The sequence below is a fragment of the Ambystoma mexicanum genome, chromosome 2p (genome assembly GCF_040938575.1).
Source record: "Ambystoma mexicanum isolate Mex_15411 chromosome 2p, UKY_AmexF1_1, whole genome shotgun sequence".
Classification (NCBI taxonomy): Eukaryota; Metazoa; Chordata; class Amphibia; order Caudata; family Ambystomatidae; genus Ambystoma; species Ambystoma mexicanum.
The window spans coordinates 136,198,537-136,270,625 of record NC_090923.1 but is presented as its reverse complement, the minus strand read 5'-3'; positions in this window follow the sequence as shown (position 1 = coordinate 136,270,625).

Below are 72,089 nucleotides of genomic sequence, written 5' to 3'. Positions count from 1 at the left end.
CAAAAGCTTCTTTTTCAGTAAATCTGTGATTGACAGCTGAGCAGAAGTGGTCGCCCGAAAGCATGTCAGTCAGATTTTGTCAGGATATGACACCCTACGGTAACCTCGGGAGAGGGAGCTTGCCTCGTGCTGACAGAAAGAGCATGGTGGAGCCATCTCTGTAAACTGATTTCCAATGAAAGTTAACTGTTGTATGTATTAGCGTCATGGACGTCTCTTTTTGTGTCTGTTTAATGGAAGCCAGTGTGCCCGTGTTTCAGGTCCTGTCAGGCTAAATCTCATTGATTGTACATGTCTGTTATGCGGTCATGGAGGTGACGACAGGAAAAAGCTGCCAAAAGGGAGGAAGCACCCCGATAATCTGGGCAGGGGACTCACTCCTCTTCCCTCCCCCCTGGGTAAAGGGGAGGAATAAGCCCAGAGCACGCCAAAGTGCTCGGAAAGCCTGAGAAGGCCAACAAAAGAAAGGGGTGGGGCAAGGCCCATATAAGCAGCGGGCGTCCGGCTGGAAAGAACTTGCAGCTTTCAGCAGAAGGATGCCCGCCGCCGAAGAAGAGGATTTCGTTTCCCACCCAAGCACCCAGCAAGAGGAACAGCTACAGCAAGGCCTGACCATTGACATTGCAGTTTCTGTCAGCACGAGGCAAACACAGATAAAGACACCATCAATAAACGTTGTGCTAAGGCTTTAAATAGTACAAATAATAGTACAAAGACTCTTACAATTATAAAATTATAAAATAATTAAGACCACCCGTCCACCTTCAAGCACCCGACAGAAGACAATAACCTGTCGACCCCACATCCTTACGATGCCCACACCTATTTAGCTATTTTTACAGAGCTTGGAAGCCAGAGGAAGCGCTTCATAATAACCTGGAATTATTGTTATTGATACACATATACTACAGATACTACATATGTTATTTCCAGTGATGCCACTGAATATGCTTATTAATCCTTGAAGTGAAAATTGGCTTTCCATGTGCTGGGCTGGGCCTCTGATTGCACCCAACTCGCGCCCCCACCCCCCTTTAACTGGAAGCAAAGGAAAGAGAGATTTCTTTTGAATGTTCCTGTGGGGTGCAGAGCGATCACCAGTTTACAAGATCTATGCTTAGATAGTCATTTATGTGACAGCCAATCACAGCGTCCATTCTCTAACACCTAAGCTCAGCACGCAGTTTGGCATCAGGCTGCTAATAATGGCCCTTCCCCATTCATCCCCTATCCCGGCTACACCAACATGGCAATACATGATGTACTTGTGAAAGGTTGTTCTAGAGTGATTTTATTTGGGTACAACTGGAGTGATCTTGGTTGATCACCCTCAATTAGACTGCGCGCATGCTGGAACACACAGGCATACAGTACATGGATAGAATACAATCACCTGGGAATTCAAAACATGTCCCAGATATTACTTAAGAGTGTGGGGGGTGGGGTTGCACCCTAATTTTTCAGAAGCTGCCAGTCATTAGTGGAAAGGTGACAGATTAAGTGCTGTATTTACCTGAGAATCATGTGAGCAAACACAAGAGAATAAGGAGTGTAGGCCGGGCGAGTTATGCTGTAGTCAGAACATGAAATCAGGGCTTTAGAACTGAAAAGAAGCTCATGTCCCTGTGCAGACACTAAGACAAGTACATGCTTATGGAATTTATGCCTGCTCAGGACAGCGGACATGGTCTGTAACTGCCTGGCAGCCTGAGCTAAAGGAGGCGTGAGTGAAGCGATAGCCTGAGCTTGGGCTGTGTGCCGTTACTGGCCATGTCCAGCCCTCCTGAGTAGGCATGACAGCCATTTGCACACCGGGATTCATCCGGGGTGCGAATGGCTTTTTTTATTATTATTATTATTATTATTATTATTATTATTATTATTATTGTTATTATTATTATTATTATTATTATGGTATTTATCGAGTGCGGACCTAGTATCGAAAAGCAAAGGACCGCTTTTCAGAGGTATACACCAACACAGATACATAACACAACACTCTACAGAGGTGTACAACATTACAGATGCATAAGAGAGGGCTTTTCAGTGGTAACAACAAAACAGATATACAATGGGGGTAGGATACAGAGGGGCACAGAGGAGCAGTACAGCTTTACTGGCTGGTGGGACGAGAGGGGTGAGCAGTGTCTAGCGAGTCAGGTGGTGCAAGGTAAACGTGATGGCCTAGGTGTTTTGGAGGAGAGATTCCTTAAAGAGATTAATCTTGATTTCTTTTCTGAATTGTAGGAGTGTGTGGGCGAGTTTATATTGCAGATGGCGAGGCAGTGCCGGATTACCCACTAGGCCAAGTAGGCACCGGCCTATGAGCCCCACACAATTAAGGTGCTGTAAAAAAAGGAGATCATTTGCGAGGGGGGGGGGTGACATTTCGACTACCTAGGGTCCCCCAAAGTGTTTAATCTGGCACTGCGGGGAGGAGGGTTCATCGTCTTGGGGTGTAGGCAGAGAGGCATGTTTCTGGTCCTTTGCTTTTTGCAGCAATGGATTTCAAGTCTGCACATGTCCTGGCTTCCGGTGGTGCACTGTCCGCCGGAGATGCTGAGTTTCTCCGCAAGGTAATTGGGTTACTTGAGGGCGACTGCCATACAGATGATGCAGCAAGACTTGAAGGTGATTTGTGCATGCAGTGGGACCCGTGCTAAGCACGGACCCATGGACCGAACCTGTGTTGCTCCGAGTCATCTTGCTTAATATCCAGAGGTTTCTAAGCGTGGACCCGGGGATCTAACTCGTGTTGCTTCATGTCGTCTTGCTCTGAAGGCAAGCACGTTGCCCCTGAACTATCCTCCAGAGACAATGAGGCGTGCAGTCGCGTGTTGGACACTTCTCAGGGGCACCACAGAGGATGACGCAAGGCCTTCTAGGAGTTCATTGCTCCCATCCAGGTGGGCTAGGACCAGTGCTTGAACAGTGGATCTAAAGCTGGTCAGAGAGATGAAGGGCTTGACTTTGTGCAGGAGGGAGAGCTGATACAATAATAATAATTGTAATTATAATTATATTAAGCTGTCTGGGATTTATTAGCAAAGACCCCAGGTGCTGGAAGGTGGACTTGACTCTGTCTCCCCTCTCAGTTAGCCCTACATCCTTCACCTCTCATGCCTTTTGCCACATACATTGCCTTTGAACTCAGCCTTCAGTAGTTTCTCTTCTCTTGGGAATAAAAGGTAGTGTGAGCACATGCTTATCAATGTTCTAGTCTGCATGCCCACTTCTATTTCCATCCTTGACTCATGTGACAAAAGACCTTACTACAGCTTGTTTTGCAGCATTTAATTGTCTTGAATTAATAAACGTGGCACTCATAGTGTTCTCTCTTTGCAACTTTAACAAGGAATGATTTCACTTATCATGTTTTACTGCCTTTGCGAATAGATAGCCAGCTCTTGGCTGCCGCATTTCTTGACACTGGGCCATACAGCCCTTCCTGGTCCTTCCATTATTCTGAGCCGTTTTTTTTGCTGCAACACAACTTCAGCTCTTGATCCTGCTTTCTTTGTGAACTTGAGCTTATTAAATATGTGATACCGAATCTCCAGCTTCTGTATAATGGCGGCACTGCCTGCAGTCTATTCACTATGTATAGCTGGCTTTTAAGGTTACTTAGTCTACTTGCGTTGCTGCATCTGTACAGTTGTAAAATGGCTTGTATGTTCTGCAGTGTTCTTCACACATGCAATCTTCATTCCGCATATGAAAGTTTACTTGATTCTTTATTCCCTCAAGAACTTCTATATGGTCTTGTTATGTTCAATACATATGACATCAGCACACCGAAGTCCTGTAATTAGTTAATTAGGTTTATTACATGGAGAGTTCCCTTCACCATCTTCACTCGGCACCCGTCTTTGCTTTGTATGATTCCCACATTCCAGAATCATACGAAGCAAATACTCTGCAAGGAATTGGAACAAAGAATGTTCCAACACATTTTACATCACAACATCTCCTTTCCTAATATTTGCAAATGTAGTGAGTAAACACATTTTACATCACAACAGGTCTGTACATCTTCTTCTTCAGCCACCCTTCTTAGTGTGTCACACTCATCTCTTTTGATGTCAAAAACTCCTCTTTCTCTCATCTTCATATTCCTTCAGGGATCGCCTCCAAGAGATTATCATCTCTGCAGGGATACATCAGAAAGGGTTTTCTCAATGGATAGCTTGTCTCAAAGACTATCTGCGGAATAGTCACAATCACTGGTGTTGTGCATATCACAACTTCTGGTTTCCAGCATACAGGTAGTAGGGGGGCGTGACTACCTACAGAGGCCTTCAGCTGCTCCTCTACACTCCCCCTTCTGGTTGATCCATCAACCACATCTTCACTGGTATCCACATCTTGGAATTTCCTCTTGAAGAAGTGTTTTTTCGGAGTCCAGATTTTCATCACTGCTTTTAGGGATCCTGCTGAATTTACATGAACATCAACACTCCAGGTCAACACAGCACTGGCTATTCAGACTACAATAGACCCATCATCCCACATTCTTCTTGTGGTTTCTTGGATGCAGGAACTTCATTCCCTCAGGTGCTAAAATGCTGGCCTCTATATATTTCCTGATCTCTTCATCTGTCAATTCCCTGTGTCCCATCCCTGATTCGACATTGATCATGATCTTGATTCCAACTGCCTTCTTTGCTGTCTTCTTGCACTGTGTGATTATTAACCTGATCACACAGAATCCAAACATTCTCATCACCAGTACTGCTCCAATTAGCTTGAAGATATTCACTATCCATTGTGGAACCCATGAGAAGATAGATGCAAACCAACTGTCATTTGCAGTATCTTTTGTCTCATCTTCCAATTTTTTGTGCAGGCTTGTCAGCAGCGTTATGGCCTCTGTCAAGGTCCTATTCTCATCATTGTGAGAAGATATGAATGTGCAACATGATGGCCTGATTTTGGGGCAAACTCCTCATTCCATTGCTGCGACTGTACAAAGGACATATCTGTTCTGGAGGGTCATCAGTCGTATGGTCCTTAATTCTTCTCTGATAACATCCCCTTATGGTGGTGTTGATGTATGCAGGAGCTCCAAGTGAGTGATATGATATGATAGGTTACTTATAACACGCTTAATACCCAGAGGTTTCTAAGCGCGATTTGCAACGACTTTGCATTGGCCATCGTCTGGATCCCAGGCATAAAGATAGTTATGAAGATTGAAGCAGTTTTGCTAAACAGTCTATGCTCATATGGAACAGCATGAAAGGCGTATATTGATTTAGCTGAGAAATAGTTCTCCCTCCTTGTTCGATTGAGGAAATTCAAGTAATCTTTGGCTTTTGGAAATTCACCATTGTTCAAGTCACTCTGAGGAATCACTATCGCTGGAACATGGATCAATACCAAGGAACAACTCCCTCCCCAATCTTTGGGCAGCTTCATATAGGCTCTGGATCCACATGCCCAATATCGATCCATCAGGATGACTGTTCCTGCCTTCATGCCTGGTACATCAAAATTGCGGCCACACTGGTGATTTTTTTTCAAACTTCTGCATACCATTATTTCTGAAACACAAGGATGCATTCTTTAAACATAATATTTGTAATGGTCCGCCTTTGCCGTCGACCCATGTCAACAATTTTCGTAATATTTGACCAGTGATTCTTGCATTCATTTTCCACAGTGTCTATAACTGGCTTGAAATATCCAGTTAATGCTGCTGCTTTATACACAATCAGGCCAGCTGTCCATCCTTATGGAGTGAGCACAGTTCCTTTAATTTGCAATAGACCTCTTTCCCAGCATCTCCGTATCTCTTTTTTATTCTTGCCTTGACAATTTAGCATCTTGTTTTCTTCCATCCTGATTCCTGCTCCATTTGTTCCAGGTTGTTCGTATCTGATTATTCGATGACTTGTTTCTGGCTTCTCTATTGACATCTTGCACAGTTATCTTCTCTTTAGATGTCTCTTGAGTTATCCATACACGGGATGCTGTCCTGTCTTGGAACTGTCCTCTTGTCTGATAGAGTGCGAGATGTGTCAGGCAATGAGCTCTTTGCACTGGTACTTCTGTAGCCATGAATATCTTGGGGGTTCTCATAGCTTAAGGTATGAGAGCACAAACATAGCAACTCTCCTTAGACTTTCTCTCTCCCACCTTTTTCATGTGCTGGTACCTCATGTACTCAAATGTGCTGCACTACCTATCATTATCCTCTTCTGGATTTCTCCTCTATATCCCCCTCAAAATGTTAGCAGCCTATGGAAACAATTCTAAAGCAGCCTTATGCTGGGGAGACAACACAAAGGATTTTGGCTTTTTAGTAATGGGCAAATCTACAAGAGTTCCTGGAGTGGGGAGGATCAAAAGGACTTCTGTCATACTTGGACCTATGAAATAAAGAGTGTGTATTAGGAGAAACAGAAAGACAAACATAGACATTGAGCATGCGTATATTATACACCAAAATATGAACTCAAACTATTTGTGGCATTCTGGAACTTCTTGAGCTTGCTCATTCTCTGAAATCGTGTTAACTTCAACATTCCTCAATGTTACTGTGATTTAAGGAAGGACATTCACTTTGCTCTGATAACTGTCATAGTCCAAATGCAATCTGCATTTATCAACCAGTTGATTTATTGTCTTTCTTCTTTGTCATTGATCAAGTCTGCACACTCATGGTTGATCACAACCAAATAGACCGTGCTCATGCTGGAACACACAGGCATACAGTACATGGATAGAATACAATCGCCTGGGAATTCATAAAATGTCCCAGATATTACTTAAGAGTGTGGGGGAAGGGATGCACCCTAATCTTTTAGAAGCTGCCAGTCATTAGTGGGAAGGTGACAGATTAAGTGCTGTATTTACCTGAGAATCATGTGAGCAAACACAAGAGAATAAGGAGTGTATGCCGGGCGAGCTATGCTGTAGTCAGCACATGAAATCAGGGATTTAGAACTGAAAAGAAGCTCATGTCACTGTGCAGACACTAAGGGCCTGATTCACAGAAACGTTTATAATGGTGCAATCCCATAGGAAAACATTCAGTGACTCAGGCCCTTAGACGCGTACATGCTTACCGCATTTATGCCCCGCTCAGGAGAGCGGACATGGTCGGTAACGGACCACCAGCCTGTGCAAAGGGAGGCACGAAATTAAGCAATAGCCTACGCTTGGGCTGTGAGCTGTTGCTGGCCATGTCCAGCCCTCCTGAGCAGGTATGAATGCCATTTGCACACCGGGATTCATCCGCGGTGCTAATGGATTTCATTATTGTTCTTATTATTCTTATTATTCTTATTATTATTATTATTATTATTATTATTATTATTATTATTATTATTATTATTATTACTATTATTGTATTTATTGAATGCAGACCTACCATCGAGAAGCAATGGAGCGCTTTACAGAGGTATACACCAACGTATAAGGGAGCACTCTATAGAGGTGAAAAACATTACAGATGCTTAACAGAGGGCTTTTGAGTGGTAACAACAGATATACAAAGGAGGTAGGATATAGAGGGCAGAGAGGAGCAGTATAGCTGTACTGGGTCTCGGGAAGAGAGGGTAGGGCAGCATATAGCGAGTCAGGTGGTGCAATGGTGACGTGATGGCCTAGGTGTTGAGGAGGAGAGACTCCTTAAAGAGGTTGGTCTTGATTTATTTTCTGAATTGTAGGACTGTGGGGCGAGTCTGATGCAGACGGGGAGGCAGTGCCAGATTACCCAGTAGGCACCAACCTATGGACCCCACTCCTTCTGAGGTGGGTGACATTTTGACTGCCTAGGGGCCTCCAAAGTGTTTAATCTGGCACTGTGGGGAAGAGGTTTTATCGCCTTGGGTGTAGGCAGAGAAGGCTTGTTTCTGGTCCTTTCCTTTTGAAGCAGTGTATTTAAGTCTGGACATGTCCTGGCTTCCAGTGGTGCACTGTCCGCCAGAGATGCTGAGTTTCTCGGGGGTGACTTGAGGGCGACTGCCTCACAGATGATGCAGCAAGACTTGAGATTGATTTGTGCATGCAGTGGGAGCCAGTGAAGATTGCTGAGGTCTGGGGTGATGTGGTTGTATCTACGTAGACCCCTGATGAGGCATGCAGTTGCATGTAGGACACTTCTCAGAGGCCAAGGGAAGATGAAAGGAGGCTTTCTAGGAGTGCATTGCTCCCATCCAGGTGGGATAGGACTAGTGCTTGAACAGTGGATCTAAAGCTGGCCAGAGAGAAAAAGCGCTTGACTTTTCGCAAGAGGGAGAGCTGATGCAATAATTATAATTATAATTAGACCAAGCTGTCTGAGATTTCTTAGCTATTTGTATCTAGAAGGAGAGTTTCTTCTCAATGTGAAACCTGAGGGACTTGGTGCAGGAGGGGAGCTTGAAGGTGAAGCCCTCAGAGTAGATAGCCAGGGCTGTATTTCTGGGTGTTCAGTGTTGTTGGTGAGGAGTAGGAATTCTGTCTTGGAGCGGTTAAGCTTTGGTTATGCACTGGACGTACAAAACTGGATCAGCGATAGGCCGGTTTTTGATCTTTTGGATGTCCTTGATGGAGTCGAACTTGAGGCATAGCTGTGTGTCATTGGTGTATTGGTGGATGTGGATGTTTTGTGTGGCTAGGAGGTCACCCAGCGGCTCCATGTATAGATTGAAGATCACTGGGTAGTGGATGGAGCCCTGCGGTACTCTACAGGTGAGGGGAGGCATTGGTGATCTCGAGGAGTTCATCTGAACAAACTGTTTGCGCTTGGCAAGGTAGAACATGAATCAGCTTAGGACAAGATTGCTGATCCCCATGTATTGATGTAGGGTGTCTATAAGGTCCTGCTAGTCTACTGTTTCAAAAGCAGCCGAGAGGTCGAGTAGAACTAGAATGCAGGTGTGGCCGTCGTCAAGGATGTTGAGGGCATCGTCGAGCACCTGTTTGGTTGCTATCTTCATGCTGCATCTGTGTCTGAATCTTGATTGGTATGTTTGGAGGAGATTGTTGGTGTTGATGTGTTGCTACAGTTGTGCGGCTACCACTTTCTCGAAGAACTTACCTAGGAAGGGAAGATGGATGATGAGGCAATATTTACCTAGGTTGTTGGAATCCAGAGTGGGTTTCGTTAGGATTAGTCCTGTTTTTAGGGTTGATGGGAAGGCGCCTTGAGTTAGGGAGCTGTTGATGATCTCCAGGTAGGGAAGGAGAGCTTCTGCGATGAGAGTTTTGAGGCTGGAAGCTGGGAGGCTGTAATTTAAATATAATATGGCTTTGAGGGCAGCCAGGGTGTCTACCAGGTCCTCTGTCAAGAGTGTCTTGAATATTTGTCAGGTTGTAGCGATTTCACGAGGAGGGACGTGAGGTGGGTCTGTGGATCCAGAGCTGGTGTCTATGTGCTGGCGAATCTTGCTGATTTTGTTGAAACAGAAAGTGTTGAGGTTCATTATTTTTCCTCAGGAGACGATTGGCAGAGCACCATACCTGGATGGCAGTCAGGCAGTCTGTATTGAGAGAGGATGGAGAGGAGGTAGAGGAAGGAAGCATAAAGGAGAGCTGTGTAATGTTAGCATAGGCTAGAGGGGCAAGGTAGATTTTGAAATTATCTGGGCCATGGGTAAATACATCCGTAAACACTATGAAAGCATTCCTGGAGAAACACGCTTGGGAGGAGTTGTTTATCACTGCTTCTACAAATGACTCCAAAATGGTTTGGGAGTTTGTCGCAGGAGGACTGCCCTATAAAAGACAGCACACATAGAGGAAAACATATGTGGAGACGAAGGCCTGGGTGGACCATTTTCCATCTCTGTATGGGGTCTATTAGAGTGGTCTACTGTTGGGTTACAGGGTACATTGATTCAGTTCTCTTTAAGGTAAGTAGAGAACGTGATTAATCAACAAGCACGCAATATAGCTCCCGGCACAGATGCACTCCTTGCAGATCTTTATAATACGGTGGTGGATTTATAGGCCCCACTTTTGAATATATGTTTTAATGCATTTTTATGCACAGGGGAATTTACGCTGTTGTGGAAAAATGCAATAATATATCCAATATTTAAAAAAGGAGATTGTGAGAGCTCATTAGTTTACAGACCAATATCGCTCCTGGAGAAATGTTTGGTCTTATATTGTTGGGTTGTATTGCGACCTAGATTGCAGAAGATTCAGTGCTATTAGATGTAGAGCATGATTTTAGACCCGGTGTGGGGACATGTGACCAGGCCCTAAACTTATATTTGGTGGGGGCACATTCTGTTTTTGTGAATGGCAAACCTACCTACTTGGCCTTCATGTATTTAAGTACTGAGTTTGCCAGGGTTAACAGCACCAAATTCTGGGCTGTGCTTGGGTCCATGGGGTGTTCCAGTGTGTTATTTAGGGTTCTGAGGTTGGTTGAGTGATGGCACCAGGGCAGGTGTTCGCTATGGAGAGCCTAGACAATGCACTAGTTATTTTGATGTGGTCACAAGCATCCATCAGGGATGTGTTTTGGACCCAGTTTTACTTCCACTTTATATACATGGTCTTAATGAAGCACTTGTAAACTCCAACACAGATTTTCCATGGGTGGGTAACTAAATGTTACCCCTTTTATCTTAGGCTGACAAAACAGTTATCATTGCTCAAACTCCAAAAGACCTCCAGAAACTAATCAATGTGTACATTTAGATTTGAAAATTAACGCATCAAAATCCGCTGTTATGGTATGCAAGGCAGGCAGAGGAAGGGAAAAAAATCAGGATGCATGAAATGTATAGCAACTGCTCTCTGATTCCAAGGGTGCAAGGGCTTGACTATCTAGCGATACGATTTGAGGAAAACTGGCAGGGGGTGTCACACATATCGAGACAGAGAACTAAAATGACTCAGGCAATGGGAGGGGTATACCTTTATATGCAAATGTGTTAGGGGAAACCACTTTTGAAGGTATATAATGCTCAGATGAAGGCAGCCACTAATTTCCGGGTATGAAAATGTTGCCATATTGCAGACCACAAAAAACAAGTTCTTTAAAAAGTTATTGGGCCTACCAAGTTTGGGACCAATTTATGCAGTTCATATTAAGCACAGAACTAAATATTTGGAGGATGATTGGCACTGGACCCCTATAGAACATTGGTTGAGAATATGGTCAAACCCTAGAGCACAGAATGTAGTTAAAGACCTGTTATGCAGCTCTGTTTGGTATAGAAATACTGTGTTTGAAGCACATTTCACACTACATATCTAAGTTAAATGCCCTCAGCCTTCTTAGACCAACAAACTTGCTGATTCGACAGGTGAGCAACGCTTACAAAAGGAATTTTCACACTTTAATCGATGAAAGGCGAGAACTAGTAGGGTTGCTCTTGGTCTCAAATAGGAAACATGCTATTGTCACAAAAGTGGCCTCTGCACAATCGTATTTAACTCATGGTGATATCCCAGCTGACCGCTGGCTTAAGACTAAAGAACGCTTTGATTTATTATTATTGCATGCAAACACAGCTAGAAGGCAGGGCCACACTCGAGTGTCCATGTTATGGATTGTTCCGAGAGGACCCATTGCATTTCGTGTTGTTGTGTCTCCATTATAGCCGTGTAAAACTGGCATCATTTGTTTTCCTGCGCCCGTGAATGGGCAATTACCGGGTCATTGCACGCCCCGCCGGAACCAGTAATTTCCCATTTGTGGGTGCCGGCATTAAATGCTCCCCATTCCCATTAAGTCAAATGGGGCTCAATGGGAATGGGGAGGTCGGATGCACCGACACCAATACCATTTGTGAATGATCCCGGTGCATCCGCCATGCTCTGCTCGCGGGTGCCGGTACACCCGCCAAGTCAGGCCTGGCGGGCGGAAAGGCACCTGCGAGTAGAACTCGTAGTTTGCCGGTCCAGTAACAACGGTACCGGCATGCTTACTGGTACCGTTGTTACCACACGGTCAAACTTATAATGAGGCCAATTGTTATTAATATTGAAACTGCAGAAATTCACCCAGTTTTGAGCAGCTTTAATATTTTTGCTTCAGGCAGAGCCATTTGCTGTAGACTGGGGGTTTCTTAAAAATCTTTCTTGAGACTCCTTTTTGAATGGACTTTTTCTCTAGACAATTTTAGTGAAAATATGTTTTTAGCTATTAATATTTATGTATGTTTATGATGTTTCGAGTATGTATTGATTTTTTTGTAATTGTATTGGTATTAATCTTTTTGTTTTATTGTGTTTGATGGATTATATTTTAATAAACGTATAACTTTTTTTTAAAAGCATATAGCAAAACCTCAGAATATGAAGAATGTCACATTGAGCGAGTGCTTGTGGAGTGTTGTTCTGCTGGAACGCATCTTCCTGTGTGACCCAGGGACGGCGTTCATGACTACAATTAACAATATCTTCACGGAAATGGAACTCTGTTTGCATATCCACCGTATTGTTTTCTCTGTTTTACAGTGAACATTATTATTTCACTCCCCTGTGAACGTGAATTGGACTTTTTTCTAACAGAACATTACGCTTTAACGGCTAGCTCGACGCAAGGTGCCTTGCCTCTTTAAAACTAGTCTGCACGTGGTGAGCAGTTGAGCACACAATTCTTAGTGTGACCCTCAATTGCATTTGAATGTGCATATAAAAAAGGTATTCATTATATATTGACCTGGATTTCTACATTTTGTATTTTGTATTCTGTATGTGAATTCTTTCTTTGTTTTTTTTACCCTTTGATTAATCATGTATACCCTCAAATTCGCGAATGCCTCTGGATGCAGGCCAAACTGCCCATCTCATTCTCAGACCGGCCCCTCTGATGGTGCGTACTCCTGCTTGCCGCACTTGGAAATTCAATGGCAAAAAACAACACTCAAAATCATTGTCTTCAGACATTAGGTCTTACTGTTAATTGAATTCCTGAAATGATCCTACCATACTTATACAGCAGGCCCCCTCTCATGCAGTCCATGCGGAAGTACCTATGTAAATCAGTTGAGACATGGACTTCCTGTCTGTCACCTGCATGTAGATATATACCAGATGACGTCTTACCAGATGACGTCTTACTGGTGGAAATAACTCAAACAAGTCTGGCCTCTGCCCGGGTCTTTCCTAAAACAGTGCCTTTGTCTAATCTCACTATCAAGGTTCTACAAAATAATCATCAAATGAAAACCAATGTGCAAATTTACTCAACAGATGTACACAAATATCCATACTTTATTCCTAAATTGTAAAACAGACGCACATGCCGCTATCATTTCAACATGCTTCTGTTCCAACCTTATTGTGTCAAACACTGGCAATGTCAGAGAATATATCTTCCATTGTGCCACCCTCTCTTCCTTTTTTGGATACTTCTATGTTAGTTCAGGTAACCCAGTTAAACAAGATTTGTGCTTCTCCTTCTTTTAATTTGTCTCACTCCACAATTCTCTATTAGGGCTCCAAGAACTCCTCCTTTGATTCTTCATTGAGCTCACCGTCATCTTTTGTAAAACCTACCCTGTGACCTTCATTTGGTATGAAGATTCCGGTTAATCCCCTACTTGAGGTCACTTTGGCAGCAATGAATAATGGTTTGTTAGGACGAAACAAGCTCTTTGGGAATCTTGAAAGGAAAGGTCATGCCCAAACACTTCTTATTAATTCAATCCTGCAGAAAGTAGATACGATCCTACCACAAGAAGATTCCCTACTTCAGCCTTTGTTCGAGCAGTAGGCTTTTGGTATTCTTAATCTAAGTAGAAGTGATCCACCGCCTGATTTTCTCCAAACCCATCTCTGCTGAAGGAGTTGAGACTATTCAATCTGATGCAATTCAAACAATAATCGATTCACAACACTTAGATTTACAAGACCCTATTGTTATTTTGCCTTGACATTCTAACAAATCCATAAATGTCCCAGATGCCCTGCTATTTGAGCTATTCAAAAATAAGAAATGTCGAAAAGACAGTGAAAAGTATTCTAACGCAGGAAAAAGAAAACTAAGAACCGATCTGCCCCTCTCAAATCGGCCATAAATAGCTCTAAAAAAATGCATGTGTTCCTTAACAATTCCACATAACATACCGAGTATGCTGAAACAAAAAATTCAACAGACTGCTTCCCTCCCACCCAAGAAAAAAAACGGATATTGGAGTAAAGCCAATTGCCTCAACCTGAATCCCCTCAGGCTGACATATCTTCTCCAACTCCCTTGGATTCTATTAAGTTAAACAGATCCTTGGATTTGAGGATGAAGACTTGATGGGTTTATCCACCTAATCCATGACATCCCTACCACCATGTTCACCACCAAGCGTCTATTTATCTGCTCATGAGAATCTAACAATGCTAAATAAGGCTGCATCAATCAATGAGAACTCTAGGGCTCTTATACCTGATGATGATTTTATCACCATGGATCAAAGGAGGCTGCATGTTTTGGCACCATCCAAAAACCCTCAAGTCCTGTCCAGATCCTTAAATCGGGCCAAATCTTCTTCAACATCCTGGCCCTGGCCAAAGGGAGTTGCTACCCCTCTAAATACTGATTCTCAAGAATTCATCCAACATGAATATAACAATATAACAACCCAGGTCTCATCTCTAGAATCAGAAACTCAAAAACACTCAGATTGTTTTAATTTGTTAATGAAGGATGGGCAGAGATATGATACATATCCTTATCAAACTACAATACTTATTCTTCTCAAGACAATTCCAAGCTTAAAAGACATACAAACTGAATATATTAAATACATTCAATTTGTAAACCACCGCAAATTGATAACAATTACTGTGGGATGTAAAGTAACAACTTTGTCACTGTAGCTTTATTTTGAGCATAGCCAGCGAGTCGTACCATAGTAATTTGCCTATAAGAGCCCCTTTGAAATACCCATCCATAAAAAGCACTGCAACTTCCATAGTTGAACCGTTATCTATTACATGTCATGGGACCAAAGGTGTCCTTACACGAGATGTTGTGTTTAGACAACCCCTGCAAACATCTAGAGACTCCTCTTGGACATGGCTTGCAAAGGAATTCAAGGATAACTCTACTCTCTCTACTTACTAGTGCCATGCTCCCAAAGAGAGTCCCAAGTTAAAATGTGTAGTCTGGAACATGCAAGGGTTTAAACATTTTCTATCTCAAAGTGAAACTAATCTCCTTGTTACCTTTGATGCAATTCTCTTACAAGAAAATTGGATCACTACAACCCCTACTTGGCCGGGCCGAGATGTCTGCTGGTTTCCCGCAATAAACATCCAAATCATCATCCATCAGTAGGACTTCTCACAGCCATCAAACTAGATATTGGCTATCCCCTTCTTCCTTTGGCCTCTCGCTATCCATTTATTTAAGTAACTAAATTTTGTCCAATAGCTATGTACGACCCTCAGACCAAAAATACAACTATTCTTAACTTGCACTGGAAATCCTCGGCTATCTCCGACGATAGCTTCTTAACATCTGTTGTACATATGCTAGATCTAGCAATGTCTGATGACACAATCAACGTTATCTTGATAGCTGTTGACCTAAATATTAAATGTCTTGTTATTAGGTCTACACAGCTATATCTTAGAGCTAAACTGTGGATGTCACTAATGAATTATAGGGGTTTCACAATGATTTATGAAAATCTACCTGGTGATATTCCCTCTCGATCTAGTTGGCATCGAGACTCCCTTACGGCCACAATAGATTACACCTTTTTCACAAAACTTCCATTTCTTTTATGGAATCATTTGAGATTCTGTCTACACTTAAGAGTGATCACAATCTATTAGCACTAATCATGTTTCAACCAAAGCAATCCTCTTGTAAGTACTACAAACACACCATAGAGGTTCAAGGAGGCCGAAATAGAATTAAGTGGATGGAAAATAAGCTTCAACATTTCCTTGGGTGTTTATCTGTCCAAGGAAAGATTGCTCACTCTCCTTCTCTTCCATTCTACACTGAAGTTCTTCATCTTTTTGCTGAAAGATTGCAGATAAAACACTGTCCTCTCTTTAACCCCCAAGAACCCGAACGACCATGAGATTCAAGACATGAAGATTGTAGTTAGGGACATCTGAAGACAATTTATTCAAGCTAATCCCCTGGATAAAACACTCAACCTACAAAACATTAAAATAAAATTTTTAGGGACAAATGATGCATCATTTCCATTGCTATCAATGTAGTAAACTAACAGACTTTGTACCTTAATTTTACCACACTCTTTGCAAAACATCTTGTTACAGATCTTGTATCTCAACTCCCTCCTGTTGAGTACCATCATTTTATTTTTACACATGAAGATATCTTCCTGGAAATCAAGACATTTAGTACTTCCAGAGCTCCTGGCCCTGATGGCCTCTCTAATAGGACCTTAATAGCCTGTTCATTTTTGTGGAAATTCATCCTTTTCTTAACCTTTTGACAAGTGTTCAGTTCTAATCTATAATTATTCCAATATTCAAGAAAGCTAACCATGTTTACCATCTAACTACCGACTGATAGCCCTATTGGAAATACCAAGGAACATCTTTGCTCGACTTGTAATAAGAGATCTTCTAAAATTACTCTTAGCTGCTTTGTTAGTGGTCATCAACCAATCTGGATTTGTACAGAATCTAGGGATAGCAGTGAATCTACTAATTTTGTCAACTATAAAAAACGTGTTGTTCTGTCCGGCCAACCAATGTATCTTACTTTTATAGAATTTAAACTAGAGTTTGATTCTATTTGCAGGGAATTTCTTTGGGCTAAATTGCTGTATTAATCCAATTTCACTCTGGGACCACCATTTCTGTTAAACTGAATCATGAAGGCCTTTTATCCCAACCGATTCCGACCTTTCGGTGTCTTTGTAATTGTAATTGTAATTGTTTATTTGTAAAGGGCTTATACACAAGAGAAGTGCTTCAAAGCGATTCAAGGTGGGAAGGGAACAAGGGAATACAGAGTCATTCTTAGGCCTTGAAGTTTCCAAATGATCTAGCAAAATAAAATGTCTAGCAAACTAGGCCTGACATCAATTACTACTAGTTCAAGAGCAAGATAAGAAGGGAGGCTTAAACAAGGCTGTATTTTAGCATCTGTTCTTCATAACCTCTTCATTAAGTATATTGGTATGTACATAAATGATGTTTCCTCCTTTCCTCCTAAAGCGGGCAATATTCCAATCTCCTGGTTACTATATGCAGATGATCTTGTGCTTTTATACAAAACCCCAATAGGATTACAGAGAAACCTTTAAGCCCTAGAACACTATGCTCTTGACAACTCTTTCCATTAACACAGAGAAATCGGATATTCTCGTCATGATCACACATACATTCAGACAATCAAATCTGTATAACTGAACCATAGATACCAGGAAACGTAATGTTGTTCAAGAATATAGAGATTTAGGGCAGAATATCAACTCTAGTAAAGTAGGTACTCTGTACAAAATTAAATTGAGACATAAGATGGAATCTTTAGCGGCTCAAGCCACCAACATTTGTCCTAAATATGGAAAGTGTTCTTACATCCCTGATCTAACCTTCTACAAACAAAATGTTGTTCCAATTATTGCCTATGCAGCACATGCTAAACTTCCTGAACACTGTCCAAACTGGGATCTCCTGGAAGATCTCATCTGGAAGAAAGTTCTCTCCTTACCTCAGTCTCTGCTTATAGAAATGATTCAATATGAGCTAGGCTTAATGTCTGTGAAAATAATTGTTTCCTGGCATTCCATAGTGTTATATTGGAAATGCATCATGTACCGTTAATCAGGGCACTACGACAACTTGGAAGAATCATGCCTTGATTTAATGCTCAGAGCTGACATTGATGAAAAACTTCTTTTCGATAGACCCTTGAGGGCTAAAAAGAAAAATATGTGAATATAATTGCTGTGTTACTTGGGAGGAGGGCAACCAGTACAATTTATTCAAAACAGAAAATTAGAAATCTTCAAAATGAAAAAAACTCATTCAAATTCCAATTTATTTACAGACATTTTCTGATCCTACCTACTGTAGCAATTTCATGCGATTCAGTTTTAATCTCTGGCCGACAAACACAATTTTATCTACCTGTGCCAACGCTCACGGCGCTCAGTCCTGTTGTAGATTTTGTAAGATGATTGAAACATTAAACCACATAATAATGTACTGTCCAATGCTTCTATCCCAGAGGAAAGAAAGCTTTCATAGATTATTTTCTGCATTTAGGTTCTTCACACCTAATTGTATGTGGAGCATGATTGTTAATGGCTAATTTGTTTCACTAAATTTGACCATGATAGACCATCTGTTGAAATTGAACTTGACTACTTACTTGGTACATACATTGATCGATTATCCAGTTTAGGTTTCTTTAGTAGAAACTGCATGTTACGTTTTTAAACTATGTGCACATTTAATTACTCTGACTTGAGGACTTGTGTGATCTCTGTTTTAAATGCCACTTTATATTTTTAATCGGACTAAGTTAATTTCATGTTTTAAATATCCAAAGAAGTGTGTCTTATTCTATGTGTAACTTGTATTAGCTGCTTTTCTATTGTATGTAAAAAATGTGTATATCTTTTTAATGTTGTAAGGTTGAAATGTCAGAAATGTCTCCCCTCCTTTTATAGCTATTATTAATTGCTATTTTTACTTTATGTAAACAATGTGTATATCTCTTCAGAGTTGTAAGGGTGAAATATCTAACAAATCAATAATTACAAATATATTAATAGCAATACACTGGGCCTCATTACGAGTTGGCCGGTAAAATTTGCAAATTACTGGCATGCTGGTGCAACTGTGTCCATGTTGCACTGCTGCGGGAATCAACGGTTAATTCTGAGTCAGCGTGCACGCGCATACCGGCATGCCCATAATGGCTGCACCAGCATGCGTGAAGGCCCTCCAAATCCCGATAGCAGCATCATCTACGCCGTTAACACGGGCACCGGCATCCTAGATGCTGGACAGAATGGTACCATTGATACTGGTACTGTTCATACCAACACCGGAAGTGCCGGTACCAGAAGCAATGTCATCGCTCCGAAACGGGAAATGCTCCGGCGGCCATCTTGAAAAACACAATCCATTGCAATCCTCTGCCTACAGGACCTGGAATTGCAAACTGTGTACCCTGCCAGCAAGTACATGTCTCAGGCTACCCGGAAAGTCACACCTCATCTGTGTAAGCCATGTTTTAGCGACGACGAGCTAAACATGCTTGCAGACGCCCTGGTCCAGCATGCAGATGTCGTGTTCTGCCCGGACCTGTGTTGTGCCGCCCAAATAAGAAAGAAAAACATCTGGAAGGAGGTGGCTCAGAAGGTCTCCTCGGTGGGGACAACCCCACGCAGTGTAAAAGACTGCCAAAAAAGGTGGGACAATCTGTGAATGAGTGTCTGCAACATCCTGTCAGTCAAACGTAGCCAGGCCCAGGCAACAGGTGGCAGAGCCTCCTCACCCATAACATTTGCAATGTTGGAGGAAAACTGCAGCTCTGTGATTGACATGGAGGCCATTGAAGGAGTCGGGCATGCTGAGATGGGAGTCCCATCATCGGCTGTTGACGGTGAGTGACCTTTAGCATAATACAAAAGTGAAGACACACCCACAACCCCGAATACAATGGTGGAGGTCAAATGGCAAATAGATGACAGCAAATAGGTTGCCCATCACCTCTCTCCTAAAGTCAGCCCTAACACAAATGCTACATCCCTGTCAGGAAAACACACAACAAACCCCACTGACACAAACCACATGAGTCCCCAATTGCAAACACAAGACCAATCTGCATCCAGACACACATATATGTATCACCGTAGATATGCAGGCCTCACTACTGTGCCATCTCACTGCATGGTGTACACATCTCCACTACCGAGTGCACACCTGAGCCCCAACCAAACAGCACATGGCACGCATAGCTACAGCACACAATCCACAACAGACCTGTAGGCCACCCAGACCTCATGGACATCCTGGCTGTGCCAGAAGGATGCCTAAACACTGCACCCCACCTTAACTCCTGTAAGCACCATGGCCACCCCTCCAACATGCACATGACAATGCACAGGACTCAAAATGTACTAACATCAATGTATGTAGGATGTACCTTCACCCATGACTGATGCCCTGCCTCTCCATCCACCACAGGCATGGGATCAGACACTGATGCCGAACACACCGCAACAACCAAGTCAACACCAGCATGCAGGAACAGAGGGAATGATGACGGCACCAGGCCGTCGACGTCAAGAGCTGGCTCGAGGCGAGCCATCGCTCCCAAGACACAGCACCCCAGCCAACAGGGCACACAGGCCGAGAACCTGAGGAGCAGCTAGCTCCGATACCTAGTAATGTTCCCCAGCTAGGAAACATTGGTGCCATCAAGGCACGCATGTCAAAAGGCACACCGACCCCAAAGGTCATAGCCAAAAAAACCCCTGCACCACAGCAAACAGCTCATGTGGACGAGGAGGGATGAGCAGCGGGCAGCAATGTTTAGGGGTGGCAGTCAACGGCCACAAGTGACCTCAGTGAGGCGGCTCAATCTGCCCAACATAGCACAGAAGAGGACGAGCAAAAGGATGAGGTGGACACAGCAGGCCATTGCATGTCACAGGACATTGAAGCAACACCAACCATGCTTCACACACCACGGTAGTCCTTGGGACATGGACCTGGTGGTCACAGGTCTGGGGAGGAGATGCCCGAAGATGTATTCAGCCCTCAAAGAAGTCCCACTCCACCTCCCATACAACCACCAGCTCGTCCTACCGTACGGGACCTTGAGGGGTGGATGAGCCGCATGGAGGAGCGCCAGGAGTCCATGCATGACATGGTGAAGCAATACCTCACGGAAGGCGAAGCCATCATGACAACACCCAGACAGTCACCTGTGCTGTATACTGTGTGACCAGGTGGGTGCGTGAAGGCATGTCATCCCTGAATCAGGCACTCACACAGTTGGCTGCCACCATGGCCTAACATTGTGCTGCACCCGCTGAGCCACAACCCCCACCATCGGCAAGCACAACCCTGGTGAGCTTTACCCAGATGAGCCCGGTGCATAGGTCGCTGCGCAGTATGCGCCGGCCAGAGGAACAACACCCTCCATCTAAAAGGGGCCATCAGTAGCCAGACACACAAGCAGGAGGGAGTCTGGTTGGACTTGGATTGTGTGCAGGGGCGTGGGTGTGTGCGGGTGTTGATGGATGGGGGTTTAGGGTGTGGGGGGCATGGGTGTATGGGGTTGTTGACGGATGGGGTGGGGAGTGTGTGTTTGGGGGTGTTGAGGTATGGGGTGGGGGTACTTTGTAGAACATCATAAGGTTGAGGTCCACATTTATACCTGTTCATTGTACATAGTTCACTTTTGATTAATATACCTGGTGTGCATATGAAGAACACATGACTGATTATTGATTGTGTGTAAATGTATTTCTTAACAGTGGCCAGTATTCACCATTCCCAGTGCCTTGTGTAACCCAGTCCATCAGAAATATTGTGCAATCAAAGATTGGCGTACAGCATATCCTTCGGGCACATTCTGCTGTGGTCGATATTCAGCATCTTCCCCATCATCCTCCTCATCCGGTGGAATTTGGTCCATGCCAGGGGTACATTACGCTGGATGCACATGTTGTGCAGCATGGCACATACCAAAACAATTTTACCCACCTTCTCAGGCTCGTAAATGAGTGCGCAAATTAGTGCTCCACCCGACCAGCTGAGGCAACAAAACCGTGCCTTCAACATCCCAAAAGTCTGCTCAATAATCACACAAGTGCGTGCATGCACATGATTGTAGTCCTCTTCATGCCTGTTGAGTGAATGCCTGACAGAGGTGAGGAGCCATGGCTTCAGGGGATACCCAGCATCCCCTGTATGGGAGCAATTGAAAATTTGATTGTGAGGCCTTTTGGCATTCCTTGTGTACACTGACTGTACATTGTTCATGGTCAAATGCAAGAAATCCTCACTGTCAGCTATTGCCATTCAATTAGAGCAACACTCAGGTTGGTGTGCTTGTGGGATGTTGTAACCCACTTCTGCTCTGCTATGCTGCAGCACTGTGTTATGATGGTGCCAGAAATATCAAAATGGCCGGAAAACCCTTATGCGCACCAAAACCTCTGAAAATCACACTTTGCAATGCACAAAAAGATGGTTGCACAAGCTGCCACGCATGTTGTCAGTGGTGGAACAGATATCTCACTCCTGAAATGTGTCACTGGGCTCCACAACAAGTGAAAATGGAGTACAGAAGGAAAAAGCAGTGATGCTAAATGATAACCCAAATCTTGCTTTAAATCACTTTTTGTGGCTGAAACTGCAAAATGCCGGTACAAAACCCCCTCAAACATTCAAAATGATTGCTGGGTGCTACAATTCACTTAGTTAAGAAATCATTGTGAACTTACAAGGTCCTGAAAAGCTGAAAGCATAAAGAGATTCCACAGCAAAAGTGGCCTGTCAAAAAAAAAACATCTTTGGGTGCAGTACCCTGTGCCGCCTGAATGACAGCTGTCAGGAGCCTGCCTGATTAAAGTTTAACATGTATAACCTGAAACCAAATGTTTGCAAACTAAGAGGCCTGTTACTGAGAGTAACCTGTCTGCAATTGTTTTGATCCCATGGTTTAAAATCTTGAATCAGAATTGTAGATGCTGTTTTGAAATCACAAGTTTATTTTGAGCTATGGGAAAATGCCACAGAATTAACAATTAAATCAAGACTGGATAAAATCTACCAAACTGGAATATCAGGTTTCTCCACAGAAGGATGGCCTTTCCCCCTTCCAGGTAATCACACCCAAGCGGTAATTATAGGGTTTGGAAAGAACTTGGTCTACAGAGGCAAAAGGGAACAATGAACAGCTGCTATTAAGGATATGCGGGGTGTGAGGACAGACGTAAATGGCCTCTGCCAAGAGCAAACAGAGAGGAGACTGCTTCTGGACTGCAGGGAGACAGAAAGAGGCGGACCCAAACAACCATCGGTGGCTGAACCTTCACAAAGAACACTTTTTTAAAAGATGTATAATTTGCCAGTTAAAATTGGGGAAAAAATGAAAATAACAGATTTGTGAATCTAAATTTTGGCTGCACGTTTCAAGAGGTGGCAAAATCGTGTGACATGTTCTGGAAAGAAATGGCAGGAAATGTGATTTTACACAAAATGTATTTCTGGTAGAAGTATGAAACTTTATATACTTATGCCCATGTTAAATGCACACACTTGTAGAAATTTTCGTATATATTGGACATTGTGTTCCTGATGAAAAGGGCAAAATTAGCTGCTATATAAAATATGTAATCTGTATATGTGATTCTTATAGAGGTTGCACATGTGTACATATGGATTGTGCCAAAAGTAGATTTTGTGTTCAAGGGGTTATGGGTGGATTCTCTGCCTCATAAAATCACACCATAAAGGTGACACTCTGTTTCTCTCTTCCTATCAATGAATAGGGGAGACTCTGAACCAATCACCGGTCTCTTTAAAGGGGCGAGTTTAGGATAAACCAGCCCACACACCCCCTTTATCATAGTATACATAGGAACAGCTCACCACTGAAAAAGACAGACACATTCACTCACTATCCTGATACTGGCAGAGCACCCTGCTGCTGAACTCAACATCTTCCTTGCTCCAGACTCCAGAAACTTGGCAAAGCAGTAACCCATTGCATAGCTGAACCATTTTCAGCTAGGCCTTAAATTCCAGAATCAGAACCCCAATAGGGGAAGCATCAAAATACAGCCGGGCTGCACTGTTCTGCTTGCCTGCTAAAAGAATTATCACCAGCATCAAGAAGGGCAGATCCAATCCATTCCTGTGCCATGCTGTGACCAGAGTGCTTTTCAGATCCAGTCCAGTCCTGTGCTGTGACCAGAGCACCTCGCTGATTGCAGATCCAATCTGGTGTGGACAGCTGTCTGTCCTAGAACCAGATCCAGTTCCCTGACCAGAATCTTGACGGACCAGAATCCTGACGGTTCTGTTTAAAAACATATCTAGTGAGTATCTATAGATAGAGCTGTGTCACTAGCATATGTACTGTCCATAGTCAATCCCTATGTTAAAGCCATCCTATCTTGTATTCAGAACCTGTATTGTTAGGAGTATTTTTGAATTGTCTGAACTCTGTATTCAAGCCTCCTATCGTCCTCTGTACTAGTATTGCTACAACTATCTTTCCACTGATCTTTTCCCATCTGAAGTAGGCGAGTCCTTAGCAGGCATTCATTCTGATCAAGTGGCTGTGTTCCTGTGGGGCATTTGTTTTGTTCATAGTATTCCTCTAGTGTAAGAAATCCTTTTGTCATTTTAAAAGTGAATTCCTGTTTCCCATTCTTGCGCCTATCTCGAAAAAACGACCTCAACTAAAACGTCCATAACTCCCAACGGTTTTTGTGCTAGAAACAAATTTTAACTTCTGCTCATAGCTAACATCCACAGCTTTAAATCACACCTGAATCAGCATTCCAAATCCATATGGTTCTCCCGTTATCCCAATTATTGCGCAGTGAAAGGTTTGCCGAAAATTCTGACACGTGTAAAACAGCTTTTGGTTGCTTGCGACTTCAATTTTAAGATTTCAAATTGTTTCTTGGTATTAAATCATTTCTTGGGTTTGTGTGCAACTACCCAAAGTGGCTCCCATAAGAATGTATAGTAATTCCAGCAATTTTGACCATATTTAGTGTTTTTGCCAGTCCATTCTAAGATAACTTTAAGAGCCATTTTGACAGCTTGTCAGTCAATTCCGTGTTCACTTGTGTTTGCTGGGGTAAGTGGGATTGATATTCTGTTTGATTCTGCCAATCCTGAATACCTGCTCTCTCCTCCTATCTCCTTACATTGCCTATTGAGAGGTTGAGGGGTGTGCAGGGGGAACCTTTAACCACAGTGCTATCTGATCTGAACACACACACAAACGCATGATTTCTGTGCTGAATTCTTTTGCTCACTATTACTCCTTCTTTATTAAAGAGATTATTCAGTGTTACATCACCCCATTGGTGATTATTGTGTACCCATTAAAACATAGGGTGATTAAATTGTAAATCACTAAATTAATATTTTAACTTTGCAAACCAGCCTGATTCCTGGTTCAGTGTGACCGGGGGGGGGGGGGGTTTCCGGGAAAGGGGCATACTATGAGTGGTATATCGTTCAGAATAAAGAACTTTTAGACACAAATAAATAAGGATTTCAGTTGTGCATTACATGCTAGGCGTTGACTTGGATGTGTGCCGGATTGAAATCACTTACATGCTTGATGTTGATCCATGGCAGGGGAGCATGGGTAACGTTCAGGTTTTAGGGACCTTAATACCCGATACAACACTCACACAGATGATGTCAGTAGGTCCATGATGTACTCACATGTGATGGCTGTGTTGTAGAGGAAGATTCAGTATGCATGTAGGGCATTGTATGATAGATTTCCCTGATGTGCAACATGATACACGTTGTTTGGCAAATCATGCTTTCAAATACTTGAGGACGCCATGTACATGTCCGTCAATGCCGTCACCCATGTGACCATGGCACAATGGAATTGGTGGTATGTTTTCGCCAGTGTCAGGAGACGTTTCTGTGATGGCACTTGGTTTCAACTGGCATGGTGGAATTGAGGTTCTGTGTATTGGTTCTGCAGCACTCGCACATGTGTCAGTGGTGTTGACTACTTTCTGAATTCTATTTTCTACATCCATGTCTCATTAGTCTTTTGAGTGCCCCTTCAGGTGCATGGAATGGCATGGTGGTGTGCAGTGTACCTGTCAGGCAGGTGCAGTGACAGGGGATTCCCTCAGAAGCAGTTGGATTTGGCTCAGTCATGGCTGCATGATCTGCACTGAACTTTTCTGCACTCATGTGAATTATGCATTGTGACTGCATGTTGGTGCATTGTGGTACCTGTGGCTCATGTCTGAGGATGTACCATGTGCATGTGCAGGGGTGGGAGCTGTGTTTTTAGTTACCATTTACACATAGTTGTGCGGCCATGACACGTCTGCATCCATTGTCACTCTCACGCATCCTGTCATAATCATTGGGATCACAATGTTTGGCACCCAGGACGGTGTCCCCCCCAACAGCAACCCCATGGACCAGCCAGAAGACAGGTTGCATGTCCTTGTGGTCCTCCCCAACAATAAGCCCCATGGCCCAGCCAGCAGACAGGTTTTATATGCTTGTGGTCCCCACCCTAAACAACAACCCCCATGGCCCAGCCAGCAGACAGGTTGCATATGCTTGTGCCCCCCTCAACAACAACCCCCCTGGCCCTGTGGTTGGACATACCCAGCAGCCAGGCACGTTGTGCAGCGTGTCATTCCATGTAACAGGGAAGTGTGGTGTTGCGCAGAACCATTGCATCATGTGTGGATTCCGGGAATCTAGCACTGCAATGCATTATTATCTTGATTGTATCACACACCATCTGAACATTTAGGGAGTGGTAGAGCTTCCGGTTGAGGTACACTACCGCCACGGCATGCCGGACTACCAGCTCCACATGGGTGCAGTTGAGGACACCAATCACATTTGGCATGCCTGCCAGTGCATAGAGTGCAATTTTGGTGGCATTCAGCTCCTCCGCAGTCCGTGGTAATGATATGTGGTGCTTTGTGTGTTTCAGGAGTGCATCCAGCACCTGGTTGAGCACACGGGAGAAACTTGGTTGTGACATGCCATGCAGCTGCCCCACTGTGTGCTGGTAGGTGCCTGTGGCAAGGCAGTGGAGCACAGACACAACCTTCAGCAGAGGGGGGATGATGGTACGGATGTTGATCAGGCTGACCAGGTCATCGTGAATGAGATCCACAATTGTGCTTATAGTGTCCCTGTCCAGGCGCTACAGGGTGTGGATCTGTGCAGGGGTTACTGTGGGCTACCACTGCCTGCACTGGTGGTATGTGCTGGCCCAGTCTCACCCTCCTTCTCCTCCTGCGCCTCCTCTGCATTCCCTAGTTTAGTGCCTGCTGGAGTAGTAGCAGTACAGGCATGTCCTCCAGCACCTGTAGAGCAACTACTAGTGGTGTCATTTTGGACTTGGAAGGGGTGTGGTGTGCGAGTGTGCTCCTTTTGTGCTGTGCCTGACTCCATTGCCTCCTCCTGTACTGATTGTGTGCACCTGTGGCAGTTTGGAACACAGCAGATTGCTAATAGCGCCTGTCCCGTGATGCAGGTATTTCCGGCATCATTGTAACCGTCCTTACAGGCATCTGATGCCGTTAAGTGCATATCCATGCAACTCGTAATGATCACTTCCTTACGGCAAGCCGGTGTTACTGGCACGGCTGCTGGTCCATACCGGGTAGGCACTATCCGGTCATTACGGGGCCCTGCGGTTGCCGGTAGCAATGGCATAGCGGGTCATAATGCACCAGTCTGGTATACGATGCCGGTATTTCGTTACCGGTAACGTTATTACCGGACCACCAACCTCGTAATGACGGCCATTTTCTGTTAAAACCCTGTACTGTGAGTCTTATAACATCTGCCAGTTGACAGATGTGCATCAACATCTTCTGCTAACCCTACTTTGGTCTCAACCTAAGGGTTGGGAACCCACTTACCCATCTGAGAACTCAGATTTTACTCATGGCAAGGATGATTCATTTCGAATTACAGACCTTTATTGCCCTGCCTGATAGCTATAATGATTTATTTTGTCTACATCAGTCTTCCTCTGTCATTGCCTATTCAGACTGTCCCCGTCCTCAGGCAGTCCCTCATATCCACAGAATATCCTGTTCCGTTTTCTTGAAAATAACTCCTTCCATAATCGATTAATTTGCCTTATGAAATTATATGAAATTAAATGATGGTTTATTTATATCACGCTCATACACAAGTGTTATAGAGCGTGACCAGGAAAAGGGAAGGGAACAGGGGAGAACAAACACAACTATCTTACTAGACCCAAAGACATTAAGAGCGCGCAAGTGCATGTGAAAGGGAAAATGGGGAAAGTGCATGGAAGGGGGAGATGTGGAAAGTGCGGAACAGAGGCAAGAACAGAATACATATTAATAAGTAAAATTCATAAATAAATAAACAAATAAACAAATAAATAAACACATAAATAAATAAATGATAAATAAATAAATAAATAAATAAATAAATAAATAAATACGATAAACAATGGTAGTGCAGCCAGCAAGTGGGAAGTGCTAGGGTAGTCAGATAGTGTAGAGGGTGGGGTACTCTACAGGTACAGATACAGACCCCAGTGCAAGTGGTGGCCCTGGGGCAGTGCAGGAAGTTGGCAGGGTGAGCAAGTACCTGCGCCCAAAGGCCAGACGGTGGCCAGGTTCACAGTGCCAAGAGAGAGCCGGTCAGCAGGGGAGAAGAGGGAAAAACAGAGCGAAAGAGGAAGGTCTTGAGGTGCTTCCGGAACCGGAGATGGTTCTCCTCAAGTTTCAAGGTGGCAGGGAGGCTGTTCCAGAGGGAGGCCCCAGCCGAAGACAGAGATCTACCCCATTAAACCTGAAATACTCTAAACGCCTGGAACAGTAAGCCGGTAAAGTCTTGGAGTTCTCACTCTGCTTTTCAGAGATGGTCCCCTTGTGCTCCATCCTTCAGATTTGTCATGCCCATGCCAGTAGCAGCGAGGAAAGGCTGCCTTGTCTGCTCATCATCCTACATCAGTGACGGTAGTTGAGATACTCTTTGAGAGAGCAGTTTCCTGGTCAAAGCACAGGGAGTGTGAACATGTGCTCAGTAGAAAGCAAATTGATACGGGGGTCCTGGGAGTCCCTCTGCCAGACATTAGTCCTGGTTACGAGGGACTTACCCAGAGTCTTTAGCTCACTATCTTTCACAGAGAAGAAATATCCCAAACATATTAGTCTTTGTCCTGCCCTGGGGCAGTCCAGCACCGAAATGCTAGGCAATTCTCCACTGAACAAGAGTACCAACAGCATCCCCAGACACATGTTTCGGTCTGGTTGGACCTCATCAGTAGGGAGGAGCTGTGCCTCTCTAAGAATAGTGAGCAAGGGGTCCACGTCTGGATTCCCCTAGTAACTTAGGGTGAGACCCAAAGTTACTTAAATATGCAAATTGACACGGGGGTCCTGGGTGTCCCTCTGCCAGACATTAGTCCTGGTTACAAGGGACCTACCCAGAGTCTTCAGCTCACTATCTTTCACAGAGAAGAAATACTCCAAACATATCAGTCTTTGTCCTGCCATGGGGCAGTCCAGTACCGAAATGCTAAGCTATTCTCCTCTGAACAAGAGTACCAACAGCATCCCCAGACACGTGTTTCGGTCTGGTAGAACCTCATCAGTAGGGAGGAGCTGTGCCTCTCTAAGAATAGTGAGCAAGGGGTCCACGTCTGGATTCCCCTAGTAATTTATGGTGAGACCCAAAGTTACTTAAATATGCAAATTGACACGGGGGTCCTGGACGTCCCTCTGCCAGACATTAGTCGTGGTTACGAGGGACTTATCCAGAGTCTTTAGTTCACTATCTTTCACAGAGAAGAAATATCCCAAACATATCAGTCTTTGTCCTGCCCTGGGGCAGTCCAGCACCGAAATGCTAGGCAATTCTCCTGTGAACAAGAGTACCAACAGCATCCCCAGACCCGTGTTTCGGTCTGGTTGGACCTCATCAGTAGGGAGGAGCTGTGCCTCTCTAAGAATAGTGAGCAAGGGGTCCACATCTGGATTCCCCTAGTAACTTAGGGTGAGACCCAAAGTTACTTAAATATGCAAATTGACACGGGGGTCCTGGGAGTCCCTCTGCCAGACATTAGTCCTGGTTATGAGGGACTTATCCAGAGTCTTTAGCTCACTATCTTTCACAGAGAATAAATATCCCAAACATATCAGTCTTTGTCCTGCCCTGGGGCAGTCCAGAACCGAAATGCTAGGCAATTCTCCTCTGAACAAGAGTACCAACAGCATCCCCAGACACGTGTTTCGGTCTGGTTGGACCTCATCAGTAGGGAGAAGCTGTGCCTCTCTAAGAATAGTGAGCAAGGGGTCCACGTCTGGATTCCCCTAGTAACTTAGGGTGAGACCCAAAGTTACTTAAATATACAAATGTCCCAGGACCCCCCTTGTCAATTTGCATATTTAAGTAACTTTGGGTCTCACCCTAAGTTACTAGGGGAATCCAGACGTGGACCCCTTGCTCACTATTCTTAGAGAGGCCCAGCTCCTCCCTACTGATGAGGTCCAACCAGACCAAAACACGTGTCTGGGGATGCTGTTGGTACTCTTATTCAGAGAATTGCCTAGCATTTCGGTGCTGGACTGCCCCAGGGCAGGACAAAGACTGATATGTTTGGGATATTTCTTCTCTGTGAAAGATAGTGAGCTAAAGACTCTATGTAAGTCTCTCCTAACCAGGAGTAATTGTCTGGCAGAGAGACTCCCAGGACTCCCTTGTCAATTCTCAGTAGAAAGCATCAACACAGGTGTGCAGGAGGCCTATTATATGTCTTTTCAGAGTAGTATCTCCAGAGAATATTGTTGAAAAAAGAATGGCGACCTTGGACTGCAGTGCCACAGTGAGTAAACAAGGGCCACTGGAATGGAGGGAGAGTTGAAATTCATACATTGTTCTTGTAGTCCCTGCTTTGAAAATGTACCTGTGTGTCGATTGCTTCAAGAATGGGCATTTGGGGGTCTCTGCATTACAACTATCCAATACCTAAGTCCCATGATTTCAGGCACTTTGGTGTTTGGTGATTGTAGGGCATAGAAGATAATATCAATACTGACTCAGGACTTCCCCCCAAATCAAAGGACTGGGCAGTCTGCCCCCTGATGAGCAGGCACACAAAGCAGAGAGAAAGGGGAGCTGTATTTCCAAGAATGCTCCCTCGCCTATGATTCCTTGTTATTGTTCCATGGCCCCCCTGGATGATAATATCAGAGTAGTGGTTCTCAGGAAGTGGGCAGACCTCTATATGGGATGAATGTTGTAAAGATGTCTGAATTTATGGGAACAGGTCGGGGGCTTTCCACCACTTCTCAAGTGAATCTTAAGTGGATCCTAGGCCTAGCAGCTAGAACTGCACTCTGGAGGATGTCAGACCTGTAGATTCATCACAGCCTAGTGTAGTGATGCTTTAGAGAAGCCCTTCATAGGGTGAACTATACCTTTAATCATGTTCCATCACAGTCTATGTGGCCCTTCTCTTCCCTGAGGAGTGTGGGGGACCCCACCCAGGCCTTTGACCACTGACAGGTGACAGCCATGGCCTCGCTCATGAACCTTCCTCAATGATAGATATAACACACGGCGTATGGATTGGAAAGCGGAGGGACCTGAGGGCATTAATCTTGCTGGTAAACTGGCTCCATCCATTTGATTTTTGCAATTGTTGTTTGTTTTCTATAATGATGCCTTGATTAGATTAAGTGGGCATTAGCTTTCTGCCCACATCCCCAGTGTTAAAGACTCCTCTTGATCTTGTCAGTCATAAGGGAGTCATTATGTATTCAAAATATTGGATGCTGCGAGACTGTTAAACAAATTTGCCTTCAGAAAATGCCCCCTCATCTGTTTTGCATTTTGTTCTATAAAAGTGGTGATGGTTTAAGTTGAAGAAGTTGTACGAAACATGAAGTGCATTTATGTTCTCATTAATTAATGCTTGGCGGATTGGGGAAAACAGGAAGCCTTGTCTCGCAGGCCTGACTAAACTTTTGATAAACTCTGTTTGATTGCATTATTTCTCTATACATATGGTGAGAAGTTCGGCAATAGTGCCATCTTCAGTGCATCAAAGTTCAGCTTTTAGGTCTGTTAAAGGGAGGCAAAGGCTCTCTCCGGCTGCAGACCTTTTGTTAATGAACATGACAGAAGAGCATGCTGACCATGTCATACGCATTATGACTGCATTGTGCCGCTCTTTTGGTACATTCATCTTCCATATGTTAATACAAAACCTATTGATTTTATTTGCATCATATTTGATATCGCTTTAATTATGTAAAAAACAGTGCAAGGACGTTCTTTGGCAATAATATTTAATGAAATGAGATGGCTTAGAACACACTTTGTATGAATCCTTTTTTAATCCAGGAGATGAAGGAGTGAAGCATATGTTGATATACAGAAATTAAGTTTAGTAACCAGCGCAGCAACAAAAAAAAAAACACTTACCTGTGGTTGGCTGGATTCCGAGCTTTACCTGATGGTAATCCCGATCACGCAATGGTGTGGAGCTCGCTCCCATCTCCAACAGCATTTTCGTTTTGGAATGGCTGCGGTGGGCATTTTTTTGTTTACTTTTTTTTAACTTACTTCAATGGCCGCCATGGAAGGGGAGAAGGGACTATGGCCCTCATTACGACCTCAGCAGTAGCATGCCGCTATTGGTGGCATGGCTGCCACCGAAATTGCGTCTGTGTCCGGGTCCTCGGAATGAGGAATTACCGGGCCATTCCGAGTTCGGAAGGCCCAGTAATTCCTCCCTCCAAGGACCAAGACCCGGTCATTCCCCATTCCCATTACAGCCCCCATAGGGCTGAATGGGAATGGGAGAGGGAGTAAACAACGGGCCATTACGAGTTGGCCCGTTGTTTGCTCCCTCTTCCCCTCGCGGGACCCGGTAAGCACGCCTGGTTTGACCAGGCGTTACTTACTGGGTCCCGCGAGGGGACCTCGTAATGAGGCGGTACAGTGTAAACGGCGCTGGCATCTTTTACGGCGCCGTTAACCCCGTACCGCCAGGGTCGTAGAGCCCAATGTTTAGTCCCTTCTCCCCCTTCGTGGCAGCCATTTCCTTTGTTTAGTATGGCCGCCAAAGAAAGAGAAAATAGACTATGTTTTCTGTCCGTGGAGGCCATTTTTTAAAACCTTTTTAAACTTTTTTTTTTTCGGCTGCGAAAGCAACGCGTCTCCCAGCCAGGAATACAAACATTAGTATCCCGGTCTAATGTGCAAAGAAGCTAATGACATTAAGCCCTGAGATGGTAGGCCATTACCACCTACAGTAACTATGGGCCCCAGGGGTATTTCCTTAGGCGGTAATGGCCCACCATCTCAGTGCTTATTGCCAAAATATTGCTGGGTTTCTGTGTGGAGCAATTGCACGGCACTACAATACAGTGCTTATACTAGAAGACAGGAAATGTCATCTAAATGCCCAGCTGTTCTTTCTAGTTGTTAATGGTATAATGATAGATTGATTATAACGCACTTAATACTCAAAGGTTTGTAAGCACCGACACGGGATCGAACCTGTGTTGCTCTGTGTCATCTTGTTTCCAAGGTAAGCATGTTGCCCCTAAGCTATCCTCCCGAGACAACTATTTGTGCTGTTCTTATGTATGTAGGTGCCCGTTTACTGTTTGTATTGTACAGGGACAATCTATTATATGCATTTGTATAGAGAGCTGTTGATTTTTCGGTCCAGAATTTTCTTTGATTAAATGTTTTTCCAGTTCCTTTGTATGCAGCACATTTTATTAAGTTATTGATAACTATGTACGTATTGATGCATATAATCAGGACCCATAGAATATAGTGGCAATGCTTTTTTAAGAAAAGTGTTGGGAAGGAGATGAACCTATCCCATCCCTCTAGGAACTTTAGAGTAAGGCTAATTCCGTAGATACACCTGTGATGTGCCAAGGGGAAGGAGGACATGCTAAGAGTTCCTGCCTGGACACAATGCTATGCTAAATATAGATGCTTAGACTCAGTGTGCATGTTTAAACAGGCACCATTTTGTAGCTATGTTAGAAACATTCAGCCCTGCATGGCTGTGTGGTAGACAAAGACCACAAACCTAATGAACAAAACATGAATTGGCCCAAGTGCTGATGATAGACCCACAAATACTCTCCCTAGTTCCACAACTGTTACCTATACATGTTATCCCGAGAAGGAATGCGGCCTGCAAGGCCGTGAGAGAGTACCAGATGCATCCCAGCCAGGCAAAAGCAGGCCTCTGCCCCCCACCCAGCCAACCATGAGTTATTCAACCACAGTCCCGAGACCCCTGAATTCCACAATAGTAGGTGACCCAAGACCACCAACCATTAAATACTCAGCTATTAAAGATCTGAGGAAACGACTGTATCATTGTAACCCCAATATGAAAAGTTTTGTATTGCGAGGTACAGGGAGGAATACATTATAGTCCAAAGCGAAGGTGGTAGCCTTCGGTGCGGATAGTGTTATACAGAATGAGTGAAGAATGTGTGGGTCAGCATGATCTTAGGACTCCCCCTGTGTCAGTGCCCGAGCCTCCCAGGTGCACAGCATAATGATAGAGTAGCAATGTCTTAAATAGTTACTAATTGCAAACTCGACCATGGTTCTCTGGAGATGATGCCCACATGTTGGAAGACGGACAGACGGACGGGGCTTGGTCCAATAACCTGGCATCCTCTATAGAGCAGGCTCACCATGTATAAGGTCAGCAAACAGCCAAGTGGGTTTTACTATATGTTTACGTCACTGATGACTATTTGTTTCCTTATAACATTCTGCTTGTACCAATCCTTGAGAAGCAGAGTTCTTTGCTGGCAAACCTTTTTTTTTGTGTGATTAAAACTTGTTATCCTTGCAAGAATTTCTCAACCTAATGTGTTGTATTTTTTCTGGCACAAGCTTTTGCGGGCGTGCTTTCAAATGGAAATATTTTTGTACACATCACCATATTTTGATGAATGTGTGCTTATAAAAATGTCAATAAGTAACAACCAAACTTACTTATTTGTATTATTGATGTCCTTGTTGTGCCTCTTGATTGAAACGTAGCTCTTATTGTTCCTTTATTTAAGTCATGTCTTAGTCCCGGTAACACTGACAGTGCGGGCATGAGATATCAGGAAATGACTTTGATGCATTCTACAGACTAATTAAACTGACTGCCAGATATGTGAAAGCTTTAATCTTGCCCCATTTAAGTAACGATTGTAATATTTAGCATCACATTAGAAAATTACACATTTTGCATTTTTGATCAGGAGCGCAAAATCATCATAAACTGGATATATTTATTGATGTAGTTGTTAAGATGAATTTCTGAACTCTGTCCTGGAGGGGCAGAGGTTCAGAAGGCCAGCCTAGTTTCTTGGAACAGGGTAACGTCTGGACAAGCCAGACCAATCAGTTTAGCGATGGTGGTGGTCAAGACTAGGTCTCAAGAGGGGTGAGGGTGACTGAAAGCCCGCAATGAGCACACAAAGCAAGGACGCTTACAAATTACTCCAAGCAGGTGTTATATTAAAAATATAGACACATTCATTACAAGGCCTTTGTAACATTGACCATAGTAAAGAATCACGATAAAACTCAAGTAAACCAACACATCACAATCAAATACAATATATATACAATATCCGAAGGGTCTAAAGAGTTCGAAGCACGAAATATGCAGACCACCTAGATGGGGAGGAAAACAGGCAGTGCAAGGAATCGTTAGACCCAGTTCGCCTTCAGAGGCCACCTAACTAGAAGGAAGTCCGAGCCCTACGAAGAGTGGAGCCTTGTGCTCAAAAGTACCTGCACACGCTGGTGCCAACGGGCCAAGGGGAGTCTCTTCAAGGAAATCAGGCCGTTCAGAGCGGTGAACAAAGGATGGCGAACAGATCTCCGCTACTCAAGCACAGCCTCCACTTGTGGGAAGAAGCAGAGCGCGAGTGCGAAAAAGGCGTGCTGTTTAACACAGCGAGGAAAAGCTACAGGCTACTGTAGGAGGGCGACTGATTCCTAGCGTTGCGACTCACCGGTCCCCGAGGCAGGCAGACCCAGGCTTCTCTGTGTCAGTTTCAGTGCTGGCAGGTTCAGATATGAGCAGGGGACGTCTCGGCGTCGTGTAGATTCCGCGGCAGCAGAAGTTAGAGTTGAGGATGATCCAAATGCAGTGAACCCGCACAGATTGTTACCACAGCAGGGCAACAAAGCGGCTGTGTGTATTTCAGCCCACTGTACACTTCTCACTTCAGACCTGGGAATGCCAAGTGTACGAATCGTGTGAGAGTGTCAAGGACTCGGAATACAGCAGCAACCTGAAGGCGGTGACAGAGCAAGACTCCTGGGTAGGCTGGTCAGTCCACTGGATGGCCCAGAGACGCTTCCAAAGGCTTACATGCAGGAGATGATGAAGATGCCAAGAATAGTTGTTCCCACTATTCCAAAGGGTTGAAGTACCAGTACAGGCCTTCTCGTTCGATCAGAGGCAGAATGGTCTCACAGGGTGACAGCAGTGCAGAGGAGCAGTCCTTCGGTGGGTCACCAGCGATTCCTCGGTTCAGCCTCTTAGTTGCAGGATACTTGGCTCCTGTATCCGTCGTTTGTGAGAACTCAGGAGATCGACATGGTAGCAGTGTTTCCAGCCTCCTCTTATCCAGAGTTCCCTTCACGCCAAAACGGAGAGGACCCAATGGGAGATCTGCTCACAAAACACTCACACCATACGTGGACCTATCTCGGACCACAGTGGTCCCAGGCATTCAAGACACACTAGACTCTCTGGCACCCAGGATGTGTATTGGGACCAGACATCTCAGCCCACATCCTGGAGGCACACACAAGGCATGCAGAAGCCTACGAAAGCATCTGTGTTTTCGCGGGAAAGTACATGCCCAAATAAGGATGGCCCCGGGTCAGCTCGACCTGGGGAAGGTGAAGGGGCCAGCCGGTCAACGCACAGGACAAAGAACCTTGTGGCATGGCCATTTTGGAAGCCAGGCCACCCATTTTGGCCAAACGTGAGAAGCGCAGTTAACAGGGCAAAAGGGAGTTCAAACCACAAAGAAAGGATTGCTGCCACCAGTCCCGTCCGTGACATACTTGCACAGTTCGTTATAAATCCATCGAGAGTTTCTAGGGCCTGTAGAATGAATAGAGACCCCAAAGCGCGGTAATGTAAGTTACGGTGCACTCTTGTGCCATGTTGCGCGAAAGCTGCAACATGAGAAAAGAACTACGGAAAACAATGTTTCCCGGTACTGACTGTCTTAAGGGCATGTCAGTTTCCCCGTAAGAATGGAGTGAAAGCCCAGAGGAGTGTGGCGGAAGGCTGCGCTTCTCTGGCAAAGTCTAGATCAGGGTCTAAACAACAGCAAAAAGTTTGGGGGTTGCCACATGGAAGGAAAATTACCTACAATATGAAATCTTTCCTAACAGTAGTCACATACAAAATTAGACATATGCGGAGTACGGGCTACTCTTGGCTGTTAGAGGAATGATCCAAGCTGATTCACACAGGGAGAGAGCAAACATGCTAGTGTTGTAGCTACTGAAAGCATTCATCTGGGTCTTTCTGACACCTGAGTCCCTGTTTGTGACCAGTCGTTGTCTACCGTGCTTGTTTTCTGAAGTTCCTTAAATTCCACCTTTAACATGCCTTTTGTGAAGCTCTTTCTGTTATTATTTAAAAGGAAGGAAATACATCAATCACGGGCTAAAAAGATTCACAGATCTTTTATTCTGTACAGTTCACAAAGCAAAACAGATAGCTATCTGGCTCCCAACACCTCGCAGTGTGTACCAGCCGACAAGGAGAGGTGAGAGAGAGATGAACATCTAAACATTTTTGCTTTTATATAATTTGTGTAATATTGTCCAGCCTCTCTTCACATTAATAATTTGTGGTCTAGTGTTTGTGTCTAGTTCACATACAGATTATACAATATTATACGAAGGATTACATAGGTTTGCATTTCCATGAAGACACAATATTGATGTATGTTCTCGGATCCTGCGGTAAGCCATGTACTAAGTTCCTTTTCAATGCAGTCCAGCCAATGCATACGCTTGAGGTTTGTTCTTCATTGTCCCAATGTTTATACAAGAATGAGTCTTGTAAGCGCAGACAACACTTGAATAACAGTTCATATGCAGCACAAGGTCTCATTGCTCAGTCTAAACAGTCGGCTCTCAGACAGCCTAAACATTAACAGAACTCAAAGGTCGGAAGGCTTGGTTGCAAGTCGAAAACATAGACCACCATTTTAGAACGAAGAACACACGAGTAGAAATCAAAATGGCGGATGAATCTTAAAATGGCGGCGAAGTTAACCCAAAAATCGGAACTTTGCAACGCGGTTTTCCATGTAGTGCAAATAGGCTTAGGCCAATATAAATACTAAGGAGGCACTATATAATTACCGTTTAACACCATCCCTTTCTTCCTTCCATCCAAAAATGAAAATAATAGAAACAAGATCATCTATGTGTAGCAGATTTTGTTTTGCAAATTGCTTTTCCTGAAGTTTCCTCCTTTTATCCCCAAAAAGCAAGAAATAAACTCTTAGTGAAACCCTTGGTGAAACCATTTCTGATTGCAGTATGCTGAATCCCTCTTCCTTAAACCATCCCTAAAAACTAAAAACAGATAACCCCATCGTGAAACTATTTGTACTATAAGCCCCTTTATGAAAACCGTTCCCTTAGGCCCTCTAGCACCCACAAATGCTTTAGAAAAAAATGATAACTTTGGGAGCCTCTCATATTCGGGAGGAGGATGGTGAGCTGTGAGAAGTGGAAAATGAGTCAGTGATGGTGGGTTAGCAGTAAAATATTAGGAAGCAGACATTGAGAGGCAGATAAATGGGGAACAAGAGGAAGCAGAGATAGAGGTATTTGTAATTGTTTATTGACAGTACAATGTGTTCCACCAAGAAACATGTATAAATGGAGTGAACACCCAACAGGCAGAGCTAGCACTTTGGCAAGCACCTTCCTGCAATCCTCAAGCACTTTACAATTAGGCAAGACTACTCTAAGCACTATATCATGGAGAAAGCTTTTTTCAAGCAAAAATAATCACACACAGACATGGCCATTCACTAAATAAAGATGGGTAGTATTTAAATATAAGGTACACATAACTATTTAGATGTATACATTTGTAAAACTGTTAAATTGTAGTTAGTTTTAAAATCTCAAAGCCTGGTGAACGCAGCCTGTGCTAAGAATAGACTACAGGAATTGTGTCACTGAGGCTAGATCTCTCAGAGAACCCACAGGGAATGAGCAGCTGTTCCTGTCCATCAAAAGCCCATTCAGACTAAGAATAGGAGAGTACAGAGTCAATGCACAGCATACAGAATTATGAAATCAGGTTTAAAAGAGATTGAAGGACCACATAAAAATATGAGTAAGATGTGTGGAGTATGAATGAAAACTAGTTATAAAAATGTTTAGTTTTTACTGGAGGCTAGGACTCAAAGCTTGTAAAAATATGCAGGCCTGCAGTGTGTGTCTATGTAAGGTATTCATATTTTAAGTAGCATGGCTGCCAGGAATTGCTGATGATGAAGAAAGGTAGACTTTGCAGAATCTCTTGAAAGGCAAGAAGAAATATTGATGAGCTCAGATGAGCTCTGCCGGTATCCAGCAACCAAGTCAAGAGTACTTAAGCTCCAGGCCCAGCACCAGTCTTCAGGACCTGGGAGTGAGCCAATGAAGACAGAATGCTGCTCAGAATGGCAGAATCCTCTGCCATTCACCTCAATCCTCATCTTTGTAAAGATTAAAGTTTGTTATCTCTTGCAAGATAGACTCATGGCCTTAATTCCCTAGAGGGATGCATTTACTTTGGTTTGAGCATGATCAGTTAGTACCTCAATGTATTTAAAGGGTGCAAGTATGGCCTGCCATTCAGTAGTGACCAGACGTGATACTAAGTTTCTTGGCCCCGTACTTTGCGAAGTCCTAGGCAGGCAGTCACTCCCAACTATAGTGATCAGACCCCAAATCAAAAAAAAACATGTATCCTGAGTGGATTTTTAGAAGCCATTTAAAAAGAAATCCTTTCTGCTCACTTGAGCAGGGCATGGCACCAGAATTACAGGCCAGCATGGGACTTTGTAACAAAGGAAAACTCAAGTGAAGCACACCCAGTGACGATGCTCTTGCAAGTGATAACAATGTATGATATGGTGATGTGAATGAAATATTTGGTTATGTGAAAGATATTATGGTGATGTGGATGTTGTGTAAGGTCAATGGAATAGATGGAATTGGACTTTTGTTGATGTAGTATTGGTGTTGCAGTATAAAATATGACTTTTGGTGATAAGGAATAAGATTGGATAGGATAGGTTGGATTGGATTTCAGGTGATGTGTTGAGGAGTAGATTGGATAAGAGAAAGGGTTATGTATTGAAATTGTCACGTATTTCAGTTTTTTCTACTTTTTATAATGGAAAGGGAACCTCAGCATATTGAGGTGAAAGGTCTCCCCAGTTTATAAGGACTGGGCGGGCAGGATCCTCAGCCATAACAGTTTGAGAAGGTAGTGGCTCGGTATAAGGAATGGGCCTAGATCGTAGTAAATTATTTTGTGTATATTTTGTCTTGCTGTCTTTTGTGGTAAAAATGGAAGGAAGGTGGATTAGTCATGGTGTGTGTGTGGGTGAAATCAAAGTGAGAAAAAGTAAGGGGGTGGGGGAAAAAGTGGGTTCATCTGTATTTTTGAAGCACGTGCAGCATAGCAGTAGGGTTTAAGTGAAGCATTAGAGACACGCACAACATTATGGTGGAAGCAACTCCAATAAAACACATGCATAGGGTTCTGCCACTGTATTGTGACAGAATTAATAAACAATTGTTAGTAGAAACAAAAGAAGGGGGGGCGTCCTGCTCCTGGCCAGAGCAGGGCTCCCATAACAAAAACATGATAGAAAAAATATCCATCTTTTTAGCAGCAAAATATGAAGGGAACAAGTACCAAAAAAGAGAAGACATTCTAGATCTCTGGCAATTAGTTGAGGATATGGAAGATCAGGAAGGTGAAAAAGACATCCGATGTAAGGGGATATACACCCTAACGCCTAAACCTGCAGTAGGGTATAAAAACCCAGTCTATAAGCCTCTACAGGTAGAAAGAGTGTCAACAGGATTATCAGGATTAGCAACTAGGAGGGGGGACTCAAGAGCTTTTGCACCTCCATATAACCCATCCACAAGCTCTAATATGCCCGTGGCATTGGTGTACCCAGAGGGTCCACAAGTAGACATAGACAGCGAGTTAAGAGCATTGCAGAAAAGGTTGGTCCTGTTACAAGAACTTGAAGAAGTATTACGAGAAATAAGGATAGCAGTGCAGAAAACAGGGGATTGGAAGTAAGGAGATTTTTTGTTTAGACTCAACCTGGGGCAATACGAAATGTTTGTGTTGAAAAAGTTGAAGGGCAGAGGCTATGGAATATTCAGGTGCAATTAAATCATGCATCATGGAGGGGAACATTACATTGTCAGGTAAAACTCTTCACATGCTATCTCTGGGGCTATTTCTGCAGTTCCACTGAGGAGCTGGATATAAAAGTGGGAGGGGAGATAGTATGAGCCCCATTGTTATGTTCAGAGAGTTTCCCTGTGAACTTGTGGGGTAGGGATCTGATCAGTACAATAAATATAACTGTATTATTCACAGACAAGGGGTTATGTGTTCCACTCCATGGATGTGTTTAACTCAAGCAATGGTAATAATCAATACAATAGCAAGGGAGTCAGTAGTACATGGGGTTCCTGTGGTCCTAGATATATTTTTTGTTATGGGTTTAAGGTATTAGTAAAAGCAGTGCCTCAAATTGTGACAAAGTGTGGGCAAGTACCTACATATTTTATTTTCTGACCCATGGTGTCCCCGAGATGGTGGCAGGGACAATATTGGCATTACATTTATACGGACTAGTAGTATCAGACAAAAGAGCAGTCCTAATTGCAACAGACCAGGATGGGTGTGACTGGTGCACAATATTTTGTATAGACCCGACAGTACAATTAAAGGAAATGACGGATAAGGAGGTATTTGAGGACAGTGAACAAAATGGTGAGAGTATTTTGGGAATCTGCATCCCCTGTGATATCCTGGTGCAGTATAGGGAGGTGTAGTACCCCCTGATGGCAGTGGTAACTCAGATGTTTTTATTTATTTTAGGAGGACGTGCAATATGTGCCAGCAGAATTATGGACTGATAACCTACATGATGTTGAGTTACTGAGAGATGTGACCCCAGTACAGATTACATTGAAGTCAGGTGCTTAGCACAATCATCGAGTAGGTGGATGATCAGTTGGTATGTAGTGAAAAGGACCATCAGAGCAGGAGGGTTTCTATTGCATTATTGCAATTGCTGGCTCACAAAGGGTACAAGGTAGATAGAAAGAAGCTACAACACTGCCAACAGGAGGGACTATACTTGTGACAACTTATTTTTACAATGGGGTAAAAATATTATCAGATAGGGCAGCGGCAATATGCACCACCCCTAATCCCAGTACTGTGAAGGAAATGTAGCAGTTTTTTAGTCTCATGTAATTTTTGTAAGGCATGGATTCAAGACTACGTAGTCTACACAAGGCCACCGTTACAAAAGTCTCAGGGAAGGACAGAGGACTTAATAGTACATTTTAATGGACTGACAAAATGGCTAGACAATTTGAGGACTTAAGCTATTTGCACAGCCCCTGTTTTAGTAACTCCGGATTATTTACAGGAGTTTTATTTATTTTCCCACTCTGATGAACAGCTCATGCAGATCACACAAGAATTTGGTATGCTGCCAGAAAAAGGATGATTTAAAGGGCAGGGAAGAAATAAGAGCTCAAACTGTTTCAAAAGACTGTTCCACACTGCTCGGAGGAATACCTGACGATTATCAGCTTTTTAGCTCATCAGAGACTTTCTTTTTCATCTTTTTTGGCTCCTGGGATACAAGCAGCTGCTGCACTTTTTTACCTCCAGAGGATGTTGATAATGGGTCACTATACCACGTCATCAAGGTGGTGCACATCTAGGTGTTCAAATGAAGAAAGAAGGAGGAGTTCAGAACACAGATGGCTATTGCTTGCCTTTGATTGGGTCTCATCATGGCTGGAGGCAGCAGTAAAAATACTGGTGTCTCTGATCGTGTTCTTCTTGGTTCTCTTCTGTACATGCCAATTGGGTTTCTGATGTTGTGTTCATATAATCCCTAATAGTGCAAAGATGATGGTATCAATTGTGGGATCGAAACCACCTTGCCATGCAATAAACAGTGAAACTAAAACTAATATTTCTGGGGTTGTAGATATGTGGGGTGGGGATGAGTTTGTCACTGTAGATGTAACAAAAGGGGAGAATGTTGGGGAGGAGCTAGCACCTTGGCTAGTGCCTTCTTGCACCCCTCAAGCGATTTCCAATTAGGAAAGACTTCTCTGAGCACTATAGCACTGAGAAAGCTTTTTTCATGTAAAAATATACACACAAAGGCGTGACCAGTCACTAAATAAAGATGGGTAGTATTTAAATGTAAGGTGAAAATAACTATTTAGATGGATATATTGGTAAAACTGTTAAATTGTACTTAATTTTAAAATCTCAAAGCACGGTGTATGCAGCCTGTGCTAAGAATAGACTACAGGCATTGTGTCACTGAGGCTAGCTCTCTCAGAGCACACGAAGGGCCTGAGCAGCTGTTCCTGTCCATCAAAAGTCCATGCAGACTAAGATTAGGAGTGTACAGAGTCAATGCACGACATACAGAATTATGAAATCAGGTTTAAAAGAGATTGTAGGACCACATAAAAATATGAGTAAGATGTAAGGAGTATGAATGAACATGTGTTATAATCCCATGTACAAGATGGTTTCTTCTTTGTAGCAGCCCCTTGGTTGTGGAGTGCCCTCTTCCCAGATCAGAGAGTATGTGGGGCAATATCACTCTTCAAGCATAGGCTCAAGACCCTTCTTTATGAATCAATTCAGTAAGAAATGTCTTTGATGTTCTGGCCTGTCTAATCTCTGTTTTTGTTTCGTGGTGTTTGTCTTGTCGTCATGCTTCTATGCCCACGGGCGATGTTCTGTTCCAGGAAAGAATGAAAGAAAGAAAGAAAGAAAGAAAGAAAGAAAAAGAAAGAAAGAAAGAAAGAAAGAAAGAAAGAAAGAAAGAAAGAGAGAAAGAAAGAAAGAAAGAAAGAAAGAAAGAAATATACAGGTGCATGACAAGAAGCAGAACAGAAGGAAGATGCATGGCAGCCAGATAAGGGGGAAGATGACTAGTCTGAGAGAGCAGATGCTGGTTACCGCCATACTGTGGTGGGAGTCAATTAAGGCTGGAGGAGGAGATACAAAGGGCATGGCCCCAGGGGAGTTGCTAGGTCTGGAAAAGACCCGGGGCTAAGCTGATGTCAGAACTGTCGAGACTGGGGGCTAGCTAGTCTTTTGGCTGTAGCTCCTGAGATTCTATCCGGGGCTACAACCAAAAGATCAGGGGCTATAGCCCCCTTAGCCCCCCCCTAGCAACGCCCCTGCATGGCCCAACACATGCTAGTCTGGCCCTGGACATATTTCCCCCTTGCCTAATGGGAATTTGCAGGAATGATAAAGCGACAGGTATGTGAAGTTGTGTCCAAGCCATGCAATAAGGTAGTGCAGCAGGGCAAGAATACTGAGCATTACACAACAGGCACACCTTTAAAGCACAACCACATTTTGCAGTGGCATAAATTTGACATTATACGCGCAGTGCCATCTCCTACTCCCACTGGCATAGAACCTCTTCCAGTGGTGTGGAGGAAGCGCAGCTATGCCCAGAGATGTGAGCCATTCCCCATCGTGACCTAGAGCTCAGCAATGTGACAAAGGGGCCTAGACACATCCAGTGGCACAGGCTGAAACTGCCATGCTTAGCTGGGAAAGTATGGCCATTCCTATATATTAGAGCATCCTGCAAGATTGTGTGTTCATACATGCAGACGCACACTGTCCGCATTGTGTGGTGATAGTCTGTGAGCTGTGATGAGCTAAAAGACACTGCCATCCAATATGACAGGCTACCCTGGAGGCTTACCTGTGTACCCAATACTCCCAACATCCCTGACTAATTGAAAAGGTGTGAAAACTGACAAGTGTTCCATATTTTTAAATGGACTCATTTCCCCTTCCAATTTGCTGCTTCCATTTCTCAACTTTCTCTTGTAGAATCCTCCGTTCTAGCACCTGCCTCAATATTTCTGTCCCTCACCCATACCTGGTAAACTTGGGCTCTGTTCTTCTCCATCCATAACCCCGCTCTAAAATTTGAACATCCATCGACATCAAAAGACTACCTACATATTTACGGACTGAGAAACACGGGAAACTTTTTTATTTCACCCTTAGACCTCCGCGACTTCCATTAGTATCACAATGATTTTAGTATCTTTAGTGTCGCATTGGTGCGTGCAGAAACCGAAGACAAAGAGTTTCCCTACTTCGCTTATCATAAGTAGAAAGTATTTGTCTGCACACATCTATTACTGCGCCACTAGGAAGTATTCAATATCAACCAGAGCCAATTTCATAATTTTACTGCGCCACTAGGAAGTATTCAATATCAACCAGAGCCAATTTCATAATTTTCTTCCTGTATTTTATTTTCTTGCCCTTTAGGATGACACGTGTTTCGGCACTTTTAGCGTGCCTTTATCAAATCCGGGCATTTTATAACCTTTGTGAGATCCAACAGAAAATGTGCTAATAATATCAAGTAAGACGATCAGCATCAAAACATAGTATACATTTTGGCATGTCATTTACCATTGCAATTCAATTCGGATTTGAAATTGGCTCTGGTTGATATTGAATACTTCCTAGTGGCGCAGTAATAGATGTGTGCAGACAAATACTTTCTACCTACATATTCACGTTCAAGTTAGATTATACCTCCACAGTAAACACTTGGAACGGGATCCCAGACATTCCCAGCACATTCTTGACTCTAGTGTTATCTCTTCTACGCTGTGAGCTGTATTTTCTGGCTCATCATGCTCCTCTACACTGTGTTGTGTCTCCTGGCTCATCAGTAAAGGCAATCCTCAACTCTGCCCTTTCTGCCCCAGAGGGCTTAACTGGCTCTTCCCTGACACATTATTATGTACTTCTACCTCCAGTGCAACAGATGCAGCTAAATGCAACATTGATGCCTTCAATTTACCACTCACAATTAGAGATCCAGGTGCAGACAACAGCTGTGTTTGCAGATGTAAAATAACTGATAGTTGCATACCCTCCTCCTTGAACATGTGGTGTTCCAAGGGAGTTGGCACACAGGGTGATGATAATCTAATCTCCACCTGCCTCCAAAGACTTCCAGGCCTTTCTCTTGCATACAACAAGTATTCATGAAGTCAAAAAATAAAAGACTACACACACAGTCACAGGCACTGAATGCACTCTCTTGCCTAAAAAGATTTCTAAGACTTCCCATTAGCAAATCATTTAAGACTTTTCAGTGTCTAAAAAATGATAAGGGTTCTCAATTACTAAAAAGCATTGTAAGACTTTCAATTCTCAGTTCTGCAAATAAGTATTTGATATGGCCATAAAAAGAGGGCACACTAAATTGCAGCTGCCTGCCGCACGCGCCAAACAATTCTTTGATACTCCACTCAGTCTGACAAGTAACAGCATGAACATTTATGTCATGCAAGATAAGCGGTAGTCACAACATGTGTCTAATCAATTTCAGTTTTCCACCTGTCCCTCAACTAAGTCCTGTCAATGTTCTACCTCTCTCAAATAGATCCTATCCATTGTTTTCCTATCACTTTGGTCAGAACCTACTGCCTCAACTGTGTAAGCCCGGTTCCATGTGTTAATTTCCCCGCATAAATATCGCCATACAAGAATATGGCCATATCTTTGAGGCAATATCAAGCCATGGAAACTGCAGGGGACATCCCTGCAACCCCTATATTTCTTTTAATGGAGCGGGGGACACCCCTGCCCACCCCTGTCCCAATAACCCTATACATGATCCCATTAATAATATTGCCTATGGCCTAACACCACGACCATATACATTATTGGTGGGGATAATATTACCTGATACCGGCGCAAACCCTTGCCAGTGCCTTTGTCTACCTAAGACTGAACCTGAATTAGAACCAACTATCTCCTATTTATAATACTTAACCTAAACTATCCGAATTACCCTGCCTGACTCACCGACAACCACCCATCCATGAAACAGCAAAATGGGTGGGGGTTTGGTTTGTAGTCAAAACATTTGATCCAGCCTGGTTAGGGAGTGAATGAGTCTCTTTCGTTCTGCATTGTGAATTCCTCTCCCAGAAATCATTGCATCGGTTAGTAGGAAAGCTTCAAAATGAAAGGAAAACTGGGAGTGTAGCAGCAGCTGAATTTTAAAGCGAGGTGGAAAACTAAAAGCAGCTCTGTTTGAAGCTGTAGAGTGGTAAAGCCATGTCTGTTAAAGGGTCACTTTGAAGTCGTTTGAAACAGATAGGCCGAGGACATTTGCTAGCAAGTTTGTACTCAAGGCGCTGTGTGTATAGCTTTACCATTAACTATTCATAGCTGGCCATTCACTAGCAGTCTTCCCAGATCGTCAGTGGCAACTCCATAGATTTTGCTTAGTCTCCAGCTCTGCCTTTACTCTAACATTATGAATGCCCATAACCATTTTAGTCAGTTGGCAACATTCGCATCATGACACCCCCAGGTTAACAAGGACCGCATGATTATTCCATCTGTGTAACATAGAAACATTTGCTTAATACAGCTCTTTCTTTTTACAGATAATTACTCTACACAATCATAATTGTACATATAAAACCATAGTGTCCTGCTCAACACACGAAAACATTTCCCGGTAGACACTGTACGATAGCTCAATGAGTTTAGTACTTTCTACTGAGGTTGAACAGGTCCCAGAATCACATCTTCCTGTAACAAATCAGACGTGAAGTAGTTATGAATCCTTCTGAGGTTACTGAATTGGATACCGTTGATTTAGGGAATAGTGACACCTTGCATTTACATTGTGCAGAGCTGCGGAACTGTGGCACACGTGCTGTATAGAAACCATGTTTATTATAAAAACAAAGCCATTCATGCAGCTTCATACCCAGAATCTGGGAATATGCCCGGATTCTGCGTCCGGCGGGTGGGGCACCTCTTTCATATTCTCCGCGCAATCTACACCATCCATGTCTGATAGGTGGGAGTCTTGCTGCATGCACGCGGTGTACCCTGGCTGAAATGGGCATATTCCTGCGGAGGACTGCATATATATAGGGTAATTCCTGTAATAATATCCACTGTGCACAGTGTGTGCATGGCAGAGAGAAACCATGGCTGATGCCATTCCCTCGCATCTCTTCCCTGTCAAAGTTGCCCTACCCCACATGATCCCTATCAGCTCTTTGTGAGGGTATTTCGCGCCTTGAAACACTTGTGTATAGGCGCTTTATAAATGCCATGTCATATCATATCATATCAATTGGTGCCCTGCAAATTGATGTTTTAGGCTACTGTGCCCGACAAAGCATGGCTCTAAGTTATCATGAACATACTGCACATGCATGACACCTTTTAGGTCATTGAAATCATCATATGCATCGACATGCAGTCATCATGCAACTATGCAGTGATGCCAGGCAGATGCAGGAACACAGCACGTGAACCACTTCACATCCCCACGAGGACGTGACCTAGAGAGCCATTTGCACAAAATGTGGGTATTATGGATTCCTCTGGCGAGAGATTATTTTCATTTTTTATTCTTTTTTAATTGTAATATTGGTTTCGTCATAGTAAACCTCACACAAAGCGTACCTGTTATTCTGAGATAATGCAATTTTTCAAGAAATCGGTACTAACGGTGTTACTCTGGGAACTCAGCTCTGATCTTTCCCACTTCTGAAGACGGTACTGCTTTTGGTGTTTACTTTACAACGAAATTTGAATGAAAGACGATTGTTAAGAAGTAAATTGCAATTGCGAGCATGTTGGCTGAAAAACCAGGACTGGCAGAGGAATGTACACAGGGCATGAGGCCACTCAGAAGCAGCAAATACTGCGTTTCCAGAACATTCTCACTATTAATGTATAGAATGAATCGACCAGTTCCAGAAATATGCAAAGAATGGTATCGTATGCATCGAGAGACTAAATACGATCTCTGGGATTAAAGAGCTCACCAGGACTTCTGGGCAATCAAAGAAAGCCCCCAGGCTCAAAATGAAATGATGTGTCATTTTGTCCCCAAATGTAACGATCCCTCAGAAAAAAAGGGACCCAACTCCGAAAGGTTTCTTGGGTTTGTCAATGAATGGAAGGTTCATCGCCGACTGGATTACACACTGGAGGATTAAATGGTTCGTAGGAAGATGCACACATGGCCAGGCACTGAAATTGTATCCATTTAATCCATTTTGAAGATTTCTTAGTCACAATAGAATGAAACTGATTTAGAACCATGATTAATTTCCCAATTGGTCACATTGTATTAAGGAAACGATATTTGTTATTATAACATGTTTCCCCCTGGCTTTCATCATCATTCAACAATCAGGACCTCTGGCGAAGAAGACATACTAATTTGCAGATTCAGTTTCTATTACAATTAGAAGAGCTCTTCCACAGCACAGTCCTAATTACTAAGGCGCCCAGCAGGGGCGTTGCTAGGGGGGGGCTAAGGCAGCTATAGCCCCTGATCTTTTGGTTGTCGCCCCGGATCGATTCTCAGGGTCTACAACCAAAAGTCTAGCTAGCCCCAAGTCCCGACAGTACCGACATCAGCTTAGCCCTGGGTATTTTCCAGACCTAGAAACTCCCCTGGCGACCAGACACTACTAGGCTGAATTTCCAGGTATGAGCTTTCGTTTAACAAACTACTGAATGCTGGGAGTTGTAGTCTGCATTGCCATCATTTGCAGAAACTGGGTTTAAGTACCTGATTCCAAGGAATTGTAAAAGTGAAGCCTTGGGTTGTACACTTCCAGTTTCTGTAACACCAGGACTATTATAATGATTTGTCATTTATATAGAACATATTTACATACAATTATCACCCAACCAAAGTTCGGTTCTCATGCAACGACCTCTCAAGGATTAAAGGCTGTGTTGGCAAATCACACACAGATTGTAGTAGCGAACACTCAACACACTGAGCATTCTTACCGGCTACATGGATTCTTCTGGCAATACTCTGAACTACATGAAGTTGAATCAGCACCTAGAGATGGGCCATTTTGTCTGATCTAAAAACTGCAATTTTGTATTTAGTGTAAATATCACCTCCTCCATTATACCACAATCGGCACTGAACGTCCCACGGACTCCTGTGTACACCAAAGCAGCAACCACTGAGTTTGGAGAAGCATCATAAGGATGGAAGAAAGGGAAGCATTAGGAATGGGAGGAGGAAGAGTTGGACTTGGGAGTCACGCATGGAGAACCCCTGTGAAGATCAGTCAATTCACAAGGCAGATGTGCTTCCCCAGGCACATTCTCGGCTGTGAAGCATCCATGGTATCACCTTCATGACTTAGGACATCTTTCAGGATTCATGCCTCCCATCCAGAATGCAGACCAGAGGCGCTGCTTCCGCTCGTTCTCTTAATCAAGGCCAGTAGTGGCCCTGATGCTCCTTCTCAAATGTTGTGGACTTCCATGCGTAACTGCAACTCATCAATTGAGGCAAACAATAATGATGAGAGCTTGAACATGATAAACCATTTCAAATTCATAGAAAGTGGGTGACAGTCTTCTAAATAATGTAGCTCTTCTTGTTGATTGAAGGAATTCAGACACAAAAAAGCAACTTTATGTCCTGATATGCAAACAGGGGTGTTGCTAGGTCTTGAAAAGATCTGCTGCTATGCTAATTTTGGGACTGTCGGGACTGGGGGCTAGCTAGCCTTTTTGGTTGTAACCCCTGAGCTTCTATCTGGTGCTACAACCAAAAGACCAGGAGCTACCAGCCCCCCCCCCCAGCAACGCCTCTGGGCAGGAGACAAATAATTGGACTCATGGGCAAAGAAAGACACTAGAACATGGACTGCAGCCAGACCGTTAATATTAACGTTAATAAGAAAAATGGATAGAGCGGATGCCCCCCACACTTAGCAGAGTGTACCTGCATTCACCTGCTACCAAGATGGTGGCCACCTAAAGATATGCCAACAGCCTTTTATATTTCGAGGGTGAATCGCCTAATCCGGAATGCCTCCGTTGCTCATCCTCCAGGCCTAAATTTGGTTCAGGATTCAATACTTAATCAATCTGTTCTTTTTTGATTGCAGATCTCATCACAATAGGTGGAAAAAGGAGCTTACCAACCCCAGATAATATTTCAATTTTACATCTTGCTTCCAGTAGAAAAAAAGGCCTAACTCTGGTAGGTGGCCAAATAAGACCTTATTCACTCTGGTGAAGTTGGAGTCACCAGGTGGCTCAACTGGGACAGCCGCTATCTCCTTTGATTATAACAATGGAACTCCTTGCTAAGGGATAGATTCTTCTAAGAGAGGGATGGGAAATTAACATCTCACCACGTGCCAGTACAGGAAACATCTTGGTGGCCAGAGGCAGGCTGGTGAGAAGTGATAATGTCATTGTCTCAGGAGCATAGCTCGGCTTCAATGTGCTTGCCTTGGAAACAAGAGGGCACGAAATAACACAACGCAGGTTCGTTCCCCGGGTCCGTGCTTAAAAACCTCCGTGTATTAAGGACGTTATAAATATGCAACTAAGAGACATATTACTGTAACAGTGCATCAATGACCCCAGGCTGTGTGAGCGCTTTAAAAATGCAAAAAAAAAAAGAAATGTTGCCAAACCTACCGCCATGCCTCAAAGGTTGACTCTCTCATGGCCCTGATGAGGATTACTAGCTATTTGGCAACCTGCTAACTCCCTCATTTTGTTTTAAGGGGAACAGCAGCAACATAAACTACTGCTCTTATGCAAACATTTCTAGCTCTAAAATAAAATGGAAGCTCACAATATCCAGTTGTTGATACAGATTATAGCACTAACTGGAAGTACTATGCATAGGTGGAAAAATGCCTAAGATTTGGAAGTCCGATAGACTGCTTCATCAATTGGTGCAGTGGGCCTGTTTATCCTCTGGAGAGTAGCTCAGCAGCAACGTGCTCGCCTTAGAAGCAAGACAACACGGAGCAACACAGGTTCGATTCCGCACGTCTCAGTTTAGAAACCTCTGGATATTAAGCACGTTATAAATAACCTATCGTATTGGGCATGACCAGCATGATAATGTTTTACAGTGACAATACTGGTATATATTGGTGACAGTCTACATTACATGTAACATTGACCTCATAGTGGCCTGTTAGCACACCTAAGACAAATACCGCAAAACCTTATTTTTTTAAAGTGGCAATACTGGTATATATTGTGCACATCTATCATTAAAGCATGTGTTACAGTAGCATCCTTGCAGTTATTGGTGTATAATGGGAAAAGCCAACATGATTTAAGTGCTAGAGATAGATTGTGGACTTTTATATAGGAATAAACATGTTTACCTTAAATGTATAGAAGTGTATTGCACATTCTTCTCTCAGCTTTTAACAGAACATTCGTCCTCAGCAAAGTATTTGGTAATAATTGTACTGGTGGCTTCATAAGAGTTCTTGTCTTTTATTGTTGTACTTTTGTAATATGGAGAACGATTTTCTAGATTAGGGCAGAACTGTCTCCTTTTAAAATCTGATGACATTCTGTGATTATGTATTTCCTTGTATCATTTTATTGTATTTTGAATGTTTGAAAGGTTTTTCTGGTGTAACCAAAACACACACTAAATAAATACAAAAATAAAAGTACTTTCTGTGGCAAAGGGTCCACACAGTAGTCTAACCTACTAGCCATTCCATATTCTTTAGAAGAATTATGCACAGTAGTAGAAGGATTCCCCTTTTGTCTCCATCAAAACTTTGACAGGTGGCCCCTCCCCCTGTTTCTAATCTTAGTTGCACCCCTTTTTGATACACTTTGATATAAATTCAATATACATTTGATATAAAAAAGATATCAAAGATGATATCAATTGTATATCAAATGTATAAGGTTTTAGGAAGCAGGTATAATTTTAATTTAATTGATACAATATAAATTTGATATAAAGATGACAGCATCCGGTGGCCGTATTGTTTGGACAAGGGTTGAGAGCGAAGTGAGCTCCAAAGACAGGGACACATGCTGAGCCCTACACGCCTTGTAGAAATACTGCTCTTCATACATTCACTAGGACAGCTAAGGCCGGCATGGGGTCTGAACGATGCATATCTAAAATATTGTGGGTTATACAATCGGCGAATAATCCCCTTCTGAAAAGTAAGCAGTTTAGAAAGGGTTGTCCGATGTGAGTTATAAGTATCTTTGACATAATAGTTCACAAGTGGGGGAATAAAGTATTTCAAAAACAGTATGGTAGAGCAACATTCATGGGGCCCCTTAAATTGACCTGCGAGGATTGAGACTCTAGATGTTTTCATATGTATGTGTACTTATTTAAAGGAAATAAAAAATGAACATCTGCTGGAAAGTGATCCATTTAATGTGAATCCAACCATTCGATGTGTGCAACGATTATTTCTGGATGTACTAAAAGAACAATTGAGTACTATATATCCACGCCGGTTGTATAATCTGGAAGCACCAACAGATATACACAGAAGGGAATGTAACAATCTTTTATGTATCACAAACATATGCATCAACACCAGCCACTCGATAATCGTAACTACTGGCAAAAGCACCACAAATGGGGTTTTGGTGATTTAAGGTCGCCGGTGGGGCCCTCATTGCAATTGAAGGTGGCCAACCTGCAACAGAGTTTTCACTGCTTTAAAGGACAGTGGCTGTTTGACAGGGAACTTTATGAATTTTTGTTTCACCCATTTCTCTTTTGTCTATGATTCCTTATCAACGCAGTGAAAGACAGTCCATTTATGAAGTAATTGCTGATAGCACGTATTTTGGAGCCGACAGGATTGTCGTACAACATCTGATAACCCAAACTATTGTGAAAAAAATCTGAATAAAAATGTGTTGTTTATAACACCTAGTTGCTTCTTTATGTTCAGTGTTTATGGGGCGAACATGACAGAGCATGAAGTTGATGGAAATATTTTAAGACAAAGGGACATTGAAAAGTATGCAAGGATGTTAAGATCTTGTAGCATCATCGGTAAAAATAAAAGAGCCAGCATCTGTGAAACTCTGTATCTTAACTTACAAAGTGTGATTAAAAACGTACAAACTGTTTCATTAGCCCATAGTGGATTGGTGGTCCCCAACATGCTCTAGCGTTACACCTCTGAATAAAATAACTTTTTTAAAAAATCAACATCAATGGGTGTTATTATACATAATAAATAAGAACACGTAATGAAGAGGAAGACCGTTTTATGATTAAAAAAAATCTGTATATCTATAAAAAGACATATTTAATACATAAAGGAAAAACATTATGTACAATCAGTTCAATGCAGAGAGGAAAAGTTTTAATGCAAAGTAAACATAAACATGCCGATTCAAACAAACAACTCTCAGACACTCAGGATGGGTGCATCACATGTGTGGCATAGATGATTTAGAGGTCGAGAGACAGCAGGTGCACTGTGGAATAGTTAGGAGTTGGGTAAGAGATTAGCACTGAAATATTTAATAGCCATAGGGGTGTGTCAATCCGCCTGGTTCCACCATTCATTTATTAAACACAACACTGAGTGTCTTTTGTAGAGTGACAGTGCTAATTTCCGACTATTTTCATTGCCCGCTAACCGGATGTGTAAAGATGATAGACTGTGGGGTCTTACTTTTTATTTATTTATTGGACATTTGTATGGCACCTGTACACAAGTGTTTCCCAGTGCCACAAGACAAAATTCATGGGGGGTGGCGGTGCATAGGAATGAAAAACTACCCAAACGAACAATAACGTTTATATTGGCCTTGTGACCATCCTACCGTGCAAGTGCAAGACAAAGGTGGTAAGTGCAGGGGAGGGGGAAAGTGAGAAGTGCAGGAGGGTGTGCCCAAAAAGGGTGTGCGGGATGTGCAAGTGCTGGAGGGCCAAGCAGGAAAGTGCCAGAGGAATGCGAGGGGGAAGGGAGGATAAGTATGATGAACAGGTGGACCGGGTTGGGTTAGTCTGGGGAAAGGGTGCCCGAGGGCATGTGCTGACAGGGGATGATGGGGGGGACTCATAGGAGGGCTGATCTGGCCCCTGTATGACTCAGAAGGGACAAAGACCCAGACGCAGCGGCAGAGGGATGGTAGAAAGGGAGGGGGAGAGGAAAGGAAGGTCTTGAGAAGTTTCTGAAACTTGAGAAGATCCGGCTCAAGTCTGAGGAGGCAAAGGAGGAACCTGCTGAGGAGAGGGTTCTACCCCCCACTCTCTGCTTGGAGAAATGTTTGACCAGAATAGAGTTTGAGCCAGACGACAGAAGAACTATAGCAGGGAGGTATTTATACTGGGAAAGCTGGATGTAGAGAGGTCCCAGGCCCTGGACGGATAGCCTTGTGGATGATGCAAAGGGTCTTGAATTTGATTCTTGTGGTCACTGGGAGCCAGTGGAGAGACTTTAGTGCTGGAGATAGGTGGTCATCGGTTTGAGGCCAAGGATAAGTCTCGCAGTCTTATTCTGCATAAGTTGGAGGGGGCAAATGGAGAAAATAGGCAGATTTAGGAAAAGGCTGTTACAGTAGTCCTGCCTAGAACGAACTAGGGCTCTGGAGACGTTAAGCTTCTTGGGAAAGGTTAGAAAATGTAGCATGCCTCTGAGCAGGTCGAGCAGATAGTTGGACTTCTTGGCAAAGTCTGCGATGTGTGGAGAGAAAAAGCTAGAGCAGGTTTGGGAGGGGAGAGGGCCCACAGAGAAAGGCCAGAGAATGGGGGAAACAAGGAGCAGGTGTCTCAATGAGAAGAATCTCTGTCTAATAGTCAAGCAGTCAGGTATGAGAGTGGAAACGGAGGAGGAAGAGGATGGAATCTTAAAGGAGAGCTGTGTATCATCTCTATAACACTGGAACTAAGGGGTGAAGATGGTAGGGATGAGTTTGGCCAGAGGGGCCAGCTAGATGTTGAAGAGCAATGACAATAGGATAGAGCCCTGAAGGATGGCACAAGTAGAGAGTTTAGTTTAGTTTAGTTTATTTATGTATACCGTGCACCGAACCCTGAGGTAACTGGGCACCAGAGACTTAGAGGAGGTTACAACAGAGTATATACAAACAAGAGTGTGGACGAGTATGATAATAAAAGTAAGTGCAGTTGACCGGGTAACATGGTGGTCGACGAACGAGTACATTAATAAGTGTGTCAGACAGTGGTGGAATTCTTGTTGGTGAGTCAGGCCTTTGTTTTTGCTTTGAAGGTCCAGAAGGACGGTTCTGCTCTGAGGTTCAGTGGTATAGCGTTCCATTGTTTGGCTGATAGGAGCGGGAAGCTGGATCCACCTGCTTTTCTTCAGAGAGAATTTGGGGATGGAGAGGCAGTGTGAGTACAATGTTCTAGTTGGTCTGGAAGAGGTGTGTTTGGAGAACTTTTCTGAAAGGTATTTGAGGGCATCATTGGAGAGGCATTTGTGGACGATGACGAGGGATCTGAGGGAGATTATGTCTCGTACATGGAGCCAGCGGGCATCTTGTCTGATGATACTCAGAGCGGCTCTGAGGGCTATGTTCTGAAGCATCTGCAGTTTGTTTAAATTGTGTTCTGTGGATCTGAGTAAGAGGGTGTTGCAGTAGTCAATTTTTGAGAGCACTAGCGCTCTGGCTAGTGCGATGCAGCTGGAGGGTGAGAGGAAGGGTTTGCAGGCATTGATGAGCTTATTTGTATAAACTGTGGCGGAGGCTGTGGCGTTCACCTGTTTTTTGAGCGATAGTGTGGAATCTAGATAGACCCCTAGAGTTTTAATTTCTTTGGCCACAGTGATTCATTTACAGTCTATGTTGATAGAAGCATAATGGTGGTCCAGTTTGTTTAACCGTGCTTGGGAGCCGGCAAGAAGGAGCTCAGTTTTCTCGTCGTTGAGGCATAAGCCGTGTTCTGCAATCCAGGCTTGGATCTCCAAGTAGAGGTTGTTAATCCATGTGGAGTCCTCCTCATAGCAGCCTGATAGTGAGGTGGTTCAGAGAAAACGACCAATTGTACTTGGGAAGGTCTGTTATGAAGGAAGGAGGGCAGCAACACCAGTGCTATGTATGTGTTGCCTAGGGTATCATGAAGATGGTTTATGAGGATGCAGTGGTTGACTGTGTTAAAGGCAGAAGAAAGATCAGGAGGATCAGTATGGGGAGAGTGTTAGAGTCCAGGTTGGAGAGCAGGTCTTAACGGGTGTTCAGGAAAGCAGTTTCCAGAACCTCTGGATGCCCTTAAACCAGACTAGTGGTCATGGAGGCAGCCAACCATTTCAGTTTCGAAGGTCAGTTGGGAGATTACCAGCTTCTCCATTCACAAGAAAGCGGTGATAGTGATGGGTCAATAGTTAGTCGGGCAAAAGATGGAACAGCAGATGGCATTTTTAGGAGGGCGTGCACAAGAGAGTGCTTAACGGATTGTGGGAAGGAGCCAATGGACGAAAAGTGGTTGCAGTGGTCTGCAAAGACTGAGGCAAGGGTGGCAATGTTGTCCTTGATGGTTCTGGAGGAGCAGCGGACACCTGGTTATAGGAAGCATTCATAGAGTGTATAACTCTAGAGATCTTGTCAGGTGAAATGGGAGAGAAGGAGGAGAGAATGGGTGGCTAAGGGGTATGCGGGTGGCAAGAGGTGGGGTGGGATGAGAAGGCAGAGAGGACAGGATGTCCAGTGTTTTGGAGGCGAAGTGGTTGGCCAGTGTAGTGCAGAGGCAGTGCAGAGGGCCTGGGAGGGAGGAGGAGAGGAGGTAACTGCAGTGGATATGGCAAGTTCCTTGCAGATTTTTTAAACAAGTTCACCATGTTGTTGGTGGCTGCAGAGATGCAGGCTTGGACATAAGCCCTCTTCCTGGAAGAGATGGGGAGATGGTATTCCCTTTGGAGTAGGCGGCAGGCCAGTTTATCAGCAGATGAGCTGGATGCCTTTCCACTTCCGCTCGGAATCATCCAATCCAAGAGTTGCATTTGGAGGCAAGCATTATGCGGATCCTCATGACTGGGCCAAGGATGTCCAGGGTGTTAGAGATAGAGAGAAGGAGGTTAGCAAGAACAGAGTCTGAAGGAGAGTTCAAAGAAGGGGTGGAGGAGGGATGAAAGAAGAAGTAAATGCAGCGACTGATACTCGCTTCATCAGCCGAATGACATAGAAGGAGACTGGCAGTGCGGACGGAGGCATCATCAAAGGACAATGGAGTTTAAGGTGGGAAGAGAGGAGATAGTGGTCAGACCAGGAGAGAGGGGTAGTAAAACGGTTGGAAAGAGGGGTGCCAGTTGAGTTGAGAGCATCCAAGGTGTGTCCGGAAGATTGGATTGGGCCAGAGAAAGAGGTAGGGGAGGTGAAGGTACCCAGAAAAACCTGGAATGAATGGTCAGTAAGGAAGGATGTCAGCCAATCCAGTACCTGCTCTGAGATAGTCAGAGTATCATGGATCTGTTTTATGAGGCTGGAGTGGTTGACCGTGTCAAAGGCAGGGGAGAGATTGCGTAGGATGAGGACAGCTGGAGAATTAGAGTCAAGAGATGCGAGCAGTTCTTCATGGGTGGTCAGAAGAGCAGTTTCCATGCCTCTGAATGCTCGGAATCCAGATTGATGTGCATGGACACAGCGAACAAGTTCAGTGTGTGAAGAAAGTTTGGGGAACGCCAACTTCTCCAGGAGTTTCCCAATGAAGGGTGATACAGAACTATGGCAGTAGTTGGCTGGACAGGTGGGGCCTGCTGAAGGTTGTTTCAGGAGGGGGTGCACAAGAGAGTGTTTGAGGGAGGTGGGGAAAGAACCAGTAGCAAAATATTGTTTGCAGAAAACAGCAAGTGCAGCAGCAAGGGAGCCAATTCTGTCATTGATGGTTCTGGAGGAGCAAGGGGAACCCTGTTTGGATGAGACCTTCATAGAGCAGACAACTCTGGTGACCTTATCCGGTGTGACAGAGGAGAAGAAGGAGCGAGAGAAGGAGGGTGGGAGGTCATATGAGGCAAGGGGATGTGGGAGGGGTAGAGGGAGAGGGCAGCAATGGTAGGAGCATTTTGGTGGTGAAGTGTGTGGACAGTGTGTTGCAAATAGCCTTTGATGGAAGATGGGGAGGAGGAGACTGTGGTAGGACTGGCTAGTTCCTTGCAGACCTCAAAGAGTTCAGCCGTGTTGTTGGATGTGCCTGATACCCGAGCCTGAATGTGGGCATGGATGGAGAGCCTGTACTGCCTTTGGACCAGGTGGCAGGCCAGTTTGTCAAGGTATGAGCCTGAGGTTTGCCACTACCATTCCGTAGCTCTGCCCTTATGTTTTAGGGCTTCAGGTTTAGAGTCATAAAAGGTATTACACTCAGAGGCAGGTTTCAGGTGAATCCTCATGACTGGGGCAAAAATGTCCAGAGTGCTATTAATGGCCAAGCGGAGGTTGCTGAGTTCAGAGTCAGAGGTAGAGTCTGGGGTAGGGGGAGGGGAGGATGAAGGTGGATGCGAAGGCAGCAACTGGCACTTGTTTCATTGGAAAGATGTGCGTGAAGGAGTTTGGCAGGAATGGGGGAGGTGCGGTCAGAAGTCCAATGGGACCCAAGCGAGAGGAGAGGAAAGAATGGTTTGAGCAGCAGAGAGGGGTGACAAGTCGGGGGGAAAAGAAAGATCAGAGTGGATGAAGGCATCAATAGTGTGTCCAACCATGTGGGTATCACCAGAAGGGAGAATGGAGAGGGAGAGTGAGGAACAGAGGTCAAGGAAGAGAATTGATGCTGTTATAGAGGAGTCCAATTGGATGTTGAAGTCAGCCAGGAGAAGGAGTTTAGAGGAGGCTGAGAGGAAAGAGGAGCAGAAGTCAGCCCACTCAGAGCATAACATGGTGGTAGCGCCCGGAACCCTGTAGATCATGGCAATGGTCAGAGTGGAGGAGGGAGAGATGACCAACTTGCAAACCAGTCTCTGAAAGGAGGAGGAAGGCTGAGTGGGTATGAGGGAGGAAGGAACACACTCAGGGAAGATTAAGGCAACCCCAGCGCCAGCATGGTTGGGTAATTTCTTGAAAATTATCTTGTAGCCATTGGGGAGAAGGGAGTCAAAAGCAGTGACTGAGCTGGCATTGAACCATGCCTCTGTAAGAGCGAGTATGTCGAGGTCAATGTGTTCAAGAAGGAGTCAGATGTCGGTGGAGTGTTTGTTGGCGGAGCGGGCATTAAGTGTTTCCCTGTGAAGGAGAACTCTGCCTTCAATGGTTTTTCGAGGAGGAGTACGGAGGCATGGTACACTTGTCCAAGGGGGAGGGACAGAAAGAGTGGCTTGGGGGAGAGACAGATGAGGGAATGAAGTTAATGAGGGATGGCAGGCGCAGTCGAAGAGAAAGAGGTTGTGTTGAGGACCCTGAATCAAGATAGTGCCATTATGGTAGACATTAATGATACAGTGGTGTAGAGAAGGAGCAAAGTACCCCCACCTCTTCCACGTTACCCAGGACGCCTATATGTTGGAAACCAGAGTATGTGACATATGCAGAACAATTGAAATGATAGATGCCAAAGGAAATCCTGGAGGCAAGGTTCCCGTTGAGAAAACCATACCTGCATTCCAGACAGTATGATGGCTGTTTAAACTAAATCCCAGAAGAAGCAGGACGTCTCACTAATGAAGCAGATTGGTGAGGTCATGCGAAGGTCGAGTTGACATACATAGAAGAGATGCAGAGATGAGAGGATGCAGATATTCGATAAGGCATCAAGAAAGTATCAAAGATAAGCAACATCTTTGGCTGAAGATGAAGAGGCTTATGCTGAAGAAACGATAAAGATATTAAGCCAGTTCACATGTGTACAAACGCAAAGTAATGCAAGCAGACACAGTTTTCATGAGTCTAGGTTTATATTGAATATATTGCAGCAAGCGCCAATGTATGGATACATAGGAATGAGTAAAGAATGGATGGTCCCATTATGAACTATAAGCAGAGCTGAGCTAAAAGAGAAAGGGCATCTTTTCCACATATGGCACAGTTAGAAAACAAATTAATTACAAGCTAATTTCGGAAAGGCGAGGTTGAACGACCCAAGAAGCCAAGGTCGTATTTGGCTGAGAAGAACAGAAATTAGTTACAATCTTGTGAAGGAATGAACCTCCTGTTCAGAAGCTTGGAGAGAACAAAGAAGACATCAGAGGCTCATTGGAAAATAGTCTTTTTAATACACCGAAAGCTCAATATCGTGGTCTCCAGACACGTGGGGAGAAGAAATTGGATGAGCAGGATGGTCACACCTACGCACAAGGGCAGAGCGTGCCGCTACTCCCCTGTATTTTCCTGAGCAAAAGTTCAAAGGTTCTGATTGACAACCAACCGCTGAGGTGAGGATGGATGATGTTCTAATTGGTGGGAAGCAGATGTTTAAAACTAACTCACCAGCACCTGGCATTCTGGCTTGCATGTGGCTAGCATGGGCTGAAGGATGCTGACAGAGGTTAGAAGCCAACCAATGATAGAGGATCACATGATTGGGAGTCCTATAATTTTATAGGCAATAGGACGTTGTATATTTAGTGACGTTCATAGTGACCTGTTTTGAGGGAAGGGCTTAGTTGCCCCACCTGATCCCACCTGATGTTAAGAAACCTATCACCGTTCTCACGCACATTAGACGGGTATGGATTGTATACTTAGATGTTCCCTTAGACCCTATCACTCTCTTCAGTAGGTTTTTGTAGTTTGCCACATAGGATGATGTTAGTAATATGCAGGTTGTATGTCACCTATGACAAGATTTTAGTATAAAGGTGTGCTTTTTATGAAGTTCGTTGAGAGACCTTACCATGTTATGTCCGATGATGTTCGTTGTACTCCCAGTTTTAATTAATATTAAAACAGTTATATTTTTGCCAACATTGTGAGTCATTTTGTTTATTGATGTTTGAGTAAACTCTGCATCCCCATTCCTCTCAAATTTAATGCTGACCCGTCTGAAAGGGTTGGAAGTTATCCAGTTCAGTGGGATGATGAGGAGGCCAAGAAGAGGAGTTCCCACTTGGTAGAGGATGTGAAAGGAGAGAGAGAGGAGAGACGAGGAGTCCATAGATCAGGGAATGGTACAGAGAAGAGAATATCAGTGCAGAACTGTCTGGAAGTTGAGTGTTTCTTTGTTTTCTAAAAGGGCTAGTTTGAGGGGGTGATTAGTTGCTAATCATAGCTCTTTGTGATTGGCTGACATATTTGGTATTTGGGATATTCCGGGGTGGGTATTGACCAGTGATTACCTGATTTAGAACCCACTATCGCTGAATTAGGAAAAGGGGTGGCAATGGGTTATCGGTTGAGGTACGATTTTCCGAATTCGTGGGTTCCTTGGGGGCTATTGTGCAGTGTTGATCATGTGGGAGTTTGTCTAGCATTGTATCGAGCTGCATCCCTCTGGCTGTTCCACAAGGTGCCAAACAGGGTACCCCGGGGGCTAGTGTGTTATGATCAACAACTGACCTGTTAGCTGGTGGGTTATCAGACTGCACGCCTATGACTGCCTCACAAGGTCTACCTGATAAGGTGGTAGTATCAGCACTCAAATGTTTTATTAGCGTAAAAAACAACCCTTCCACGTCTTCAAAAGCGCCCCGAACAACATATTGTACAACCTCCTTCCTCTTGCAGTATGGCTTTAAACCTTTGACAACGACAAGCATTGTCTTGTAACAATGTTTTAAAGTGAGCCCTCCCATCTGATTTTTACAACTCATTCGCACTCTGTTGGTGTCTTTTTTTCTTGTTCTTTTGAATAACTGATACATACATACATGTAACCATAGTAATATTATTGGGGTTGACAGCATTTGAAATGTTAATGTCACCGACATTGTGACCTGTCCCTGCATAATGACCACCACCATTCAGAGTATTTGCAATGACACCCAAACATACACCTGTTTCACTGTCCATATTACTAGTCCCCAGGTCATGGACATCAAATACAGGCACTGTGACATAACCCCACTGTTCAGTTATACCAATAGTATCACTAGCCAGAATTGTAAGGGGGTGTTATGAGGTTATTCAACGGCTGTATCGCTGCTAGTGTGCAATTTTGATGCAAGCTCATGGGGGTCATCGGGCTGAGTCCCAGCACTTACCACCTGGTCATTTGCAATATTAACAACCCCAACACTGTATTCCTCCTCATCCCTGTGCACACTCACCTCTTGAGTACCAAAAGCAGCAATATTAACAACCCAAACCCTGTATTCCTCCCCATGTCTCTGCACACTCCCATCTTGAGTACCAACATTAGCTATATGAACAACCCCAACACTGTATGTATTCCCATTCCTGTGCACACTCCCCTCTTGAGTACCAACAGGTGCAATATTAATAACACTGGAGTCTGGAGTGTCATAAGTAGTGATACATACACCTGTTTCAATGGTACTGCCAATGCTAACAATGCCTACATACTTAAGAAACGCCTCAAGGGCTGTATAAGATCTAGTAGACAAAGAGTCTGAAAAATCCAGGGGTGGTGGTGTGTTACTAGAATGTACCCAATTCACCTCCAAAATGGTCGTCAATGCTTCTAACTTGCTCAATGTGTCAGTATGGATAACCGAAGTAACACCCGGCTGTATATATCCCATACCTTCCTCACCCATCACCACCCACGTGTCTTCCTGCAGATGTGGTGCAAGATCACCCTGGTGGATAGATGGTGAATGGACAAAGGAGTTGTCAAAATGGTTTTCTGGTGCACTAACTAGGTTATCTAAAATGTTGACAAGGGCAGAGCTGATGGTATTATTCTTGCCTTCAAAACTAGCAACACCTGCATTCTCAGAATTAGTTATTGATGGAGCACCTTCAACATCGCTAATCACAATCACTTTGCTCGTAAAAACCTCCAGCTTAACACAGTTGCTTCAGTGAACACTCCCTTCTGCTCAGGTGTAACACCTGGGTACCCTCTCTTGGGACTATTTTATATTACTTGAGCCGGAGTCAGGACTTATGACACTGTGACTGTCTTATGACATCAGGCACATTCTAAACATTGTGTTGTAACATTTGCTGTTTGGTACATCCAAAATGTACACTGCCATGCCCCCGCTTCTGCTTTATCTCCAGTCTGATCTGCAGCTGTACACACTAAAAGCAGGTTTTCACTGCCAAACCTGCAGGGAGTTGTTCCTGAAGCACTGATAACAATAGGGCACTATTCCCACCCTAGCCAAAGAAGTTTGGGGGTTTAAGAATCTGAGAATACCCCCAAGAGCCATTGGGTGGACGGGCAGCTCCATTGATATGGTTTTTAATCAAACCTCCCCCTTTTCCACTCCAGGGCTGGTGACATGTTAAATGTTCTACTCCCAATGCCAGGCACTGGCACAGGCGTGTATTTGTCAGGCCATTACCAAGATATTGATTGTATGGTCCAATACATGTACAACACAGAAACCATAATAGCCTTCCTAGATCTCAGACTCTCCTTTATCACTCGATGGGGCCCCAATGAAGCCCTTTCCTGCATGTGAAGAAAAACTGTGTTGAGAACTCCAATCTGGCTGTCTGTGTTGCTGATCCGACAAAAAACATGCACACCTCCTCTGACCCCCAGAACATCAGGGGAGTGTTGCATCAACCGCACACATTTCCATAAATTCAACCGGTGACGCTTGCCAGCTGACACAGGTCGTTTTTTCTGAATCTGCCTGCTGCAATATCTAGTTGTTGGCAGACATGCTAGATCTAAACAGAAAAAATATATGGAATCAGAATATGTTATATTTTACACATAAACAGTCCTCCATAAATACATAGCACATCACCAAACACTTCACGCCTGGTATAACACCCTGATACTTGCCAACCTTAAAAAATCCACCATTCCAGCTTTTTGTGCGGATTAATCTTGGCTACGCTGTTTGCGCAACATGTACAATGTTTGACACATACTCAAATCCACTGCATCTTGAGTTTCTCAATATTGTATAAAACACTGCCAAAGTTAGAACCATATTTCAAATGGATAGAATTAAAAAAGTGCTGTTTTAAAAGATGTAAAGATGCGGGCTAACACTCTGCACCTCCCTTGCAGACAGAGAATATGCACATTTTGTTTTACTTTGTGCCACTTTGCGTGCAAAATAGAAAGAATTGTTGCGCCTACTTGGAAGTACAAAATGAATCCAGCACAATCCTAAACATGAACTGGTAAAGTCCTTTTTTTTGCGTTTTGTTGCGAATAAATATCGTCTATGCTGTTTGCGCAACATGTTTGCTCATTGGCAAATACTGACTTCACATTGCCTGCATTTGAATACAATCTGATTATTTCACACACTAAAAATATTTTATCAACTTTATCATATTCACTATATTTATATGTTTCCCATAACCAATCCCTCCACCCAGTTGTTTTTTACTGTTAGACACATAGGATGACATCATAGCTGACGCATATCAGGGTATAAATCCTTTTATGTAACTGAAACGCATTGAGAGTGTGTGAGCTGTAATCTGTTTGTTCCCCAGATTTACCTACTTTATTGAACTGATAATAAAATACTATTTTGCCATATTCCTTGAGTCTGTTCAGTTATTTGGGCCTGAGATCCATTCAGCTTGGAATGCCCTAGGGGCTATTGCACAAAACAATGTTTGACATCTTTTTTAATATAACAACATATTTTTGATATAAAATATAAAAATAATATACAAATAATATTTTTGATATTGAAATGTATTTGATATATATACAATCATATTTTTGACATAGCAATTTAGATACCAATTTAAATTTATATATAAAGCTGTCCAAAAAAGTATGATATAAACAATTTTTATAACAATTGTGAAATAAAAATGTATATCAATGTTATACAAACTGATTTTGATAGAGAGTGTAAATAGAAAATGGCCTTGTAGCGCTATGTGAATCTGCTTTATAAGTAAAGTGTGGATTCCCGGGCCTATACAAATGTTTAAAGTTTTGACTTTGACAAGGCATGTTTCTTTTAAATATTGAAAAACAGTTCATGTTATAAGTTAACTGTGCTGCCACAGCCCATACAAAAGTCAAACTATTGTCTATTTGAGTCTACAGTACCTCTTGTGTAGCTTGTATGTGTCTGTCACTCATTCACCCAACAAAAATCGTGTGACAGGGGAATGATGGAGCTGAGCAGCTATGAAACAGCGCTGCTGTGGGATGGGTTTTGTACTGCTCAACCACAGATGATTAATACACAATGGAATGCCAAGAATCACAACAATTACCATGACTCACACCGAGGCTCATGCGGGCAGCAGAAAATACAGAAAACTCAGACGGGTCTTCATATTTAGCTCACCATAATACAGGATATTCTGCAACAGGTGTATAAATCCACCCCAGGAAAATACACACAAACATTTTCTTATCAACTAAACCCAACTGCAGGCAACGTGGCTATTTCTAACTTATGACGGACGGATGAAACAGGAAACAACTTCAGCTGAGCTTAATTTTAGATGTTGCTATAAGGATACCAGACACTAACTATTCATAATCTAAGGTAATCTAATTCTTGCCCAGTATGGATGAAATAGAAGGTTGTGCTTTGCTGATAACAAGCTTGGACCCAGGAAACAGCTGAACCCAGGAAAGAGATTGGACACAGGAAACAGTTAAAATTAGATTTGTTACAAACCACATTTCTGCAGAGTAAGCAGAAATAGAATTTTGACAGTAAAAGGTATGTATCTACAACCTTTAAAAGGGGGAGCCAGACTGGGATGCCACTTTGCCTGGGTTTGGGAATTCTGTCAGAGCGGTGGATTGATGATCCCCTGCAGAGACACTAATTAACTTGGAAGACTTGATAACAACTCTGCCGGGGACCTTGTTATTTGGGTGGATTTGATCTTGGCTGTAGGAGACCCCCCGCAAACCTATTGATTGAAAACTGGGACTGGTGATTTTTTGAAGCTGGTTTCAACAACATTAAAAGGGTGAGCATGGGGGTATTTTAAGATATGTGCTTTAAAGTATTGGTTTATGTATTTTTCTAAAAATCTAAAACTGTGTGGTAGTTTCAGAATTATGTGGTACTGTATTTGTTGATATTCGGGCCCTTTCTGGCACAGGCCGATGAAAACATGTTCATAGTGCTTAGATGCACTCAAAGGTACTAGGTTGTGCATCTTTTAACTAAACAGATGTGTGTGTGTGTGTGTGTATGTGTGTGCGTGCGTGCGTGTCTGTGTGTGTTGTTTTTGAGGTTTTGACTGCAGCTCTTGGGAACACGTTGAACATGTGTAGAGGATTTTTTAAGTGTGTATGGCATGGCCACTCAATCAATCAAACAATACTGATATCAAATGGGCACAGAGCTTATGTTCTAGAACTGTTTTTGAGATTTTGACTACAGCTCTTGGGAACACGTTGAACATGTGTAGAGGATATTTTAAGTGTGTATGGCATGGCTACTCAATCAATCAAACAATTCTGATATCACATGGGCACAGAGCTTATGTTCTAGAACTGTTTTTGAGATTTTGACTACAGCGCTTGGGAACAAGTTGAACATGTGTAAAGGGTTTTGTAGGTGTTTATGCACAGCTACACAATAAAGCAGACACATTTCAATATTAAGGCTTGGAAAGTATGTGGTGTATTCAGCAAAGTCAGTGACCCAGTAAAGGAACAATTACATTTTAGGAATGACAAGTGTGGAATTTCACTGAGTCGCTGACGGAGCAAACATGTTCACATTCAACAAAGAATGCATTTCTAGGTAATATTCAATTTTTATGTATTTATTTGTATGGGCTCACCATCACCCTTATAGCCATCCCAAACATTGTGTTTGTTTTTAAAAAGCTGAAGTCTTTCAAAAAATAAACCTTCACAGCACTTATCATTTTGTGATGCTGCATATTTGAAGGTACACAATGCAGTGTTTTAGTTTCACAGTGCCAATATAGAATGCTCTCTCTGTATATCCCATTGTTAAAGATATATTTCCTATGTCTCAACATTGTGTTAAGCACACGTAGGAGGCTTCAGCCCAAGCTCATAACAAAGTGCATATGTATGGTATTCTTCGGCACTATATGTATTAGTCAATGCACCAAAAGGAATAGCAAGGAATGTTTTGAAATACCCTTTTCCATTTCCGCTCAATAACTGTCATTTGGTTCAAAATATGATATATGTTTGTTAATATGTCTATGTACGTTTGTGTTTAATATTAGAGCACAGTGAGACATGATTAGTGTAATTTTCATGAAGGTTGGATAGATACAATAGGGCTAACTCAAAAAGGCCCCAGAATACAGTTGTAAAAGAACAAAAAATAAAACATTTAATACATGATCATGTCAGCAACGTTTGTGCATGAGTACACTGAAGAATGGCTATGAAGGATAGGAGGGATTGTAATACCTCACAAGAATTAATGAAAAAACACGTAAGAATGATGTATGTGGAACGTTTTTCCTAGTGGTAGGACACTTTCTTTTAGAATATTTCCACTTTACCCATAGTCCCCACACTGTAGGGCCACCTTTTGTTTAATACCTCATTTAATTCCTGGCACATCGATTACGTGTTTGCATCCTTTATTTTCTACAACATTGGACTTACCACTGTTTCTGAAGCAAAGTGTTGCATTCTACATTGGCAATATAGATATGGGTCCTGCTTCATCTTCAACCAATATTAATAATTAGGAATACTTTGCCCATTCTTTAAGACATTCATCATTCACTACTTGCACTATCTTCACTGATGCTGTCATCGATAAATGTGCACTACATCCCAAAATTCCTTCTCCCCATCCTGTACTGATGGCTACTTGTACATATACCAATATCTCAGGTCTCTACCAGCATACTGGCAATCCTGGGGTTTCCCATGTATCTGCACAATCCATTCTCTTTTGTTCAACAATCTGCATCTCTGATATATTCAGACCACTTACTGAGTACATGTTCATGTTGCTCTTTGAACTTGGGTCTTTTATCATCTTCTGTGTTGTTATAGATGCATCTTCATATGGGAACATTCTTTTTGACATCCGTTATAGGGTTGCACACTTCCCTTGTAATTGTTCTCTTGTCATGCATGCTGCTAAATGGCTTAGGCACTTTGCATCATTTATAGGTATTTATCTTGCTATACATGTTCTGGCTGTACTCGTGGCATAAGTTATGAGAGAACTCAAACAGCAGATCTCATCTAACGTTCCTCTCCCCACCTCACTCATGTGCTGGTACCATAGGTTATTTTTTAAATGGGCTGAGTTATCAAGATATGCATTTATATCCTGATAATCTTCACCAGTATCACTCTTAAGCCGATTAATTTGTTTGGAAATAGCAGGGAAAAATGTCACTCATGCTTTTGTTAGGGAAAGAAACAGATGCCACATTTTTTGGCACAAGAAAGTAAAGACTACACATTGTACAAAACATATCTACAAGAAATATTTTGAAAGCATTAACGTGCCTCACTGCATTTTGCACATTAAGTTGTTTTCTTGTCAACAAGGTGTATCTCACTAAATGGAATATTCCCATTTTCCTTTCTCAACATTCATAGGCCGATTCATGGAATAAATGTGCGCCGAAAATACCGGCGCAGAGGGGCCTATACGTGCGCTGCGCCGAAAAATAGCGAAAAGCGCAGGGAAACCAGCGCACGTCGATTCATGGAAGTCCGTGCGTAAGAAAAGCATAGGACGTGCGCTGAAAAAGTGCGCGGCGCACGCCGGCGCACAGGTCAACCAACGGCGTGCGCCACGGCCACTGCGCTATCACTCCGAGCGCAGCGCACAGCTCTAAAGTAGGCGGAACACAGGGCGGGACACTCGGAATGGGGAATAAAATGGGGCACAACACTCGGAATGGGGAAGAATGTGGGCGGCACGGGGAAGTACAGGAGGCAAGTGCGCGGAACGCCCACACGCTCTCCGGCAACACGTATTCATGGATTCGAACAGGGCAAAACAGCGCTCGATCAAACCAGCGCACAGGCCCAAAAACGTACGCCACAAGTAAGCAGGCGGTAGCGTCCCGACGCACTCAACGAAAGTGCGCCAAAACCTGCGCCAACAAATACCACCCACATACAGCAATGGGCCATACCGTGACCCCAAAGGACTAATGATGTGCAAAGGTGTACGCCATTTACACGGACACCCACTGTTCAAAAATTCGCGCGTGTGTGTACAACGGGTTGCGCGAGAAGTCACTCGCGCGATTGCCCTGGGTACGTGTATCCCGGGGTGCGGGGAAGTCCCACACGCGATTGCCCTGGCCACGTCGATACCAGGGGTGCGTGTGAAGTTCCACACGCGAAAAGCCAGGGTACGTCATTTACAGGGGTGCGCGGGAAGTTTCACACACGAAAAGCTAGGCTACGGGAATTCCAGGGGTGCGCGTGAAATCCTACACGCGAAAAACTAGGGTACGTCATTTACAGGGGTGCGCGGGAAGTTTCACATGCGAAAAGCTAGGCTACCGGAATTCCAGGGGTGCGCGTGAAATCCTACACGCGAAAAACTAGGGTACGTCATTTACAGGGGTGCGCGGGAAGTTTCACACGCGAAAAGCTAGGCTACGGGAATTCCAGGGGTGCGCGTGAAATCCTACACGCGAAAAACTAGGGTACGTCATTTACAGGGGTGCGCGGGAAGTTTCACACGCGAAAAGCTAGGCTACGGGAATTCCAGGGGTGCGCGTGAAATCCTACACGCGAAAAACTAGGGTACGTCATTTACAGGGGTGCGCGGGAAGTCCCACACGCGATTACAGCAGGGTACGTGTATTTCAGGGGTGCGCGGGAAGTTCCACACGCGAATAGCCTGGCCGCATGTATTTCAGGGGTGCGCGGGAAGTTCCACACGCGAATAGCCTGGGCACGTGTATTTCAGGGGTGCGCGGGAAGTCCCACACGCGATTACAGCAGGGTACGTGTATTTCAGGGGTGCGCGGGAATTTCCACACGCGAATAGCCTGGGCGCGTGTATTTCAGGGGTGCGCGGGAATTATCACACGCGATTTGGCTTGGTACGTGTATTACAGGGGTGCGCGCGGAGTTCCACACGCCAATAGCCTGGCCGCGTGTATTTCAGGGGTGCGCGGGAAGTCCCACACGCGATTACAGCAGAGTACGTGTATTTCAGGGGTGCGCGGGAAGTTCCACACGCGAATAGCCTGGCCGCGTGTATTTCAGGGGTGCGCGGGAAGTCCCACACGCGATTACAGCAGGGTACGTGTATTTCAGGGGTGCGCGGGAAGTTCCACACGCGAATAGCCTGGCCGCGTGTATTTCAGGGGTGCGCGGGAAGTTCCACACGCGAATAGGCTGGGCGCGTGTATTTCAGGGGTGCGCGGGAATTTCCACACGCGAATAGCCTGGCCGCGTGTATTTCAGGGGTGCGCGGGAAGTCCCACACGCGATTACAGCAGGGTACGTGTATTACAGGGGTGCGCGGGAAGTTCCACACGCCAATAGCCTGGCCGCGTGTATTTCAGGGGTGCGCGGGAAGTCCCACACGCGATAACAGCAGGGTACGTGTATTTCAGGGGTGCGCGGGAAGTTCCACACGCGAATAGGCTGGGCGTGTGTATTTCAGGGGTGCGCGGGAATTTCCACACGCGAATAGCCTGGGCGCGTGTATTTCAGGGGTGCGCGGGAATTATCACACGCTATTTGGCTTGGTACGTGTATTACAGGGGTGCGTGCGAAGTTACACACGCGATTAGGCTGGGTGGGTCCTGTCACCCTCGACGGCCCCTGCAGGCAGCCCACAAAACAGGGGACTACCCTGCACACCTGCTCATGTCTCCCACCACCCCCACCCCCCCAGTCACCAGGGGTACCCTCCACCAGGCCCCCACTCATGTCTCCCACCACCCCCACCCCCCCAGTCACCAGGGCACCCTCCACCAGGCCCCCAACCATGTCTCCCACCACCCCCACCCCCCAGTCACCAGGGGCACCCTCCACCAGGCCCCCAACCATGTCTCCCACCACCCCCACCCCCCACCATCCAAGGGGCACCCTCCACCAGGCCCCCATTCATGTCTCCCACCACCCCCACCCCCCACCATCCAGGGGCACCCTCCACCAGGCCCCCACTCATGTCACCCACCACCCCCACCCCCCCAGTCACCAGGGGCACCCTCCACCAGGCCCACACTCATGTCTCCCACCACCCTCACCCCCCCAGTCACCAGGGGCACCCTCCACCAGGCCCCCACTCATGTCTCCCACCACCCCCACCCCCCACCATACAGGGGCACCCTCCACCAGGCCCCCACTCATGTCTCCCACCACCCC